This window comes from Rattus norvegicus, chromosome 17, assembly GCF_036323735.1.
Source record: "Rattus norvegicus strain BN/NHsdMcwi chromosome 17, GRCr8, whole genome shotgun sequence".
NCBI lineage: Eukaryota > Metazoa > Chordata > Mammalia > Rodentia > Muridae > Rattus > Rattus norvegicus.
The window spans coordinates 73,863,227-73,935,315 of record NC_086035.1 but is presented as its reverse complement, the minus strand read 5'-3'; the positions used below and the strand labels follow the sequence as shown (position 1 = coordinate 73,935,315).

The following is a 72,089-nucleotide window of genomic DNA, read 5'->3' as shown; positions in this document are numbered from 1 at the left end:
TCTTCCAAGCTCTTATGTAATTGGTCAAGCTGTTGAAGCAGTACTCTGCGTCTCCTAACAACCCATTACATGCACATATTGCTTTTATTGCATTAGCTGCTGAACTACCCTCAGAGTCAATGACTCCTATTTCAGATTTGTGACAATAACGCTCCTCTTTTGGTGCCAATATCCTAAATAAACAGCCAACGATTTAGCTTCTTTAGAAGAATAAGATAGCAATTTAAGTAACAGAGCCTTGCGTCTCTCTCATATCACAGTCCAGAGCAAGCAGGCAGGCTTGTTCTACTACAAATGGTCATCCATAGCCCAGCCTCTTCCTACAGTATTTCTACGCAGTTCCAGAGGATGTATATGACCACTGCATGGTCAATGCTGGTCAACAGCTTGCTGCCACTCAAGTTCACAGAGACTGGACATGAAGAACACATACGCAACTTTTCAAGGCCTTAAATTAGTTAGATATACACTGTATCTAACTACATCTCCCTGGCCAGAACTTTATCACTTGGTCTAAACCTACCTTCTGTAGTTTCTGGGACATATCCTCCCATATTATACTGTCACAACTTCAGATACAATTCTATGGTTCCATAGATTCTAGTGATGGATTAGTCTTACATGACCTGCTAAAAAATACAGGACCTAGGGCAGACATTAAGGGATGCCTAAGTTAAGAACAGAAAGTAAAATATTATTATTATTATTATTATTATTATTATTATTATTATTATAAACTTGAGTTCTGGAGTTTTTCCTTTGATGTATGCCATCAGATATATTGCATGAGGTTTTGTCCCATTAAACATTCAATATTTAAGTGAGTGTTTAAATATTTAAATCCGGCTGGAGTAAGATGAACCTTCAGAAGGATATTATCTGAAAGCTCACCATGTATTGTTTGTACAAATAGAGCTTAAGTGAGTGCCTGTTCCAGGTGTGATTTCTGCCCTCTAACCTCCTCGGTCTACCATCTGCATGGTGTTCTTTCAAAACACATGTGTGTATCCTGTGCATGCTATCTCATTTATAACACTTCTCCATGCTGCAGGATTCACACATATAATTTTCTAAATTAAAATGTCAATTTCAAGAAAGATTTGAAATCAAATTCCTGGCTCTGAGTTGTACACTTTAAAAACAATAGTTTTATTAAATCTTTGAAAAGCCATGCAATGTATTTTCAACATATTCATATACCACCAGCTCCGCCCATGACCATCCTCTCCCTTCTCCCCCAAGTTTGAGATGTCTTCTTCTTTTTTTTATTTTATTATTATTTCAGGTTATTTTGCCCACTGCATCTTGGGAGTGGGGTCTACCCTGGAGCATAGGCAACCCTTTACACTCTAGAACTGGATTGTGGTGCTAGAGTCTTAAAGCGCTGAAGAAATTCCTTTGGGGACAAGGAGATAACTCAATAGTTAAAACAGTTGCCAAACAAGTGTGAGTAACTGAGTTCAAGCCCTCAGCGCCATATTCAAAGTTGTGAATGGCAGCACAGTGGAAGTAGGAAGAGCTCCAGGGCTTGCAGGCCAGCCAGTCAAGCCCCATCAGTGAGCTCTAGGTCTAGATAATGAGAGGTCCTGTCCCAAAACATAAGGTGGAGAAAAGATAAGGAAGACACTGATGTTTACCTCTGGCCTCCACACAGGTACTCACACTCAGTAAATAAAAATAAAGTACAAAAATCAACTTTTTCAGCATAATCACAACCAAACTCACTGGACCACATTGTCAAGAGTAAATGAAAACCAAGCCATTACCTACAGAAAAGCCTAACAGAGAAACAAAAGGGTCTCTTCTGTATCGTTCGAGTTTGTGTCTTACACATATCTTAAGAGTTCATGAAAGTAAGTAGGGGACCTTTGACTGTCCTTCATGGTCAATCTTAGTGGTCAAGACACTCAATTCATAATTGCAAATGAGGTTGAAACGCATCAAATTCTACAAGGGGAATTCTACAATTCTACAAGGGGAAAAATCAGCACTGTGGGACTGACAAGCCGGTTCAGTGGGCAAAGGTGTTTGCTGCCAAGCCTGATGATTTGAATTCAGCCCCAGAAACCTGCTCGATGGAAGGAAAGAACCATTTCCTGCAGGCTGTGCTCTGCTTCCACCACGCGATCAGTCAACCAATCAAAAGTAAATGTTTTTCTTAACACTTGAAAACTGGGGTTCCTGAAGCAACACTTTCCGGACTGATCTCATCTCATGGATCCCCACCCACCCATTCCTTCACACACCCACCATTCATTCACTCACCAGCCGCTCTATGCTGTACTACACTCAAGCTTTTCTGACGGGAATAGGAAAATAATGACCTTGGCATTTTCAATAGAAGTAACTCGCTAGGGAAGGGGAGGTGTTGAGGCAGCATCTCAAGAAGACCAGGCTGGTTTAGAATTTGTGAAGCTGATAAATGACCTTGAATTCCTAATCCTCCTGTGTCTACTTTCTGAATTCTGGAACTACAGACATGTACCACCATACATAGCTTCATGCAGTGATGGGGATCAAACCCAGGGGTTTTATTAGTGCTAGGCAATCTGTCAACTAAACTACTCTACAGGCCCTGAGAATCACCCCAAGATGGTGGAAAGAGTGTTGCTGTTATTGTTGTTGTTGTTGTTGTTGTTGTTGTTCTTATTCTTATTCTTATTCTTATTCTTATTCTTATTCTTCTTTCTCCTCCTCCTCCCCCCCTCCTCCTTCTTCTTCTTGTCTTGTTCTTGTTTGTTTGATTAATTGTTTTTAGAAGGTTTGCACTTAACTTCTTACCCTTCATCTCCACCTGTCCTGTTCACTCTAGCTCAGCTCTGGGTCTCAACTGCTTTCGATGACTCAAAGAAAACAAGCTATGCCTAGATTTTAGTCCACAAAAAGAGCAGTATTCAACTCAATTACTACCATTTGTCCAAAGAGAAGAATCCCTTCTTGCTTTAGAAGGCAAGCCTTGCAGATGTTTAACTCTTATGGCCTAAAAGTGCTCTTCAAGTCCAATTTACATTCACCATAATAGCCCCCAAAGACCAGCTTCTGTCTTAAGGATTCTGTTTGTAAACTCCCTGGAAGAAATCCACAGCCTTCATTTACATGAGCCTCTTGCCCGCATTTGTTTGCAGAACTGCAGGACAAACAAAACTTCACAAGGAAAAACAAAGAGGTAGGGAATCAGGCTCCCCTTATATTGTCTCTGAGTCTGCCTCCTTTGACAAAAGAAGGCATCCTCTACCTGACTCCCACAGTCAGATGCAAACACAAGCCTTGCTCTCACAGAGGACTTGGGTTAAGCTGGTAGATCTAAACTGATAACAGTTGGCCCTGTCTGCCTTTGGGGCAGCTTAGACAAAGGACCAAGTGGGTTGTTAAATTTTTGACATTTTTACTACTAAACACTGCTGTTGACTAAACAAGGGGCAGGGGGATTACTATAGCAACTTTGGCATAAGTTAAAAATCACTCAGTCTGCTAGTTGCAACTGTATGGTGGGGCATCGAGGCTGAAACGAATGCATGCCACTCTGAACATACAAAATCACCTTAGAGGACATAGGAAATAGTTAACCAATAGCAGTTCCTCTGCCTGTGTGAGTGATTTGAAAGTGATCTGATCCTGTGTCATCTGCTGGGCCAGGCAGTAGTAGATCTTTGTTCTGTAAGAGAGGACAGAAATGGCCTAAACAAAGCCCTGATTTTCTAGATAAACAAACAAAAGCTCCAAGGAGTGATCAGCAGGTGCCACTCAGCCTGTGAGGGACAAGACTGAATTTCCAGACTCCTGCCCACGTGTCTTCACTTAAGATGAGAGTGTGATTGTAATACAGCCAAAGGTATAGAGACAAGAAAATGCCATATGTTGAACGGGAACTGTCCCAGAAATAAAATGGCTATCCTCTTTGCTCCTCGGCGACTCAGGGAGATTAACTTGAAAGGGAATCACTTGGAGAAAAGGCACCTTTTCATGGGCTTACACTGTTTGTGTATTCAGTTATTTGTTCCTCTGTATGTTGGTGACAAGTTTCCCTGGGTGGCTGGGATGGGCTCCAAACTCACAACCTTCTTGCCTTACCCTCGTGAGTACCTGGATTACAGACAGAGGCCACCACAAACACCCTGTAGTACATCTCAGCCCTTATCCTGCCTCCTTTTTCAGATCCCTCTAGACTCTAATCTTGGTTCAGATCTGATTAGCCCTCCCACTTGCTTCTACCTCCCAGCTTTTGTTGTAGTTCTGTCTCGCAGGCAGAACCTGTAGAGAACATATCCAGAGGTTAGGCAAGGACCCCCGTTGGGGGGTGGGGCCACCTACCCTTCTCAAAACTTTAACCCAGAATTCTTCCTGTCTAAAGGAAATACGGGGACAGTGGAGCAGAGACTGAAGGAAAGACCATCGAGAGACTTCCCCACCGGGGATACATCCCATATGCAGGCACCAAACCCAGTCACTATTTCTGATACCAAGAAGAGCTTGGTGACAGGAACCTGATATGGATGTCTCCTGAGAAGCTCTGTCAGAGCCTTACTCATACAGAGGAGGATGCTTGCAGCTAACCATCAGACTGAGCATGGGGATCCCAATGGAAGAGTTAGAAAAAGGACTAAAGGAGCTGATGGGGTTTGCAACCCCATAGGAAGAACAACAATATCAACAATCAGACCCCTCAGAGCTCCCAGGGACTAAACCAACAACCAAAGAGTACACATGGAGGGACTCATGGCTCCAGCCACATATGTAACAGAGGATGGCATTGTCTGGCATTAATAGGAGGAGAAGCGCTTGGTCCTATGAAGGCTCTATTCCCCAGTATAGGGGAACGCCAAGGTGTTGAGGTGGGAGTGGGTGGGTGGGAGAGGGAGCATCCTTATAGAAGCAGGAGGAGGAGGAATGGGAAAGGGGAGAGCTGGGAAAGGGGATAACATTTGAAATGTAAACAGATAAAATACCCAAGAAAAGAAAGTTACCCCCTTTGTAGATAGGAAATTTAACTTGAACTGTGGATGTTGCCTTACTCTTGGGTCCCACAGGCCCAAGTCAGTGGAATTTTGTATGTGTGTGTGTGTGTGTGTGTGTGTGTGTGTGTGTGTGTGTGTGTGTGTGTGTGATGTGCATACATGAGTGCAGGCATACACATGGAGTCAGAGAGCAACTTTCAGGAATTGATTCTCTCCTCCACCATGGGATTCTGGGATTGAACGTACCAGCCTTGTAAAGCAAGTGCTCACACATCAGGTAGGACTGGCTGCCCAGCGCTATGTTTCTGTATATCTGCATATATGGGTCACAGTAGGAATGCTTGAGTCAAAGGGAAGGACTGAGTCATCCTCATGACTCAGCATGTCCCTGGGGCCTACGCAAGACTGATGCAGACCTCCCAATGCCTTCTTCCCTTTGGTGGCCCTTAACTACCTCTATGTCCTCAAGGAGGGACACCTTCTGAATATAGCTCTTATTTTCTTGCTGACTTATTTATTTGGAATTCATGTGTATGAATGTTTTGCATGCATGCACACACATGCACTGTGGGCATGCCTAGTGCCACAGAGTCCAGAAGAGGGCACTGAACACCCTGAAACTGGATTTAAAGTCAGTTGTAAGCCGCCATGAGGGTGCTGGGCATCAAACCCAGGTCCCCCAAAGGGCAGCCAGTACTCTTTTCTTTTTTTTTTTTTTTTTTTTTTTTTTTGGAGCTGGGGACCGAACCCAGGGCCTTGCACTTGCTAGGCAAGCGCTCTACCACTGAGTTAAATCCCCAACCCTAGGCAGCCAGTACTCTTATCCACTGAGCCATCCCACCAGCCTGTACAATTGACATTTGACCTCCATAATGAGGATTTCAAAGTCACATCAGAATGTAGAAATCAGGGGAGAATCAATAGGTGTTTGGGGCACATCTTTCTTAAGATGTCCAGATTACCATTTCAGAAAGTTAAAGAGTCGGAGGCGAGAACACCATCACACCATCATGCCACGGCAGGGCCTTCCGTTCCTGATGCTCGCCCGGGTTTCTCAGATGAGCGTGTGCTTTGTGACTTTGCTTTGCTTTGTCTTTCAGATTACAGCGTTCGTCTCTTGCTAACCCATCTAATCAATTCCATAAGGACTGGCAGGGCCTCCTGTCATAACCGGAAAGGAGTGGTGAAGAAGGTGAGATTCAACATCCCTTTGAGTTGGTAACAAAGAACTCAGCCAGCAAAGGAAAACAGGGTTTCCTCAGTTCAGTAATTTTGCTTCAAGCAAAAAAAAAAAAAAAATTAACCAATGGTGGTGAATACTGGGTTAAAGAAAGTTAATGGACTTCCTAATGTTTACATAACTGGTGTCGCTGCTGTTGTTAGTGTCAGCACAAATCATAAATGGCACTGTAAAGCTTTGTGGGAGCTTCTGTGCCAGGTAGACTACTAAACAATAATGTTTTTAAAATTATATCTGTAAATGATTGGATCTAGGCCCTCATGCGCACTGGCTACACATTGTGCCACTGAGTTAGATCCACAGCCCTCTGCTTACTTTTTAGTTTGACGCCGTTCCTCACTAAATTGCCTAAGTCAGCCTTGAGCTCACTGGTTATCCTACGTAGGCTTTGAACTTGCCATCCTTCTGATTCAGTCCCCCAAGTCGTAAGAACTGGGATACAGGCCCATCACGGTACTGGCGGGCTGGCTCTCAGTGAATGATGTCTCCTCAATGACCAGGTTCACCTTTTATAAGGAGACAGAAAACTAAAGGAGGTTAAGTAGGCAGGTCGGATTGCAGGATCAGAGCTTCCAATCATTCAGACCGCTGATCTTTCTGCTAATCCGTCTGCCTGGCTTTGTCGATCAAATCAGGAAAATTGGATCGCACTTCTGCTCATTCTTGCTCAACTGGAATTCCTCAACTTCTCTGAACTAGAGAGAGGAGAACAGAGGGAGAAGGAGAGAAGGAGGAAGAGGCAAAGAGGACTTCCTCAGCTGAACTCGGGAGATGAGGTAAACCACTGTTATTTTGTGTGGGTGTGAGTAGGCAGGTGTGGCTGTGGGTGTAACACATGGTGGTTAGGGGACAACCGGTGGACTCAATTTGCTCCTTCTATCATAGGACATCTAAGGATAGAAGTCAATTCCTCAGGCTTAATGGCAGGTCCCGTCTCACAGCAACCTCTAGATTATTTTCTCATTAATTAATTAACTAATGTATTTATTTATTCATTCCCTTTACATTTCACTATCAGTCCTCCCCCTCCTCCCAGTCTTCCCCTCACAGAGCTCCTCCCTCTATTCTTTCCTCCCCTTCTCCTCTGATGGAAACAGATGCAGAGATCCACTGCCTACCTTAATTTTTAAGACAGGGTCCTGGGACTCCCCTATTTGTCTAAGCTGCCAGCAAACTCCAAGGATCCTTCTGTCTCTGCTTCCCGGCACTGAAGTAACAGGCACGCATCACTGACTTGACTTTTCACGTGGAGGGTCTGAGACAGAAAGGGAATCCTGCTTGTGCAGAAAGCATTCCACCCACTGAGCCATCTTGACGGGCCCGTCTTGATATTAAGCAAATGAAAGCGTAGAGCCATCTATTCTCATTTGGCAGGGTGGGGAAGAAAAAAAAAAAGAGTCCATCTCTACTTCTGAAAGGTATGTACTGAATTCACTTTTTTTGTTGTTGTTGTAAAGTGAAGGGGAAAAAAATAAAACTAAGAGGTTTGTTTTATTTCCTGCAAATATTTCACATTGCCTTGGCAACTAGAGTGACATCCAGCCGCTGCAAAGGTGGTGTGAACCACAGGGAGATGAGTGTGGCTTGAAAGGTAGACTCCAAACTGAAACTAAAAGTTTCGAAAAATACACTAGAAAGAGTCAAGGCTCATACCACCCATTTATATATATTTAAAAAAAATCGAAACAGTTTTTAACTTTAAATGAAGTAAAAGTTTTACGAGTACCCAGAACCCCTAGGGGAGCAGTACCTCAACTACAAATTCACAAATGAAATTTCCAACAAAATAAAAAAGAATACTGCCTAGCACAGTTAATTGAGTCTCCTGGAGGGCCAAGCTGAAAGCAACCGACTCTCCCATACTTTGGGAAGAAAGAAATCTCTCAAGCCCAGTAGAAAAGACATGGATGAAGTCATTCTCCTTTTAATGCCACCAGGGTTTCTACAAACTTATATGTTTCTTCAGGATGCCAGAAGCATTCAGAAATTAAAGATGATGGCTCTTTCCCCCTGTAGACTCTTCCTCTACTGTCACATACCTATTTCAATTAATTCTACTGCATAGCAAAAGTTTAGGAACCCTAGCCTAGAAAGTCAGTTGAGCGAACATGTCCATTAAAGGACAGGCAAGAGGACTGTGGCAAGCACTTCAGGCTAGCCCTCAGGATCCCCAGGAGGCATCCTAGTCCCACCTTTTATGGCGCTTTGACAAGCACAGCTGTCCTTTTGGATGACAGTCACCAGGCTCCGGAAACTCTAACCTGGACAAGGGTCACCTGTCATCTGAACGGAAATATCATAAAGGAGTCTCTTTCTGCCTATTGATTTCATGATTTTAAAAAAAAAAAGTACATCTCATTTCCCACCAATCCTCTGAAGTCAGAACAGTAGACGAACAGGAGAAAAACTGATGCTGTCATCCTTTGGTTAAGAAAACCCAGAAGGCTAAATCCGCAATGACAGTCATCCAGGGAAAGACTGTCCCTGGGCTACCTGGTGAATAGTAGCTTGGGGGGGGGGGCTGGATTGGACAAGCCTGTGGCTTCAGTAGTAGCAGGGGGCTCCATGGTTACCCAGCCTGTCCCTTCTGAATTTGTAGCTATGATAGGAACAACTGACTGGGACCCAACATTCTTCTTTGTTCAAATCAACTAAATTAAACTGGTTTCGAAGGAAGTCTCAGCTCCCAGCCCTTTAGTCTTGATAAGTAGCACCCAAATAAAATGCGAGGCATGGAAGGCCCCGCATGCCATGTCAGAGCTGGGGGTGGGAAACAGAAACAGGTAGATCTTTAGGGTTTGCTGGTCTACCAACCTAGCCAAATTAGTCAGAGATCCTAGAAGGAAGGGGGGGGAACAGAGACACAGAGAGACACGGAGAGAGAGAGAGAAAGAGAGAGAGAGAGAGAGAGAGAGAGGGAGAGAGAGAGAGAGAGAGAGAGAGAGAGAGAGAGAGAGAGAGAGAGACTATGCTCACAAGGAATAATATTTAAAGGTTAACCTGTAGCTTCCAGACACGGGCATATTTATGCATGTACATTCACACACACACACACACACACACACACACAAACACACACACACACACACACACACATCTACCCACAGGAACATGCACACACATTTTTAAGAAGTTAAATCAGAAATTCATAATTTTTAGCAGCCCTATTCTACCCCTTCAAATATCAGTATCCATGAAAAGCCTTCCTCACGAGGACTATGCTGGCACAAAGTACAATATTAAGATCCCACGATTTGTAATCTCATGGAACTTTCATTGTAGTCAACAAAGAAAGTTCTGGAAAGGAAGACCTTCAGTTAGAATATAAAACCTAGACACAAATACTCACAGGAAGATTAGCTCCCAAACACTGGGGTTTGAATATGACACAGACAATACTGAAAGTTAGAGGCTTTTCTGTCCAAACATTCAAGTTCCAAGTAAACCCAAAGCTGAAATCCCAAGATCATAATCTATTGAAAAAGGTATCCGTTCTTCCTAGTAGTGTTTCAGACATCTGGTCAAAGGGACCGGAAAAGATAAGCACTCTACAAGAAGCTTCTAGAAAATGGACTAAGAAAGTCAGTTACTCTCTTAAAAACCACTGGTATCATACATAGGCACGTTACAGGGCTTTGCTTTAAAAGGCTAGAGAGAAAGCTAGTGGATAAGAGCATTCACTGTGCACATTTGAGGGCCTGCTTTGAATCTAAGCACCCGTATAAAACACCAAGTGAGATTGTACCTGGCACCTCTTTGTTGGATGGAGACAGGATATTAGATCACTGGGGCTGCTGGCTTCCAGTCTAACTCCAGATTCAGTAGAGCTTATCTCAGGGAAATAAGGTAGAAAGTAATGGAGCAGAATACCCTTTTTCTCTTTGTATACAGGCCCACACGCCAGACATACATGTGTCATGTGTGAATGTAAAACACATACACACACACACACACACACACACACACACACACATGCACAGTTAATCTGTTCCAATTCTGAATCCACACAGAGATAACAAATAATTTCTGGTATTACCTCTCTCTCAGGGAGGCTGGAAGAATTAATGAGATGGTGTCTATGAAATGTTCCCAGTTAGTGAGAGCATCATGTAAGCTAAATAAGAAATGCTATCATCAGCAAAGGTCTACCCAGTGAGCTCTAGAAGAGCCCCCAATATTCTTCTCTCTTTGGATCTTTTTCTCCCTAACTTTGAAACATTGGCATGAATGACTCCTTGAGAATGACTGGAGGCAGCCAACAGAATGGGAAAGGAAAGTTTGCTGGGAACCCCTCTGCTTCTCCACAGAGGTTCTACACAGCTAGCACACCACCTACTTCCTGCCTCCCTCAAGCTCAGGACCCTATCTGGTGAGTTGGCTGAAATGAGTCCACTACTCATACAGTAGTTATTCACGCTGTGCTCTGAGTCATACTGGATTGACCTCCAAATGTCCTGACAGAAAGACATGTCACTCAAGCTGTTGTATGTTTGAGGTGTTTCCCTCAACATGTGTTTTATCTCGTTTCTCTGGGTTCTGTTAGAAATTGCATAGTTCGTCGCAGCTAAGTGATTGGTGTATAAATGAATATTATGCCATTAGAAACATAAGCTGCTTGTGTGTGTGTGTGTGTGTGTGTGTGTGTGTGTGTGTGTGTGTGTAATATATGTAAAATCATGTGTGAGGGAGTATACATGGTATACATGTGTGGATACCGCATAGCACATGTGTAGGTCAGAAGACAACTTGTAGGAATGAAATCTCTCATTGGATCATGTAGGTCCCTAGGATGAGCTCAGGTTTGCCACCAAGGCCTTTGTTTTCTGAGCTTTTTCATTGTCCCAACCATGCACATCTTAAAGCTCTAACTACTTGAGAAGGAAGGATAGGAGGGAGGAGAGAGGTATGGAAGGGAGGAGAGGAGAAGAGGGGAGGAGAGGAGAGGAGGGGAGGGGAGGGGAGGGGAGGGGAGGGGAGGGGAAGAGTAGAATCAATTATAACAAAATATGCTTGAATAGTTAACAAAGCACCCCCAAAGAAATGGGACACCCCTTTAAGGGAAAGACCGTGCCCTTACACCCCTGGTGAACTTTCTATTCTATTCCCAGTAATGGCAATGATCTTCATTAAATCATGCATCCTTACCTTCCAACCACTGGAAAGAGATCAGTCAGACCAGAACCAGCAGAGACTTATTCCACTCTGGCCTTGACCTCCAGCAGAGCTCCCCAGCCTGTGCTACTCTCCAGGAGTTTTATGGCTTTGTTATCTCTCTTGCTTCCCTTCAACATAAACTCCTTCAAGCTCAGATATGAATTTATCAAGCTTCTCTCAGCCCCAGGGAATATGTTCTCATTATTCCTTTTAATCTCCATCTGCTGCAAGAACTAACTGAACTGGTCTTCTCTAATCACTCCACTGAGCCTGCTTCCTTTCCCTCCGTCTAGGAAGAGGCGCTCAGCATAGACTCTCTTTCTCACTGGGGATGGCATTTATTCCTTAATCATAACTATGTACCAAAAATACATCTCAGGTGCCAGCCCCTGTTGGTACTGAGAGTACCAAGCTTTTGCATAACACAGACCTAACCTTTGAATGGCTATAGGTCTCTTAGGGTAGACTGCACGGCTCCTCTGAGTCTGGAAAGGTCCTCCAGGGGAAAGGTCTCTGGGATACCTTTTGTCCCCTTCTGGCAGCCTTATTCAGGTAGCCTAGCGATCACTGATCTAATAGTTGACACAAATATGCAACTGGAAAATCTTCACTGGATTTTGTACAAATATTAGTGCAAGAAAGTGCCTCGTTTTTACTCAAAGATGACTGGAAGTGGGGTAATTGGGTCCTCTGAATGGGACATTTCTAACTACTAAAGCATTTTCTAACTACTGTTTACCTTCCTTCTAACTTCTAGAAGAGATGTGAGGGACAGGGAATAGAGGCTGACGATACATCTACATAACAAAATATGTTTATAGCAAGAGATTCCAGTCTTTCAACATTCAAAAGAAACCAAAACAAGTTTACAGGAATCAGGGAACCTTTTTTATTTCCTCTTCCTCTTACCTCCAGCAAACAGCTCAGTCATTCCAAATGGTTTTCGCCTCAGCCCTGTTTTTTTTTTTTTTTTTTTTTTTTTTTTTTTTTTTTTTTTTTTTTTTTTTTTTTTTTTTTTTTTTGTCACCAGAGGAGACTTTATCCAAGACACCATTTACCTCCAACCAAAGGCCTAGAGGAGCTGAGAGGGGAATTTGTCATCACCCCCAAGACAAGAGCAAAGGCCAAGGAGTCTGACGTCTGAATGGCTCAGCAGTTCTGCCTTTATCTGCTCACAACTCTAGACAAAGGAAGGAGCTCCACTCACAGCAACGAGCCATCCCTTCAGGCTACTGGGGAAACCCCTCCTGCTTAGTCCATGTCCACCCACCCCTAAATTCTCCTGTGCTATGTCCTAAACGTTAGTGTAAAATTTTTGTGAAGACTAGATAAGTGTTATCCACGTGCTAACAAGGTCTGTACAAAGGATGTAGTAGCATTCCGAGCATTTAATTAGTAATCAGGATAAGGCAAATAGAGTAAAAGTAGGGAAGAACATGGACGGAGATCTTAAGCTCTCTTTCTTCCCTCTACACATGTTTTTACAAGATACACAGACACACACACATACACACACACACACACACACACACACACACACACACACACAAACCTGAACCTTCAAGGTACTCTTTTTGAGTGGATTAAGAGAGTTCTGTACTCTGGTCCTAAGATGATCATAGGAGGAGGTAGGTTATATTTGGATAAAGGATGACAAACAGGGGCTGGAAAGATGGCTCAGCGGTTAAGAGCACTGAATGCTCTTCCCGAGGTCCTGAGTTCAAGTCCCAGCAACAACATGGTGGCTCACAACCATCTGTAATGAGATCTGATGCCCTCTTCTGGTGTGTCTGAAGAGAGGGAGAGTGTACTCACATAAAACAAACAAACAAATAATTCTATTTAAAAAAAAATAGATGACAAACAGGATGAAGCCCAAAATAGATCCCAAGAGTCCAGAAGTAACCAGATCTATAGTCTACCTAGAGTTGTGTAAAGTGAAGCCACCCTTGTCAACTGTCCTCTAAACATGACAGAAATCAGGGCTTACCAATGCTTTTCATGGGTGCCATACAATACAATGGAGAGCACTGACCAAATTCCTCATAAACATAAGAGAAAAGATTTAACAATTTTTCTCTGATCACTTCCCACTATGTACCACTTCCCAGACCACGTACCACAAATCTGCGTGGGCTGCTCACCATTTACCCCTTTAACCATCATGAGGTGTGTGTCTTATGCTGCTCTCAGGATACCGAGGATTCGGAGACGGCCTTGATGAGCTCATGTTTGAGGAGAGTGATATTTATGATCGACCATAGTAAGACCTTAAGTAGGGATATGCATGAGGTATGGGACCACAGAAGAGGGGCAGGGAACCCAACTCAAGATGAGAGGATCAGAAAGCCTCCCCAGAGGAGACGATGCTCGGGGAATTATAAATAACAAGTGAGAATCCTCCGTGCTGTGGCAGGAGCTATAACTAAACGTTGGAATGGGAGCCTTCTAAAAGTACAGAGACAGAAAGGAGGGAGAGCAAACGGAGGGAAGGGAAGAGGAACCAGTAAAGAAGGGCAGGCAGACAGGGAGGGAGGGAAGGAGGGAGGGAGGGAGGGAGGGAGGGAGGGAGGGAGGGAGGGAGGGAAGAAGAAAGGAAAACCAGCAGGGACCAGATGAAGATTGGAGCACAGATAACTACTTCATGAAGGGAAACCAAGAATCAAATATGAAGCCAGAGATATACGCAAGGGCATGCCAAATTATGAATGACCAGCTTAGAAATTAGGATTGTTTCCCAAACGACTTCATATTGTGCTATAGCGTCTATCCTTTGATAACAATTTAAAAGAGAGTGAAGGTATGACGTGAGAAGCAAGAGGTACGTGATGCTGAGATGCATACATTTCAGGTGACACTAGAGGGACTTGGTGATAGAATACATGTGGTAAGTAACATAGAAGTCAAGATTAATCACTCAATTTCTGCTTGGGCATGTTTGGGAGCGGAGGTGCAATCATGATGCCAATTGCCAAAGAAGAAAAAACAGCAAGGGGAAAAAACGAATTGTCAATAACTTCAGGTTAACTTTTGTTGCTGGACACTGAATCCAAGGCCTTGTGCATGCTAACCACATGGTCTACCCTGAGCTATTCCCATGGTGGGCTTTAGAATCTGTGGTCACAGAGTAAATGAGTTGAAGCTATCTGCTTGGCTTGGCAGCTCTGTTTCTCCACTTGGAACTAGAGAAGAGTTTAAATTAGTCGCCCAATGAGAATGTGTCTATTCTTCGTGCAAGCTCATGAGTATACACCAACAATGAAAAGAGAAAACTGGAGCTAGAAGATGGGAAATACCAATATGTAGGTAGAAGAGAAAAGTCCATCCGAGACATACACACATGGAAGTGTAGGCAGGGCATGTGGGAGAAAGTTCCAGAGTGAGTAGACCTTAATACAGGAATGGATATAAATATTATCAAAATGTGGTATAAGCATGTATGAAATTGTCAGCAAAAAAAAATGTTTAAAAGGAAGAAAAAAATCACTGCTTGAAGTAGAAGCTTGCACAAATAATGTCTTTGTTAATCTTTTTTACATATACTTATTTATTGTATATATCTGGGTGGGGGGGCTATGTACATGTATGATGGCATGCACATGACAGTCAGAGGACAACTTGCAGGTGTCAGTTCTCTCCTCTGTCACGTAAGTCCTAAGAATTGAACTTGTGTTGTTAGGCTTGGCAGTGCCAAGTCACTTCACCAACCTACAGTGGGCTGACTTCTTTCTATCACTTCTGAACATAGATGGTGAGAAAAAAGAAATAGACTTCTTGAGCATTCTTAATGAATAATAATTAATTGGATGGATTGCTTATTGTCAACACCATGATAAATTAGGGATAGAGACTAATGCATAGGTCAATTGTTTTTAATTGATGAGGGAGTAATTTGCTATGTATCAAATATAAAGGTCACAAAGGAAATGTATTAATTTCTAGCCAGTATCTGAACATAGAGAATTAATTAAAATAGAGTATCCACAACTCTCCCACAGTAAGAGACAGCACATTTATCACTTTCTTTAATGTTCTCAGTTGAGACAGTAATCAGGAAAATGCTGATAATCTTTCCATTGTCACATTTCACTCTTTCACATTTTGATCTGGTTCCTTTATATTTTTTTTAATATAGTTTCAACAAATGCTGGTGGAAGAATATCTGTACATAATTAAGATATTTTTTTTTTTAAATCTGTTGTCAATGTTGGTCATCTCACAGTGCCCAAAAGCAACTGAAGCAACCATGAGTGTGAGTCATGGTTACATGGGATTTCTATGTGTGCAGTTCTAATGCTAGGAAAGAAACAACGTGCTGTCAAACGTATCGTGAGACACTGAAATGTAATTTTAAATTTCCAACAGCAACATGAAAAAGGATAGCTGGCCTGAAATGTAACCCAGCATATACAAGGTAATATTTTTACATAAAATTCCTGTTGCATATTTCTAGGATATGAGACTGAAGAGGTGGTTCAGTGGTTATGTCTTTCAACCTCCCATATAACTCCCTCACCCAAAAACTGGGAAGAGTCCTGCTTTCCTTCCTTAGCTCTCAATGACCTTAACAATGGGTGCAAAATTGTTCATTATACAAGGATTATTTGTTTCTGCTATTTCACAATTTGAGATGAGCCTGAACTGATATATGGTATATGATATTGGTATATGGTATATGATATATGGTATATGGTATATGATATGTGATATATGGTATATGGTATGTGATATATGATATATGGTATATGGTATTGACTATTGGATACTGATTGTTGGATGCTAAATGCTGGGTACTGACTAATGGATACTGACAGTTGAATGTTGACTCTTGGGTGCTGACTGTTGAGTGCTAACTGTAGGACACTGACTGTTGAGTACTGATTGTTGGGTACTGACTACTGAGCACTGATTATTCTGAAGTATTTTTGCTGTTGTGATTTTTTTGAGGGATTTTGTTTGTTTTGTTCTTTAGACTTTCATTTGTTTGGAGTCCATTGTTGTATTCTATTTTTAAAGCCAGAATCTCATTCGATAGAATTGCTATGGAGCCCAGGCTGGCCCTTGATGTGTGATTCTCCTGCCTGTCTACAGTGTTCAGATAACAAGCATTGCTGCCTTATGACTGCTACTCTGTAGACATTACTAAAAGACTTTGATTTCCACTTTCCCTTCATCCTCAACTGTGCTCAAATCCAATAGAGTAATTCCTCTGCCATAAATCATACTTCTCCCTCTTTATCCAATGAGCTTATCACCTATGCAATGCTTCTCATATACCATTACACAAAAGATTTTTATGTCCAAAACAAAGAATGTCAATAGCAATGTTGTTATTCATAAAGTCAAATTAATTAAATTTAGATAATCCAAACTGTCTTCTCCCTTTTCAATAAAAAGATGACAATATTTTTTGACATTCTTAAAGCAATATATTGCCTTCTCTTGAAATAAAAATATCGATCCTAGAGTCATAACATCCACATTCATCCACGTGTCTTCGTCAGCCTCTTTTGGCTCATATTGAAGATGGAGTCCTACTGTGCTCTCACTTTCTCCTATAGACATGCTTCTTGGGCTCTTCATTGTTATGAATTAGTATCAAAATACTTTACAGATAGCTTTTGACTCTGTTTCTGTCTCCCATGTGAGGTTCAGTACTGCCTGGCCCCCACATGAACCATGCAAACTATGTCCCGACATGTACCACAACTCATTATTGTCCTCCATGCTTCTTTCTGTTCACAACCTCCTCTCCCACTGCATGGGCCTTTAGCTTAGAATTCTGTCTGCCTTTCGCCTTCCTTCTAACCCCTTCCTCTGGCTAAGCTTTGCTCTTCCTCCTGACACCGCAAATATCTCAACTTCCACTTTGTCACCTCTGAGCTTCCCCCACAGGTTGATCTCCTACATCACAGAGAGTATAATAGGTGACAGAGATAAGATAGGATGGAGTTCAAGTAAAGTAAGGGGTTAAAAATAGGAATACTACCACCACCACCATCACTATCACCACCTACACCACCCACAACACCATCACCACCACCACCAACACCAACACCAGCACCACCGCCACCACCACCACCAACACCACCTACACCACCAACAAGGCTTGGCACTCTCCTGCCTGTCCTGGACTCTATGCCAAAGCTCCAAACCATCAGGACATAAAGTCTTTAACAATTATTATCTATGCTGTGGTAAGCTCGGAGAAATCCTTTGCACCCTTGGAGGATACCCAAGCACTTTACCTTTCCAAATACACAGTCTTTCTCCCACTCCTAAAGACAACAAAGCATACAAAGTGTCCCTTCTCTTTTCTTCTCACCTGTTACTTTCTGTGCAGGACTTTCCCACCATGAGCCAAGAAGCCAGAGCCCCACTACAGCAGAGCCCTCTGCAACAGAGATGTGCCTTGGTCCCCTGCAGTGTATGTAGCCCAGAGTCCTTGACCTCTGTCAGTAGGGTATGGAGACAATCAGATACAGGGGCACATCACAGAAATAACCCTCTTCTTCCTGGCTGTTCACAGTACTTCAATTAGAGGTTGCTCGGTGACTGTTTTTAATAAAGGCTGTGTAGGTAAAACCCCCAGTAGTGTGAACTTACAATTCAGTTAGAGATCCCAAACACAGTTCTCAGCATCCAGAACCAGTGACAGGGGTGTGGTCTGGTGCTTCTGGAACCTTTGCTATTAAGGGTGCAAAATGAGCACAGACAATGTTGTTTCAATGCTTTCCAGCAAGGAGTTGTAAAGCAAAGGCCAGCTTGTAGAACAAACCTTCAAAACAAGGCTCCTGCACCAGCCCTCTGCTCCAATCTCTGAGCCCACTCGTCCTGGAACAAACTTGAAGTGGGAAATCACTTGGACTCAGAAGCAAGCGGTGTGACTCATTGGTTTATTAAAGCTGGAATAAACAGAGGGAAGCAAGTATCTGTGGGAACAATGGGAAACATGAATGGTTTGTCTTTCGGAGAGCTTGAGTTTGTCCACATTTTGGCTGCCACGGGATACCCATTGCTGGTGGGATATTGTTTTCACAGAGTGTCTTTCCCCGCAGTTGGCACGACATCACATGCCTTCTGTGCTCTGCTCTGCTCTGCTCTGCCAGGGGAGGCCACTGCACTTACTGAGTCTCCCTCTAGAGAGACAATAGGACCCAAAGAGTAAGATGGGAAACACTTGTTAGGTAGATTAGGGACAATTTAGCCAGGGTGCAAGCAATAAGAAATCCAACATTACAGGACCCCAGGAGGACCACCCGTTCTATTAAATGTTCAGTGCTGTGTTCATAAATAGCAACAAAATTAAATGAGGATGAGGGGCTAATGGTTATCGCAGTGACTGGGGGAGGGGAAACAGGAGAAATGGGTGCTGTATAAAAACAGGCCATTGGTTGAGTCATTATACAGTATTTTACTTGTAAAAATTAGGAATGTCTGTAGAGAATAAAGTTGTCTAATTAGAAGTTAGTTAGAGCTGGCCCTATTTGCCCAGCTAAAGAGAACAGACTCATCGGGGTGATAAACCCTTTGAACTGTGTCTAAGTGCCCGCACTGTTTACTCGGAGGAAGGAAACTGTCAGTTGTGTTTGCTCACAGTGAGCCAGCCACAATGTGCCTGATGGATTTGGGACCAGTAAAGGAGATGCATGTAAAGTGTAGGAAACAAGAGGTTTATCACAGGATTAGATTTAAAAAGACAAAAGTGGGGGGTGGGGAGGAAACCCCTGGCAGTCATTGTCTGCTGTGAAACTTCAGGCTGGGGCTGTTTTGTTTGAGAGCTGGTCTCACATAGGAAGGGAGCACAGGCCCCTCAGATGTGAACTTTTTACTCAGCACATGAAGGAAGTCCCTACTTGCCTCCCTGCCAACCTCCTTCTTTTCAAGGGTAAGGGGTCAACTTACTTTAAATAAATTGATCATCAGGTACCAATGCGCACACCAATCTATCCACTGGAGAGTTCTTTTTCTTTCCAATAAATTTTCTTCATTGTCAATTAAAAGGAACATATAAACTGTGTGTCCTTACCTGCAATTGTCAATAGTCAGTATCATAAAAGTTTTTAATCAAGGAATTTTATTTAAAATTAAATAAAATTAATTAAGAATTAATGGGAAGCAGGTTTGAACCCATGCCTTTGTCTGTGCCTGAAATCAAATGTAAGATAAAGCCCATATTTACTCAAAGGAAGAAAACAAAGCAAATGCTGAAGGTCCAAGACCAAACGTGCGTGGGCATGAGATCAGGTACAATCCTTTCCAGGATTTTCCATGAGCCAAACCTATGTTACCTGAAAATGCACACGGTTCTTTTGAGCTAAATATGCTTACTTGACCAGTCAATACTGCTGTGAATGAACAGCACTCAAAGACAGTGCAGAAACACTCAGTGTTTGAAACTTTTCCCCAATTAGCCATGAACCAAATCGTATATTTCCAAAGAGTTCAGTGCTTCAAAACCACTGACAGATTGATAGGTTTCTGATGACTTACTCTGCTTCCAGACAACGCCCGGGTGTCAATACTATCATCTGAATACTTCAGGTTGGTCTCTCTCCACTTCTTGTGGATAAACAGTCTAGACCATGACATAAACACACACACACACACACACACACACACACACACACAAGCACATGCGCATGTGCTCATATACATAAACCATACATATACTATATGCTATAAACAAAGATACATACTAAATGCACATATTCTTATATTTTCTGTTAGGAAATTTTGTCATTTCTTAGCTCTATTTTGCTCAACTTAAAATAAAACAACTTTCTATAGAGTTAAAAAAATCTCACACTTTCCTGTGTTGATTCTTTTGCTGCTTTGGGTCTATAACTTCAAAGCGGAAAGTCATAACTTGTTTCTACCACATTGCATTTATTTCAAATGGGAGATTTTCACGAGCAATGAATGTTTCAGACTAGGGCACTGGTAAAGTTGGGCTTGCCTTGCAGTACACAGACACAAGTCCCATCCCCAGAACATACATAAAAAGTTTTGTGGGGCACAAGCTTGGAATCCCAGAGATAGGGAGGCAGAAGGAAGCAGATCCAGGTGGCTACGGCTCATTGTCCAGTAGACTAGACTTTAAGGTGAACTTTAGGGTGATGAAAAACCCTGTCTCAAAATAAATTGGATGACACCTGAGATTGTCTTCTAGCTATACAAACACACACACACACACTCTCTCTCTCTCTCTCTCTCTCTCTCTCTCTCTCCTATACATGCATGTGCACATAAACAAATATTTATCTGAAAGATAATGTATATTTTCATAGACATAAAGATGTTAGAGATGTTGGTTAGAATGAAAAAATTTTATTGCCCTTATTAAAAATAGTTCACTCAAAAAAACTAGGAATAGAATGTTTGTACCACCCATCAGTTCCACTTGCATACAAGAAATATGCAAAAGAATGAAAAGCAAATCCATTTGTCTGCCTGTTTGCCTGCCTGCCTGCTTGCCTGTTTGCCTGTTTGCCTGTTTGCCTGCTTGCGTCTTGCTTGCTTGCCTGCTTGCTTGCCTTGTTTGCCTGCTTGCCTGCTTGCCTGCTTGCTTGCTTGTCTGCTTGCTCGCTTGCCTGCTTGCTCGCTTGCCTGCTTGCTTGCCTGCCTGCCTGCTTGCTCGCTTGCCTGCTTGCTTGCTTGCTTGCTTGCCTGCTTGCCTGCTTGCCTGCTTGCCTGCTTGCTCGCTTGCCTGCTTGCCTGCCTGCCTGCTTGCTCGCTCGCCTGCTCGCCTGCTTGCTTGCTTGCCTGCTTGCCTGCTTGCCTGCTTGCTTGCTCACTCGCTTGCTTGCTCGCTCATTTTGAAGCAGGGCATTGCTATGCAGCTGTGGCTGATCTCAAGCTCCTGGTTTCCTGCCTCCACTCTTCATGCGCTTGCATCACAGGTGTGCACAACCACGACCAGTTTGAAAGCAGGACCTTGAAGAGATTTTCACACCCCTCTCTTCCTGTGGCATTCTTCACACTTGGCAAGAATTGAAGGTCTGATACATGTTCGAGTGCTACTCTGCCAGAATGGAAACTGTTCAACTTTTAAAAGTGAGGAAATCCCACATGGCAACAATATGGATGAACCTGAAAGACATCCCTCGGGGGGGGGGGGGACAAAAACCCAGGTTCAGAAAGCAAATACTGTGTGATCCTCCTACCTGAGACAGAGTAGGAACCACAGCAGTAGTTGCCATGATGTGTCTTAGCCAAAGTTTCCATTCCTGGGATTAAATACCATTGCCAAAAGGAACTTGAGGGGAAAGGCTTTATCTATATCAGCTTACAGTTCCACATCACCGTCCATCACCGAAGAAAGTTCCTACAGGAACTCAAGCAGGAACTGGGAGGCAGGAACTAAATCAAAAGCCATAGAAGAATGCTGCTTACTGGCTGGCTTTGCATGGCGTACTCAGCCTGTTTTCTTACACCATCCAGGACCACCTATCAGGAATAGCACCCTGCACAGTGGGCCCAGTCCTTCCACCTCTGTTACTAAGAAGCGTACCACAGAATTGTCCACAGGAAAATTTACCGAGATATTTTCTCAATTGAGAGTATCACAACCAGCTCTGACTTCTGTCAAGATGACATCGGTGCATCGAGGTTTGGCAAGCAAGAGATGGTATAGAATGATATAAAATGCCAATTGTGAAACCTCAATGATTGCTGGAGATCCACTACATACCAAGTGCCTCTACCTAGTGCAGTAGAATATATTTCCACATGGCTAATGTTCTTACTGGAATAACGCAAAAAATTGAATTTTTAAAGGATGCAAGGCAACTTTGAAGCAATAAACGTCTTCAATATTGAGTTTATTAAGCTTATTGTCATTTATGCATCTCTATATGTGCACATGCGTTCTGGATTCCCATGAAGGCCAGAAGAGGGTTTAGATTCCCTGGAGCTGCCTGTGAGTAATGGGAATCGAACTCCAGTCCCTGGGAAGAGAATCAAGTGCTCTTAACTACTGAACCATCTCTCCAGTCTCAAATCTTCAGTCTTAATTGTGGGGTTACCATCATAAGCATTACTTAAGAAATTAAGGCTGGAGAAAGAGACTGCTTCTTAAAACTATCTCAGACAACGGAGTAATTCCTGCACACACCTTTAATCCTTCTGAATAGGATTCTTATATACAGTTTGGGGATAGGTCAGGGTCTGACAGTAGGTACTTCCTATTGGTTTGGCCTGAGAGCTTGGGAATACATATTTGGAGGCGTGGTCCTGCTTTTATGACTGATCTGTCTTGAGTTTATGTGACCTGTGGTCATGTCCTCACCTGTGGAGGAGGGGCTTGGGGCGTTGCCCTATGTGACTGATCTGTCTCAAACCTCTCTACAGGGAACTGGGATGGGGAGGTCTGTAGCTATGTGAGAAGGGCCTGATCTCCTAGGATCCCTTAGGGTGCCCAGGACTTTGACCTAACTGGACCAGGAATCAGGATACCTTTTACAGTGTGCTGCCCCACACAGAAGTGCTACCTCAGTATTCCTTTTCCAAAGATAATCAGGGTATATCAAGATGCTTTTAGGGCTCTGAGCATAATCCCTTAGTGTCCAGATTCACAGAGAGTGGCACAGAAACACAATCTGTGGCTGTTGGTAACCAGCTGGGAGAAATCAAGCAAACAGAACATCAGCCTTTTCTCCTCCTTCTCCCTTAGCTCTCAAGCCTAGGAATAAACTGCTAATACTGGGAAGCAGATAAAGTGGGTGGAACTGGCCCGTTCATCTACCTTTACAGTAGTAGGTGTCCTCTTGTTACCAAAGCAATGCTGTTTTAACTCTACCCTTAATGACTTGATGTCTTTCTGAAATCCCTTTCCCTTCCAACCCCTGAATACACATACTGCTGAGTCTCTAACAGAGCCACACCCTTCAGGGTAATTGAGAATCTAAAGTTCTATTCCTTGGTAATGGGAGAAAAAAAAAACTCAAGCATTTTATTTATCCACTGCTATTATTCATGGTGGTTCCCTAGTGGGTCTTTGAATCTACAATCGTAATGGGAGTTTGATGACTCTATTCAATACTTCAAAGACTCTCTTAGTAATAGTTTGTATTGGTTTTTTTGAGCAAGATATACAATGTAACTGGAGCCAATAACCATATTATTAAACAAATTATCCTAGTATTAATATTTCTTATTGTCATTTGCTGGCGGCCAAACACTGTTTATTTTTACCCATTCAGTTTTAATCATCCTGAATGATTGAAATGAGGAAATGATTGATAACTCCTTACTAATGGGTTTTAAAAACCTACATGGAAATTAAGTGACTTAGAGATCCCTGAACAAAGAGTGGTCCCTTGACTCAGAGAGGTTGTTTCTCTGGGACAAGGTTTCAGTGGTTTCACCGCTGACCTGTGGGGTTCAGAGCAGTGACTCTCCACATCTTACCTGTGATGGTTCACGTTCATGAAAACTAGGTCCTCAAATTATGATACTGCTTTGGGAGATTGTAGAAATTTTGGACCTGGCACAGGGTCTAGACAGACAGAGGATTATGGGAGTAAATCTAGAAAGTTACAGTCCAGCCCAATTCCCACACAAGATTTCTGTTCTTTATTCCCCACTGCTGAGCCCCACCCCGGTCCTCGTCTACAGTTTGCTCAGTAAACCCCTTAGCCAAGTGATAGGCTTCAGTGCCATATATCACAGCACTGCCCCATCCAACGGCTCTCTTCTGCACTGAATCATTAAAGTTTCCTGCATTGTTAAAGATTGGCAATCACGTTCTTTCTTCTCCTTGACTAAGGGTAATGCCATAAAACATCTTTTGACCTCCCTCTTATGTCCAGATCCTTCCAAATTTCTTTTTGATTTCACATCAGACTCCTAGGAACCCTCAGGTTACTGTGTCTGAATCTTCTCCACCCTGCCTCCCTGAACTCCTTGAGGTAAGTTTTTACCCCCATTGTTGTCTGTGGATACAGTGAGTTCTGCTGTAGAATTCACTGCTGATGCCTTGGTAGCTCAGAGGGATGTCTCCTGAGATTTCTAATGGTTGCTGTTCCATTAAGTGAAAACTTGATTGAAAACAGTCACCCCTGAGGACCAGTGGCTGCTCGAGCTCTCCTGGGGTTTCCATCCCCTCAGCCTTCTCTTTCTGCACTTCTGTCTTTGCCTCCTTCCTTACTTTGTGCTCTTTATGTAGCTCCCCACTTTTCTGGTTCCTTCCCCCCTTCAGCAGGAAGAGCAACCTCATTGTAGACAGAACCCTCTCCTTACAAAGTTCCTATCTGCTTGGTCCAGCGTCATCAGCTGCCACACTCAGCACCTAGAGTGTGAATGAAAGCCTGGGGTTCTGACGTGGGAACTCTTACCAACCCAGAGCAAAGAAGACAGAAAGAGGCAGGCAGGCTGGAACACTTAATACACTCCTCAATTTGTCCCTTGCTGGGAATTCAACTTAGAGCCTAAAGCCTGTTGGGCAGGTATACTGGCTGGTTTTGTGTGTCTACTTGACACAAGCTGGAGCATCACAGAGAAAGGAGCCTCTCTTGAGGGAATGCCTCCATGAGATCCAGCTGTAAGGTATTTTTTCAATTAGTGATCAAGGGTGGGAGGGCTCATTGTGGGTGGTGCTTTCCCTGGGCTGGTAGTCTTAGGTTCTACAAGAAAGCAAGCTGAGCAAGGCAGTAACATCCCTCCATGGCCCCTGCATCAGCTCCTGCTTCCAGGTTTCTGTCCTGCTTGAGTTCCTGTCCTGACTTCCTTTGGTGATGAGCAGCAATGTGGAAGTGTAAGCTGAATAAACCCTTTCCTCCACCACTTGTTTCTTGGCCATGATGTTTTGTGCAGGAATAGAAACCCTGACTACGACAGCAAGTACTCTACAGCTGAGCTATATTTCTAGCCAATAGTTGTGAGTGTCACATTCAGCAATGCTTTCCCAGCCATTGTACAGTGACATTTGAGTTTTCTCTGTGACAGAAAGGTGGACGAGGCTCCCACAGGAAAGAGTTTGGTCTGTACTCTCCTCTGCTTAGGGTCACAGTGCTATCTACTGACACATTCCAAGCCCTTATAAAAGCTGTCAGGGTCAGCAAGCACACAGACTGCCCAAGAGAAACACCTATTAAGCATCATGAGCTAGATTTTACAGCTTCCAATAACATCTCCCTTTGAGTTTACCCAGAGCTCTGCTTTAGGTCTACCTAGCTTACAAGCTTGCTGTGTGACTCCAGGAAAGTCACAGAAACAGAGAATATGGCCTCCCAGTGACAGTTTTAAAACTATTGAATTCTTTATATATATTTTATATGTCTATCTCTATATGTAAAGAATTTGATATTAAAATTTCAATATATCATATGAATAGTATGAATATATTAATATATTTTATTTTATGTTTTATTTGTATGAATATATTTATATGATTTACGTATGATCTATTATAAAATATTTTGTATTATATAAAATATATTATAAGATAAAGATATGTACACATACACAAACACATGCACACACATATATATATATATATATATATATATATATGCTGAATAAATGAGTCAAGTCAGTAGTCGAGAGCACTGGCTACTTTTCCAGAGAACCTGGGTTCAATTCCCATCACCCCTGTGGAAGCTCACAACTGTCTGTAACTCTAGTTCCAGGGAATCTGACACCCTCTCCTGGCTTCTGTGGGTTCCAGATGCGTAAGTGATGCATAGACATACATTACATACAGCAAAACACCAATACACATAAATAAAACAAAATAATTTTAAAAATTAAAAATGATTGTGACGGGTAAGTCTGAGATTGGATTTCTAGAAAGAGATTAGATATTTAACCTTAAAAAAACCTGGAAATTGAATGAGACTATCCAGGACATAAGCTAACAAAGTAAACATAAAGAAAATATGATGTCTTTTAAGAACCTTGCAGTTATGATTATGTGGTCAAAGTCAATGTCCTATGAGTGTCATGTTGATAATTCTTAACTCTGGTCCACTGGCTTCCTCTGGATTAGTTTATTCAGCTTTTACCTAGTTTAAAAAAAATGTTACCAGCTAAAATATCCTATCCTGGGCTACCACCATTGTAAAGTTCACAAGTCCGAGGTGACTGCAGGTTTGTTACATCCACTTCTTGCTGAGCTCCCTGGCAAATGCTTTCCTCCTAATTTTCTTCTGAGTTATCTCTGAATTCTATGTATTTGTCCTTATGTCATTACCACATAGTAGTCTCTCTCTCTCTCTCTCTCTCTCTCTCTCTCTCTCTTCCCCCCTCTGTGTGTGTGTATGTGTGTGTGTGTGAGAGAGAGAGAGAGGATGGGCAGAGTATAGAGGAGTGTGTATGTATGTATGCATGTGTATGTCTGTGTATGTGTGTGTGTGTGTTTGAGAGTGGATGGGCAGAGTATGGTGGAAGTGTGTATATGTGTATGTATGTCTATGTAGGTGTGGGTGGGAGTATCGGGGGAGTATGTGTGTGCATGTATGTGTGTGTAAGTATGTGTGTGTGTCTGAGAGTAGGTGGGCAGAATACAGTGGAAGTGTGTGTATGTATGTGTATATGTCTATGTATGTGTGTGTGAGTGGTTAGGCAGAGTACGGGGCAGTGTACATGTGTTTGTGTATGTGTGTATGTCTGAGAGTGGATGGGCAGAGTATGGTGGAAGTGTGTGTGTGTGTGTGTGTGTGTGTGCATGTCTATGTATGTATGTGTATGTGGGAGTATGGTGGGAGAGTGTGTGTGTATGTATGTATATGTGTGTATGTATGTATGTGTATGTATGTCTATGTATGTGTGTGTTGTGTTTGTGTGTATGTGATTGAGTGGGTGGGCAGAGTATGGGGGATGTATGTCTATGTATGTATGTGTATGTGGGAGTATGGTGGGAGAGTGTGTGTGTATGTATGTATATGTGTGTATGTATGTATGTGTATGTATGTCTATGTATGTGTGTGTTGTGTTTGTGTGTATGTGATTGAGTGGGTGGGCAGAGTATGGGGGAGTGTGTGTATGTGGGTATCTGTGTATGGGAACTACTCATCTGTTCATGCACAGGCGAAGGCTACATGACAATTTCATATGCTTCCTCAGTTGATACCCACCTTATTTTTGAGACAGATGCTCTTATTGAACCTGGACCTCACTCTTTCAGCTAGCTTGGCTGGCAAATGGCCACCAGGGATCCTCTTGTTGTTGCTCTTCCATGGCTATGCCTGGATTTTACTTGAGTACTGGGATCTGAACTCAAGTCCTCATAGCAGGGCAGCAAGCACTTACCCCTTGAGCCATCACACCAACCTTTCCTGGTGTTCATTATTAGGAAGACATGAATCCTACACTTTGGCCTAGAGAGATAACTCAGTAGTAAGATCACTTGCTGTGAAAGCAAGAGGACCTGATGTCGAATCACCAGCACCCATGGAAAAGTCAGGCATGGCAGTGCACACCGGGAACTCCAGAAATGAGGGGGAGACACAGTAGCCTCTGCTCACCAGTTAGCCAGTTGATCCAAAGAATGAGCTTCTAGTTCAATAAGAAAAGATGTCTGAAAGAAAGGAAGATAGGTGAGTAGATAGATAGATAGATAGATAGATAGATAGATAGATAGATAGATAGATGGGTAGATGGGTAGATGGGTAGATGGGTAGACGGGTAGACAGGTAGACGGGTAGACAGGTAGACGGGTAGACAGGTAGACAGGTAGACAGATAGGCAAGAAGACAGGTAGACAGGTAGATAGGTAGACAGACAGGTAGACAGGTAGATAGGTAGATAGGTAGGTAGATAGATAAGAAAATGTCATAATGCCTTCCCATGTGTGTTCATGGACACTCAAACTTCACACTCTGTACAGACTCCAGTGCAGATATCACACAGATAAAAAAATAAATGAAAAAAAGTGAATCTATTCCTTCTCATGTAAGGTTGTGCCATCTTCCTTGCATTGTTCATGAGAGTGAAACAGGTCTATGTTGTGAAATGGTTTGAGGGCGTGACTACAAAACCAAATGCCCTTTGTCTGCCCTTGGCATTTGTTCCTCCATCTCCTAGTCTTAATTCTTGTTCCTGCTGTTTAGAAGAAGTTAAAAAGATCCAAACCAATTCTCTGAGCCCAAGAGTTTAAAAACATGACCGGAGCACGTTTTCTAAATAAAGACATTGCAAGCCCAAATTCTGAGGCTACCGGCTTCTATTTTCAAAAGGCAAAGGACAATATTTTATGCTGGAGTTGCTGTAATATAAATAACCCCGTCTGGAGAAACCTTTCTGCCAATGTCTCGCAGCCCAGAGGACGGGCTGGGTCCTCGAAGAGACCTGAGAGAGAATCAGGGGAGAGTTGGAGGTTTCCTGTCTTTGTGACGAGTTTACTAATTAAATCTTAATTGTAAACCAAGCTGAGCAAAATTCAAATGAACCTCTGGTGCCAGAAGCCAGGTTATTATGATGGAGTTGTTTATAAGGACAGGAAAACGACTTTCTAAACATCACATTCCTGTGCAGGAGCCAAGACTCTGAGGAAGTCCCCCCATGAGGAGAAGCTCAGAAGGGAATAGTGAAGTGACTAGGGACTTGGGATAACTGAGCAACATCCAGAGATCCTGGTCCCTTGAATTCAGCCATTGCCAGAGGCTGCAATATTCTCCTCATGGACCACCAAAGCCCTGGACTGTGGGCAATGCAATGGGCTTTTGCCCTTTAGCACAAGTGGCCCAGCATTTCGGCAGTGAAGCGATATGGCGACACTGGGGGTGGAAATGTCTTTTTCTTCATAAATCCCTGGTTGCCCTATGGGAAAAGAAGCTGTGCAACTGGACAGAAGCCCGAAAGCTTCAGACAAACGGAGTCACGTAACGGAAAACTCAAGAAGTTGGTCGTCCTTCCTCTTAGCATGACCACTGAGGTGAGGTACAAACCAGGAAAGAAATCAAGGCAAACCTCGCACGTTTCCGTACATGGTTCGGGATAATGTGTTACCAGTTTAGGAGAGGAAAGCCCAAATGCACCTTGTCCCACTTAGAAGTGCTTGGCTGTTGTTGTTAGTGGAGGTGGGTGAGTGGGTGGGTGGGTGGGTACACGTGTGCATTTTCTCTTATTCATTTCTTTAAGTGAATCTAGCTGGCTGAGGCAGCATATACCTGTAACCCCAGCACTCAGGAGGCGAAGGTAGGAGAAGACAAGAATGTAAGTGCTGGGCCGCCTAGCACTGTCTCCATACACAAATCAAATGAGTAACTTGCCTTAGGGCTTGTTTTTGTGGCGCACGCGTGTCTGTGTGTGTACATGCGTGTGTATGTGTGTGTGCAGGCGCCTGTACATGTGTGCATACCTGTAGGAGCCAGAGGAAAATCTGGCAGTCATTTAGACTGCTGTGTACCTTGTTTTGTTTTGTGTGTGTGTGTGTGTGTGTGTGTGTGTGTGTGTGTGTGTGTGTCAGAATCTCTCTGGCTTTGAGCAAGCCTTAGTATCAACAAGAGCGACATGAGGGGCGGACGAGATGGCTAAGCCTTTAAGAGCACTCACTGCTCTGACAGAGATTCCGAGTTTGGTTTCAGCCTCTATGTCAGATGGCTCACAAGTGCCTGTAACTAGAGTCTCAGGGCATTTGACCATCCCTCTGGCCTCTTCAGGCACCTGCAGGCACGCACACATGCACGCATGCGCACACGCGTACATGCGCACACATAAACACACACACACAAACACACACACACACAGGCATGCATGCACACACACACGTGCAAATAAAAAATTAAAAAATAAACTGAATTTTAAAAGATCTACACCAGACATGAACAATACACGACTCCGTTATTTACAGGCTAGGACAGGGGCTTTAAAAACAATGTTAAAAGTTATTATTAATATGGATATCTGTGGTTATTGTCAACCTGACTGCTGTTCATGAGTCACACCCCTGGATGCCTTTGAGGTTGTTCCCACACAATCTTAACTGAGGAAGGATTGGGGCACCCACTGGTGGCTCTATGAGCTGGGGCCTTGGGCTGCGTAAAGAGAGGTGGCCAGCTGACTACGGGCACTCACCTCTTGCCTACCAGCCAGCCAACCTGATGAGCTAGCCACAAGGACTATCTCCAAGTACAAAGTAGATGCTATTTAAGCGGCTACAACTACAGCTTCGCTGCCTCCTCACTGTGGAAGCCACGTGACAGCTGTCTGCCACCCTGATGTTAGACATCCACGGCCGTGAGGGACTATGCCTTCAAACTCTAAGCCGATACAAGCTTTTCTTTCCTTAAGTGGCCTCTGTCAGATAACACATCACAGCAGCAATAAAAGTATACAATACACCATCATTTGACTTTTAATTCAAGAACACTGCCTCTCTCTGGGGAGTCCACCTCTAACTCTTTGATCCACTTTCTGAATTATTCCCATAGAGAACTTGGGACTGCCTACTCTCTATTTACTCAGTAAAAATCAAATTGTTTTTAATGGATCTTTCCTCAAATCTCCAGTTGTTCTTTTGTTTTCCTGTTAATGGATACAGAGGCTACATGTAGATAGTAAAACCCCTTCTCCTCTTTGGAATCTTCTGAGGCATGGTATGTGTAGGCTCCATTTTAGCCTTGTCTGTCCTCGAGGTAAATGTCACATTAATCATGAGAGAGGAATTGGGCCACTCTCAAAAGGCTTGATGTTTGAACCAAGGACATCAGTGGCTCCAATGAGTTGCAGAATTTTATCTCATCGATTCCTACACAGACAAAGGTTACACATCATCCCAATATGGGATCAAAAGGTTTTACTATTGTTTGGAAGCTGTTGAGTGTTGGAGAGAACAGGCACACCAGAATGTGGAAGGCAGAAGGCAATGTTAGTTGTGACTCCTCAAGCACCATCCATTTTGTAGTTTAAGACAGGGTCTCTTTGTCGTGGAAGTTAACTGATTAGGCTGGCTGGCCAGACAGCACGCCCTGCGAATCTGCCTGTCTCTATCTCCCCATGACTAGAATTACAAGAGTGGGCCACTTTATCTGGCTTTCTAAATGTGGGCTTTGAGGGCCCAACTCAAATTTCCATGCTTGTGAGGCAAGCGTTTTACAATCAAGCCACCTTCCCAGCCCCAAGTGTTTTCTTGTTTGTCCTTTTGATTTACCAACCAATAAAATCTGTGTGTCACTCTCTCTCTCCACCACAACTTATACCATGCCAACAACTGTTCGAGAGTCACTGAGAATCGACCAGTCATAGGAACGCCAAGGACATAGATTCTCTGTTGCAGCTGGATAGACTTGTGGGCAGGTGAGTAGATCTTATGAAACTCAGTGATCCATTGTTTTTTACAAGAAGAGATTAGATTCATGCAGAGTCGACCAGCATAATTCTATCTAGAAAATGAACCCCAGGACCCCCACCAAAAGTCCAGCTTAGCTTTCTCAGGTCCAGAAAACTTCTGGAGAGAATTCATGTGTCCTGACAGATGTCAGATGGCCTATTTCTTGGTTGTGCTTGGCTTGGTGGTAATGGTGGGAGGTTTGGGGAGAGGGTTTTTTTATATTGATTTGTTTTATTGTTGTTTACACACAAAGTCTTCTTATATAGCCTAGCTGACATGGAAAGAGTTATTGTAGCCTAGGCTGGCCTTCAACTCTCAACAATCATACCCAAGCCTCCTGAGTGCTGGGATCACAGGCCTGAGTCAACACAGTTGGCTTAGAAGTCAATTTTCATTGACAGTTTATTTACCAAGAGAAGACTCCAGCTTTCACAAGCATGTAATCACCTGTCCTGATACATCTATAGCTGCAAACTTTCAAATGTCTTACCTTACTTGTTAAATACAGAAATTGGTGAGTTTTAAGAAAGTGTGTCTCTTACTCATCTTACCATCTCTCATCTACAGGTCACAAGAATAGTGTAAGGCACAGAGACACACACCTGTTGTCCCAACACTTAAGAGGCAAAAACGGGAAGACTGTGAGTCAGGAAAGACCAGATCACTTGGGGTAAAATATGTCTCAAGAAAAAAAATTAATTAAATTAAAAATAGAAGCTGAAAGAGATGAGTAGCCTATGACAAAGGCATTTTCCCATGGTCTTCACAATCCATTATAGGATCGTGCAAGATAGACCTAAATCAAAGAAGCAATGCCTACCTTTTGTTCCAATGAGGTGGCTAGGTCCTGGTGGGATGCCATAGCAAAATCTGACATCGGGGGTTTTATATTATTTTACTTCTTTAATTAAAAATGGATATACACCTCCTCCAATTAAGCATTCCTTTTACCTTAGAAATGGATTTCATGGATGTGAAGTGATAACCTAAGCTAGACTCAAAAGTGCTATTAGTCTGTGAGAAGCCAGGCGTAAAGCAATTCCAGCTTACCAGCCAAAGGTCAGATAAGTCCCCTTGACAAGCTTCACAGCTCCCTGTAACACTCCACTGCTGAAGGCCACAGGCCACGGGATGTTGTAAGTGGCTGCCATGTTTCTAACTAAGCCTCTGTGTTCAGTGCCACAATACCTAATTTCATGTCAGAAGAAATCCTCTCTCTCTCTCTCTCTCTCTCTCTCTCTCTCTCTCTCTCTCTCTCTCTCTCTCTGTGTGTGTGTGTGTGTGTGTGTGTTTGTGTGTGTGTGTGTGTGTGTGTGTGTGTGTGTGATATGTGCGTATTGAGTATGCAGGTACCTGTGCAACTCTGTGTGTGTGTGTATGTATGTATGTTTGTGTATACCTGAGCTAGAAGTCAACATGGTGCATACATACATATATATTTATGATATCACACACACACACACACACACACACACACACACACACAACCCCAGAAACCAACCTTGGGTGCCATCCCCCAGATGCTGTCACTTTGTTTTTTGAGCCAGTATATCTCACTGGCCTGAAACTCACAAGTTAGTCCCAGGAAGACCTAAGGATCCAACTTCTCTCTGCCTCCCCAGTAAAAGGATGACAAGTAGGTAAGGCGCTGGACTGCTGGCTGCTATTTTTTTATGTGGGTTTTAGGAATCAAGCACAGGTCCCTATGTTTGCAAGGCAAGCATTTTACTAGCTAAACTATCTCCCCTGTTACAAATACTGAGTTTTAGAAATGCCAGAACCTCTCTGCATGTTTCTGTCTCTTCCTGATTGTCTCTATTTTTCTCTTTATGTCTAGCTCTGTCTGTCTCTGTACGTATCTCTCTGTGTGTCTCTTTCTGTGTCTATCTCTGTCTCTGTCGCTCTCCTTCTTGCTCTTTCGTCCCTTTCTGTTTCTTTTTTCTGTTTCTGACTCTCTCTCTCTCTCTCTCTCTCTCTCTCTCTCTCTCTCGTGTGTGTGTGTGTGTGTGTGTGTGTGTGTGTGTGTGTGTGTGTGTGTCCCTGTCTTTTTCCCCCAACTTCCTCCTCTCCTTTCATATTTTAACAAGAAAACTCTGGCTTCTGAAACCCAGATGGGTTTTGGTTGCTCCACCAGACCCTGCCTCAGGGATGTCGGAGATCACATTTGGTGGATTGCTAGCTCTGACACCTTCCAAACTCATGTGGCCTCTGCACGAAAGGAGGCAGCTGCAAGGGAGGAACCTGCCTGTCCTGCCTGATGACAGGGAGGTGATGGCAGAGGGTGGGTGGATCTGGAGGCACTTCTCAGGTGATGCCGAAAGAGCTTCTGGCAATTTCCGTCTTCCAGGTGCAGCTCTGAAAGCCTGAACTGGCTGCTGTTCAGCTGAGTCCTTGCCACCCTGAGAGCAAGAGATCAGGCCGGGACAAGCTTCAGAGGCCTGGTATAAAGCCATTGAAAAAGACAGCAGCAACTCTCAGCTAGGAAACAACCAAAGCAGGTACTTCACCCATTTGTGCACTAACTGATGCTTACCCTGCGCACACTGGCAGAAGAATTACCATGTTGTGGAGGATCATGAAGCAAGAGGTATTCTATTCAGGAAATATTGTCTGATTATATGGAGAAAAGCAATCATTATCTACTGGAAGTGGGAATGTAAGTCAGCAAACACATGATGGTAAATGGTTCCACAAAAACTTAAAAATTAGAATGGCAGGACTAGCATATGATCCAGTATTTTCTCATGCCACAATCAAAGGAAATGACCCAATAGCTGTACTTATTGTCTTTCCCTCTCTTTTCCTTTTCCTCTCTCCCTCTCCCTCCCTCCCTTCCCCTCCCTCCCTCCTCTTCCTCCTTCTCCTCTTCCTCCTCCTCCTCCTTCTTCCTCTCTCTCTCTCTCTCTCTCTCTCTCTCTCTCTCTCTCTCTCTCTCTCTGATGTATCTGTGAAGGCCCACATCCCATAATATACATATGGTAGTCAGAGGACAAGTTTACAGAGTTAGTTCTCTCCTTTGGCCTTTACACTTGTTCTAAGGATTGAACTCAGGTCCCCAGACGTGTGTGCTGTACGGTTCTAATATGCTGAGCCCCAAAACCAGAATCTCAAGGAGATGCCTGTGTTCACTGAAACATTAACCACTATACCACAAAGTCCTATTCAAAATCTGAGTTTGTTAGAAGTGCAATAACAAAATACCACAGACTGCATGGTTTAAACAACAAAACAGTATTGGTCCACATTGGAGGTTGGCAGCCCAATGTAAAGATACCAGCAGGATTTGTTCCTTCCAAGGCCCCTCTGTGCAGCTCGCAAATGGCTGAGTAGACAGGAAAAATGGTATATTAACACAGTCAAATATTATTCACTGATGAAAAATGAAAGTTTCAGACTTCCTTTTTTTATGTAAGAACATGACTCGTGTTGCATCAGACTGCTCCCTAAGGGTCTCATTTTAGCTTAATTTCCTCCTTGAAGATTCCACATCCAAATACAGTCCCATTCTGAACCAAGGCTTATGGCTTTGAGATACTGGTTTGGAAGGACTCAACTCAACCTAACACATAGTCCCCTTCCTTACTCTGTGAGGAGTTAGTATTTTAACATGTGAATCAAGGCATGTGCACATCATCAAATAAAACGTCTCAATACAAAAGCAGGCCTCAGGATGGATATGGCCCGCAGACCCCAGGATGCTCCCTGGTTTGCAGTGTTATATAAGGCTGCTAGATTTTTACATAGATGGGGAGGAGTAAAGACCAAAGAACAAGATCTCTGTAGGATCGCCCAGGGATTGAGTGGGCATCTGAGCCCAATCCACAGTACCCAGTGGATTCTCCCAGCCATGTGAAGCCACTCTGGTACGTGTGTGGATGGGGCAGGGGTGGGAGGAGGGGAAGGGGTGGATGTCGGTGAGCAAAGTGAACACAGATGAGTGCTGCTGGGAAATTCCAGGGGACGCAATGATAGGAGGACCAAGCTTACAGTGCTTACCCAGAATGCTCTTGAGCAAGGCTTCCTACACAAGTAGATGTGAGTTGTGTTCTAGAGGCACGAAGAACTTCCTGTTCACCTACACATTTGCACAAGTCACACTGATATTTGTCCCTTTCCCATTGCAACAGAAAAACACACTAAAACGAGCACTCTGTGAAGAAAAAGAAAAGGTTTGTTTCGCTCAGTCTTGGAGGCTGAAAGTTCAAGACTTAGTTTATCCTCTTGTAGACCTTTATGGCAACCTGGTGACAGAGCCGTGCATGGAGAGACTGGAAGACAGAGAAGGACTCAGAAATGCACAACTTCTCTCTCATCACAACTGAATCCTGCACCGACAAATTCAGGGTCTCATAGGAATGCTTTAGCCTTCTCACAAAGGCTCAACCCCCATGACTTACCCCCACTAGCACTACCTTTTAAAGGCTCTGTTGCCTTTTAGGACCACCACAGGTATGCACATATACCCAGACCATAATGAAGCAGTAGCAGCTGCTATCTGAAGCAGGCTTCTCCCTGTATCCCTGAAGTTCCTTCTATTACCTGAGCTCCAGAGCTGCATTTTCTCCCCATCACTCCATCACTGTGTGTATAGATCCAATATTCTATTTTGCCTTAACCTTGCTTTCCTAGACTGTTTCAGCTCCATGCATGCAGATATTCCAGGATGCCCCATCTTGAAATATTCTTCCTTAAGCCCCCAGCCTGTTGATGATTCCTAAGAGCAGTCTATGCCCACTTCTAACTAAAAGCTCCGGGTTCCATTCCCAGCATTCCACTGTGGACTCATGGAAAGTCACGTGGGATCACTTCTGCGTCCATGGCTGCTAGCTCTAATGGCGTCGCCAGGTCACTCTGCATTCTTTTTTTATTTAAGCTACCCATCTTAGGGATCATTTGTCGTAGCAATTGTGGATATCAATATATTTTTCAAATACCATAAAAGGAAAGAGGCTACCTAAACTTTATTACTCACTGAATCCCAGTCGTCATGTTCCTTATTTCTAGTTCCATGGGATACCCATGGCCTACATGCCTGCCAAGGTCAGCTCCTCCTTGTAGTTTTAACTACACGGAGCTTCATCAGTCAAGGTCCATTTGGAACCCCCTCCAATACCGCCCCGGTTCGTGTGGAACACGGTTATCAAGTGGACTTTATGGATGATGCTGTTCCTCTGTGTGACGCTATTGACTCTAACACCTGAGTCCTCACTTCGCGCACCTCCCAAATCTCTGTCCTTTGAAAGCCACTGTAAGAGTCACACATTCTCAGGGTCACATTAGGTACTTAGCAAACATGTAACATACACAATGTGAAGATGAGTGTTTTGCACAGGACAATCAGGGCCAGTTGGCTGACTCAGCAGATAAGGATGCTGGCAGTCAGGCATAAGAACCTGACTCAGCCCAGGGACTCCACACGGTGGTAACAGAGAATCAACTTCTGTGAGCTATCCTCTGGACACACACACACACACACACACACACACACACACACACACACACAGAGCGTAATTAATTTATTAGAGATATAGAATGTGAAAATCCACCACCCACTTAGAACTACCATTTATTAACTATAAATGTATCAGGGATGTCAGATTTGTTATCTTAACTCCCCCCCCCCAGTCATCTTGGCAAGATAGAGCACCACTATTTTTCTGTCCCTGTTTTCCCCATATAAAAGTGTGAGCTCTGGGGTTGGGGATTTAGCTCAGTGGTAGAGCGCTTGCCTAGCAAGCGCAAGGCCCTGGGTTCAGTCCTCAGCTCCAGAAAAAAAAAAAAAAAGACAAAAAAGTGTGAGCTCTGGAAAGATCTATTTCCCAGCCAAGGAAGAGGCGAGACTGAGAATTAAACATGCGGACTGGCTGAGAATGACACAGTGTGCGTTGGAGAGATTCACTGTTTTCCTTAGTGGTGTTTGATGATCGACTGGTTTCAGAACCAAAGGGCATTTTCTTCCTCATCCCGTGGAGGTCTCCTTTAGAATATGCCCTTAATTAAGACCCAGCATTCTGCCTCTGATGGCTGTGCTTTATAAAATTATGAAACCCAGCACAAAAGACAGTGGGGTGGGATTCTGGGACTTTATCACTGAAAAGTAATTCACATGTACAAGGTAAAATCCCTGTGGGGCATAGCGGCATACACGCTTAATACCAGCCCGTGGGTGGCAGAGGCAAGCAGATCCCCGAGTTTCAGGGCAGTCTGTTCTACAGAGTGAGTTCCAGGGCAGCCAGGGCTGCACAGAAAACAACAAAACAACAAAACAGAAAAAACCAAAAACACAAAAAAGCAAAAAACAAAAACAAATTGTCTCTAAAGAATACATTTTTAAAAAGCAAAGCAAAATAATAAAATAAAATGTTAGATCCCTACTGGACATTTGATTTTTTGCCTAGTACTTACTTTCTCATAAATATTGGAATACAGATGGAACTCACTCACATACAGCATGATGCATACACATAACATTTTTCTTTAACCTCACCCAGAGACCTTCTCTCCTAAACTTTGGTGACACTTCTTGTTTTCCCAGCAGCCCTGCAAAGCTGTTCTTCTATTGTTCATCATGGAGTTCTTTGCACCCTTCAAGGGCCAGGTCAAATACCACTTCCTCTGGGAAGTCTTTTTGCGTTCCCCATCCTTGGCTGCTTCAAAAACCACAGGAGAACAGGTTTCTGAGCCCTGTGAGTGAGAAGGGAGGAGTTGGTTCCCAGACCTGTGTGAGGTTTGGGAGCTTGCAGAAACAGGCCCCCTCCCTCTGCCAAGTGAGGAAAGTACCCACTGCTGAGTGAACCAGGCTTCTTTATACTGGACTTCTGCAGCTGGGCAGTGTGTAAACTTGTTCCCCATTCTTCTTCTCCTTTCCTTTCTTTTCTTTTCTTTCTTGTCTCCGTGTGTGTGTGTGTGTGTGTGTGTGTGTGTGTGTGTGACAGAGACAGAGACAGAGACAAAGAGACAGAAATAAAGAGAAAGAGAGACAGAGAGAGAAAGATGGGGGTCTTATGTAGCCCAGGCTAGCCTCCAATATGTGATGTAGCCAAGGTTAGCTTCAACTTCCACCTTTCAAGCCCAGGACTTACACTTGTGCAAGACCCAGTTCTGTCATGCTGAAGACAGAACTCAGGGCTTTATACCTGATAGGCAAACACTCTAGCAACTGAGTGGCTTCCCCAGGCTTGCAATCCCATTTTCTCATCAAGAGTTCTAAGACCAATGCTGTTTCATAGCCACAAACAAACCTGCAAGAAGGAAGAGGGGGGAAGGAAGTGGGGGAGGGAGAGGAGGAAGGAGGAGGAGGGGGAGGAGGAAGAGGAGGGGGAGGAGGGGAAGAAAGAGGGGGGGGAGGAGGGGGAGAAGGAGGGGAAGGAGTAGGAGAGGAGGGAGAGGGGGAGGAGGGGAGGAGGAAGAGAAGGGGGAGGGGAGGAGGGAGAGGGGGAGGAGAAGGAGGAGGAGGAGGAAGAAGAAGAAGAAGAAGAAGAAGAAGAAGAAGAAGAAGAAGAAGAAGAAGAAGAAGAAGAAGAAGAAGAAGAAAAAGAAGAAGAAGAAGACGACGGCAGCGAAATGGAACAACCCTGGGAACTAGGGCCTGGTAAGAGTTGTGGTTAGAACTAAACCACACATTAATTTACCTGTTTTTAGGGCAATGAAGACTCAATTGTATAAAATTACAGACAGCTACCATTATAAATCATGTTGACAACCAGAGTACCTTTTTTTAACCACTTCGTCTTAAGTCTGTGTTTCTGATATTTCATTGAACATTAAAAGAAAGAGAGGGAAAAAAAAGAAGCAAAGGGAGTGTTTTCAGATTAAAACAGATCCACTCGTAATGTCTGTTCTAACGTACTGGGCTCAAAAGACTTTCAATTAGATGAGCCCAGACAAGCAATAAATACTGAAAGTGAAGTTGAAAATAATTCCCAAGCTGTAATTTATAGACACCATAACTTATCCACTATTAAAATTACAGTGGCAATGAATACACAGTATCAAATCAAATAAACCACTGTTTTGAAGTTATTAGCAGTTAATTAAGTAGATGGCTATGGCTAGTAGATTGATTAGCTTTTAAAAGTTTACTCAAGGGGACTGAAGAGGTGGCGTAGCACCTAAGAGCACCTGTTGCTCTTGCAGAGGACCCAGGTTGAGTTCCCAGCACCCACATAGTGGCTCACCACCATCCATCCTTCCTGCAGTTCACAGGGATCTAACGTACACAGGCACTCACACAAATTTTTAATTTATTTTTCTTCCCAAATTAGAAACACACAAACAAAAACATTAAAGGGAGGAGGGAAAGTACACTGTTCTGTTTTGCTTATTACTTTTGTGTGTGTATGTCCTAATAATTTATATAGATTAGTTTCACTTTCTGGAGAATGAGGGAGACTAGGAGAGAGGAGAAGGCTGAGAAGAGGAATGTAGCAAAGGTGAAGAATGTGCTCAAAATTCAATATATAATTGTGCAGAAGTGACTTTCTGTAGCCATGATTGGTGATGATGATGATGATGACGACGACGACAATGACAACAACAAGGACAATGATGATATTGAAAATTTATTTCAATAAACACAACTTTGTGGTGATTTTCTTCCACACTCTAAAGCATCTTCAAATGAAGTTATGTTTTGGGTTATGATTTTGTGTTAACTAAAGATATTCCCACCTTCTCTACTTGTCACCAACCACTGGAGATTCTGAAAGAACAACTTTGGTTGTCAGCTTTCAAAGGACTTCATGTGATTAAAAGAAAAAACACGGGGAGAAAAGGAGATAAAAATATAATGAGAAAGAAACTGTGTCTCCAGATGCAGCTTTTGCTTTCTTTCTTTTTTTTTTTTTTTAAGTTCTCCTGCCCTTTCATGGTTCTAAAAACCAAAGGATTGTGTAGTCAGTTGCCTTGAGGTTCAAGAACGAGGAGCTAAAGCAACAGGAGTTAGAAGTCAGGGAGGTAGGAACTCACAAATAGGAACTTTATAAAATCTGAGCTTGTGAGGCTGGAGCAACAAATGGCAATGCCAGCCTGGGGCTCCTAGTCCATCCAGGAAGAAGGCAGCAGTCATCTGGGCCATAAGAGGAGTCCTAGGAACTCCCATCCTGGGCAGTGTAAGGGCCGCTGGCCATTTGCTGACATAAGTGTCTCCTCTTCCTAGTCCACTCTCTTTCTCTTTATCTTCTTTCTTTGTGTACAGTTTTTAATGTTTGCTTTGTTTATTTATTGTTTTTGAAGCAGGGTGTCACCCTGTAACCTTGGCCTGGAGCTCGCTGTTGTGGACTAGTCTGATCTCAGAGTCAACAACCTGTCTCCTACATACAGGATTACAAACATGTGCCACCACATCCAGCTCCTTTCTTTCTTTTCTTCTTTCCCCCTTTCTTCTTTCTGGCTTCCTTTCTTTCCTTCCATTCTCCTCCCTCCTCTTTATTTTAGACAGTACCTCATGCAGAGCAGGCTGGACTTGAACTCACTATACCAAGGACAACTTTGAATTTCTGATCCTCCTGCTCCACCTCTTGAGTATTGTCACTGCAAGCCTCCTCCGCCATGCTGTGTTTTATGCATTATGGGGGAGGAGTTCAAACCAGGGCCTCATCCACACTAGAGCAGGTAAACAACACCTGCCAGACCTCCACAGCCTTGCAGTCTTGTTCCTTGAGAGAGCAGAGAAGTTCCGTCGACATGTTTCTCTGAGCCATTCACTCTTCACCGTGTATTCTGGTCTCTCCCCAAACCGTTCTGCTGGAAATTGCTCCCCCTACCTTCACAGATAACAGGACAGCCAGACCTGATGGACAACTCCCAGTCCTTGTCTTCACTTTTGATGACATAAGACACTGTGGCCATGGCCAACTCTTGGAATTTCCTTCACAGGCCCCGCCCCATTATTCAGCATCACTGAGCATCTGCCATGAGTGTGAGAAACAATGTGAAGTGTTAGGATCCTAATATCGAAAAGGCGGAGTCCCCACCGTCTCCTTCAGCGATCCTACAGGATGACTGATCCTTACTTACTGAACAAGCACCAACTGGCAGCCCGTGCCTTTACCTCTCCTCTGAAGTGCCTTCTTTTGCCATCTTTTGTTTCCCTCAGGACATCCTTCACATCTCTTTTCTTCTCCACTAACTCCTCTTGACTATCTCATCAACATCCATATTCTACACAGGATTGACTCTCAAATATGCACCCTAACGCAATTATCCTTTATCTCTGTCTGAAGGCCACACAGCTCTGTAAATGCAACGTACTCAAAACTAAACGTGCTCTCTTTCCTGAGGACCTGTTGCTCCAGGCTTTCCCTTATCACCAATGGGCCCGCCATCTTTTATCCTATGCCGCACAGTTCCTTCTCATCTTCGATACCCGTATCTGATCGCTTACTCATCAAGCCATCTCACCTTACATCAATTTCTCGCTACAAAAAGAAAATTCTTTCCTTTCGTTTTCATTAGAGCCTCTTCCCCATCACCAGTGCTTGTATCCAGATGATTTTGATGATTTTTTTAATTTTTTTTTAAGATTTATTTATAAGTATACTGTAGCTGTCTTCAGACACACCAGAAGAGGGCATCAGATCCCATCACAGATGGTTGTGAGCCACCATGTGGTTGCTGGGAATTGAACTCAGGACCTCTGGAAGAGCAGTCAGTGCTCTTAACCGCTGAGCCACCTCTCCAGCCCTTGATGATTTCTTAAACCTTCTACATGCCCTGCTTTCATGTGCCTTCTAGAACCCAATTGTCTGGCGAAGAATGATTAATACTCTTGTGATGCTTCAATGCTAAACCCTTTACCCTCCACCACATCAATTTTGGAAGACGGTTGAATGCTGCGGTATGACCTTGGCATTGGTTTGTATTTGTCTCGTTCAGGTGACTATAAAATGCATGAGACACCAGTCCGGTTACTTTCATGTCTCTGTCTCAGCAGGCATACACTAGGTTTTGAAAACAGGTCATTAAGCAAATAATATCGCTTGCCCACCGGACCTCCTGAGGTGTTCAGCTTAGAGGCTTTCCTCACAAACACCCTGAGCGTGTTTCTTTGTTGCTGCTGTTGTTCTCAGTAGGCTGGGTATTGAGTAAGCGGCATTGGAAAGTTTATTTTCCTTAAACACAATCTCCCTCTGCTGATTAGAACCTGCTGCCCATAGTCAGATAACAAGACCTCTGGAAAAAAGACAAGGAGAGGCAATGAAGACAAACAGGTAGGACCCGGTTTCACCTCCACATTGTTCTCAAAGGGTGAGCTTAAACCGACAACTGCGAACAGGTGGGAGGCTAAGTACTAAATGTTGTCATCCTAATCAGTGACAGGAATAAGCCTTAGAAGAGAAAAAGGGCAAAACTTGCCAAGGACCAGTAAGAAAGGCCTCAACCTGACTATCTGAATTTGCTCCCCAGGACCCACAGTGTAGAAGCAGAGAGCCCACCCCCATAATTTTTCCTCTTGCCTCCACACATATACTGTGGCTCGTGCATTTTAGCACAAATGCACACACACACACACACACACACACACACACACACACAAAATTAAAATACAGATGTTTAAAGAAAAAAACCAAACAGCAACAATAAAACACTTGCCCAAGACAACTGAGTACCAGCTACGACTTTACACTTTCCTGTAACGTATCTATTTATCTAAGGCATTAACTTCTCTGAAAGAACAGAACCACATGATCATTTCATTAGATGCTGAGAAAGCATTTGACAAAATTCAACACCCCTTCATGATAAAAGTCCTGGAAAGAATAGGAATTCAAGGCCCATACCTAAACATAGTAAAAGCCATATACAGCAAACCAGTTGCTAACATTAAACTAAATGGAGAGAAACTTGAAGCAATCCCACTAAAATCAGGGACTAGACAAGGCTGCCCACTCTCTCCCTACTTATTCAATATAGTTCTTGAAGTTCTAGCCAGAGCAATCAGACAACAAAAGGAGATCAAAGGGATACAGATCGGAAAAGAAGAGGTCAAAATATCACTATTTGCAGATGACATGATAGTATATTTAAGTGATCCCAAAAGTTCCACCAGAGAACTACTAAAGCTGATAAACAACTTCAGCAAAGTGGCTGGGTATAAAATTAACTCAAATAAATCAGTTGCCTTCCTCTATACAAAAGAGAAACAAGCCGAGAAAGAAATTAGGGAAACGACACCCTTCATAATAGACCCAAATAATATAAAGTACCTCGGTGTGACTTTAACCAAGCAAGTAAAAGATCTGTACAATAAGAACTTCAAGTCACTGAAGAAAGAAATTGAAGAAGACCTCAGAAGATGGAAAGATCTCCCATGCTCATGGATTGGCAGGATTAATATAGTAAAAATGGCCATTTTACCAAAAGCAATCTACAGATTCAATGCAATCCCCATCAAAATACCAATCCAATTCTTCAAAGAGTTAGACAGAACAATCTGCAAATTCATCTGGAATAACAAAAAACCCAGGATAGCTAAAGCTATCCTCAACAATAAAAGGACTTCAGGGGGAATCACTATCCCTGAACTCAAGCAGTATTACAGAGCAATAGTGATAAAAACTGCATGGTATTGGTACAGAGACAGACAGATAGACCAATGGAATAGAATTGAAGACCCAGAAATGAACCCACACACCTATGGTCACTTGATTTTTGACAAAGGAGCCAAAACCATCCAATGGAAAAAAGATAGCATTTTCAGCAAATGGTGCTGGTTCAACTGGAGGGCAACATGTAGAAGAATGCAGATCGATCCATGCTTATCACCCTGTACAAAGCTTAGGTCGAAGTGGATCAAGGACCTCCACATCAAACCAGACACACTCAAACTAATAGAAGAAAAACTAGGGAAGCATCTGGAACACATGGGCACTGGAAAAAATTTCCTGAACAAAACACCAATGGCTTATGCTCTAAGATCAAGAATTGACAAATGGGATCTCATAAAACTGCAAAGCTTCTGTAAGGCAAAGGACACTGTGGTTAGGACAAAACGGCAACCAACAGATTGGGAAAAGATCTTTACCAACCCTACAACAGATAGAGGCCTTATATCCAAAATATACAAAGAACTCAAGAAGTTAGACCGCAGGGAAACAAATAACCCTATTAAAAAATGGGGTTCAGAGCTAAACAAAGAATTCACAGCTGAGGAATGCCGAATGGCTGAGAAACACCTAAAGAAATGTTCAACATCTTTAGTCATAAGGGAAATGCAAATCAAAACAACCCTGAGATTTCACCTCACACCAGTGCGATTGGCTAAGATTAACTTCTCACCAACATACTTAGAACAGGTGGGTCTTAATGACGCATTCTCCTTAAGAAAATTTAGGAAGCAGCCACTCAAACAATGTCGAGCATCTTGTCATTGACGACAATCTGAGGTTGAGAAAGGCTGATTTAAGGTAGACATGATTAAGTCTAAGAAGTCTGACGAAAGGGTAAAACCCAATATGAAGCGCACACACACACACACATGCCGCCCCCCCCCCCCAGCTTCAGAAGGGCTGTTCTCACTGCATCAAAGTTCACAGGGATATATAGACTTTGGGTCTGCTTAATTTTCATGTGTCATGTTTTTTGTTTGCAAGTTCTTTGAAATAAAGGTTTAATTAAAAAAAAATATTCAACAGCTGGGGCCATGGCTCGGCAGGCTTACCATATAAGTATGAAGAAGTTAAGATTGACAGCACCCATGAAAAAAAGATTCCCAATAACCAACCTTTAGTCTCCACACATCACACACACACACACACACACACACACACACACACACAATTGAATTAAATCTACAAATGTCTTTAGCCCTTGCATTATGGAAGACAAGGAAACATGTACTGTGTACATTCCCACACTCAAAAAAAATCAGGATGCCAGCAGTTATGGTAATAATATCTACTCTCTTTTCTTTTGTGTAAGAGTAATGAAAACATCTTCTGAGGGAACTGCCTTAGTTTAGAGTATAGTATTTCATATAACTGGGGAGATAAGAAAGGAAGGAAGAAAAGAAAGAAGGAAGAAAGGAAGGAAGGAAGGAAGGAAAGAAGGAAGGAAGGAAAGAAGGAAAGAAGGAAGGAAGGAAAGAAGGAAGGAAAGAAGGAAGGAAGGAAGGAAGGAAAGAAGGAAGGAAGGAAAGAAGGAAGGAAGGAAGGAAAGAAGGAAGGAAGGAAGGAAGGAAAGAAGGAAAGAAGGAAGGAAAGAAAGAAGGAAGGAAGGAAGGAAAACAGGAAGTCCAAGACTGAGTAACCCAGTGTGTTTTAACATCCCTTGCACCAACTTTTGAGTTAATCCATTGAGCAGCCAGATGAGGGAAGCCATGACACAGCCGTCCTCAGCCCCATGACCCAGATAGGCCTCTGCCTGCGTACTCAGAAAGCACAAAGGGACGAGGAGCCTCTGGCTAAAACTTAAATGTCCCATGCAAGGCTTCCTGCTCTGGGCACCAAGACAGAGACTTCCAGACTCCAAGAGCTACTGTCTTGCATCACCATCTTTTGCTAGAGGGTTCTGCAAAAGGAAGAAATTCCTCTGTGGCTCCTGCCTGAAATCACCTCTGCCCTGAAGTATGCGTGATTGCCCCCTCAGCATTATCTCAATTTACCGAGCTGTGCTCCTAATCAGCCACTCCTCAGCCTTTCCTCGGTGATGCTGTCAAAATACCACAGCCCTGGTTAACCACACTGAAAGGCCTTGTGCTAAAACACAGGCTTAATTCAGTTATAGAATATTTTCCTTGGGTCCTTGGTGACAGTTGGATGCTCTGAGTCCAAATTCAAACTCAAGAAAAAAAAATATATGTACCTCCTGTGAGAGAAAGTATTCATAATCGCTATAGAAAGTGTGTGTTAAGCTATAGAAGTGGATAGTTTAAAAAATTGAATTGCAGTCTTTCAGATACATAAAAGTTGGCCTGACCCAGATCAGGAACTTTACCTGCTAATACACTGGACATTTTAGTGTATGGTGTGAGGTGTGTGAGTGTATGTGTGTGTGTGTGTGTGTGTGTGTGTGTGTGTGTGTGTGTGTGTGTGTGTGTGAAGGAGTTGGGAAGAAAGAACTACTCATACAAATCACTATTATAAACACTTAGAAGACTATCTAGAACCACTTACTAGCAATGATCCAGGTTAAGTTAAATTCTGGAAACCCACCCTCCAGCTCCGCCTGGTCTCCACTATCTTGTGAAATTGACAGTGGAATTTTTTGTGAGGAATTTGGCTAATGGGTTCCTACATCCATCTTCCTGCAGGTAAAAGAACCACTCTGCCATGCCCCAATCTCTAAAGAATAATGCCCCTCTGTTCTCTTTAAAAAGTCCTTCTACAAATATAAGCTCATTTGTGGCTCACTAAGTGTGAAACAATTACACCCACAAACAGACCAGCAGAAAGCAAAAATAGACTGGTGCATACTTTTCAGTTTGTGGTCTCCTCTGGGTTGAAACACAAAGAGAGAGTTAACAAAATGAATGACAACATTACACCTGAAGAAGATGGGGAAGCCAGATAACCTACTCCAGTGTGTCTCTTTGACAGCCATTACAACACCAGTGCCTAGAAATATAACTCCACACTCTGGTGCTGCAGTCATTTGAATGATAACCGTTAGCTTCAGGGCCCTGGAGGAAACCAGCTTTTACCCAGGACAAACGTGGATGGGAGGCGTGTGTGGAGTGGTGGGTCTCTGTGAGCTCACTGTGCGGGTAAATGGTGAGCACCGCTTTGCTTTGAACATTCTCAGATCTCCAGAGAGCAGCTATTACCACACATTGTGAGGAAGGTGGCTGTTAAATTTATTGCTACTTAAAACTTTGTAGATTGGAGATGCTGAAGAGAAAGAGCTTATCTGTTGAGCTATTCTGGATTCCGGAGTAATTTGCCATTCGGACTTGCTATGTATCGAGAAAGTGGCATATTCAAAGGCTGTCTTTTATTTCCCTAATGGAATTAAAAATGCACATGGTTGGAGCGGTAATCAATGCCTCACTGTGATGGATTATGGTTTGGCTAAATAGTATGACCTTTAATTATCTTCGGAAAAAAATGCAATTTCCCAATGTCTTTGCTGTTCGCTCTGTTATTTCCTATAGAAATATAAGCTGTCATGTGCTATTTTTATTTAGCTTACAGAAGTTTAGGGCTCATGAAAGGTGCTAGATTAATAGCCCTAGAGTGAAATTGTTTATCCCTCCAGTCATTTATTATCAAACCTTTTTAGAACACTTTGTTCTTTTTTTTCCTGAACTCAGTATAGTTGATTCATTTTAAAGTGCTTTTAATAATATCCTTTTAAACTGTATAAGCATATTTCTAATAAGAACATGGAAAACGGACAGGTAAGGGATGGCATTGGGGTCAGGAAGAAACTTAAGGGTTGAGTGGTTCTCCCAATTCTGAGTATGACCCACTCTAAAGACCCGTGTAGCTCCTGAGCAGAGTGGCTAGTGAAGGCTTACTTGAAGTGTATAAGGAATACGAATCACAGTTCTACAGATAATATCAATCAGCCTGTATCAAACGATCAGGAACAGAAGGTTCTGTTGGGCACAAGATGAAAACCAACGACACAAGTATAGTCAGTGACGTCTCCTGGGGATTCAGAAAGAAAAAAAAGCAAATGATTTTCTTAAAGGTAGAATTGTAACTTTGCCACTTGTTTTAGGAAAGATGGCTAGACTTGAAAATACAACTAGGCTTGGGGTATAACTCAGCGGGGGAAGACAGGTTGAGCAGAGGCATTGCTGTTAATACTTAAACAGATGGGGTTGGGGTAGAGAGAGGGGGGAGAAATTAATCTGCTTAATCCAAATAGACTTATCCTGTTTGTTTGTTTGTTTGTTTGTTTGTTTGTTTGTTGAGATAAGAGCTCAAAAAGCCCAGGAAGGCCTGAACTCTCTGAAGCCAAGGATGACCTTGAATTCCTAACGCTCTTTCTTGCCCTCACCTCCAGAGTGCTGGGAGCCGAGGTGTATGCCCCCCACTCCCAAACCCTGCTTTGTGTTGTGTTGTCCCTGGACTCAAACCCAGGCATTAAGTTTACCAGACAAGCCTTACCAACTGAGCTATATTTCTAGCTTTGAGGATTTTAATTCTAACAAAAGAGAAAAGAAAATATTTTTCCTCTGGACCCAGATCAAATATCCCTTCAAATATCGCTTCAAATATCCCTTACTACAAACAAGTGGGGTTTTTCCCATACAGTCAACAGATTCAGTATGAACAGAGTAAATACTAAGGGCTGTCTTTCTCTCCGGAAGCTCTTGTTCTTACTCTGACTTGCATTTCTTTATATTTGTGGGCTATTTATGCTTTCATATTATATATCATTTACCCATTTCTATCACGCTGTACTCTGAGTCCATTTGTGTCTAGAATGCTATATGCTAGCATTTAAAATATTTCACCACAGTGCCTGGGTGGTTCTTAAGAGTCCTGCAGATCATTGTCTACCTTTTAATTTCACTTCTTTAGGATAAATTGTGCTAACTGGAATCCTATTTACACCTTCAGCCAATGCTTTTTTTGCCTGGAAAGTTCCTCTCCACTGGGGCATTCTGTAGTCAGTGGTTCACTTTTGAAGCATTACTGAAAGCAGGGGTGGTGGGGGAGTGTAGAACTCTGAGGACTGAATCTAAGGCCTCATGCATGTTCAGTCACTGAGCAACACTTTCAGTCCTCCTGTGGCAAAAAAAAAGAACCTATAGAAAGTCCTAGAAATAAGTCTCTTTTCACCCTTTGATCCAAGATTCTACACCCAGCATCCAGGGGAAGAACAGATGACTTTCATCATTTACCTTAAGTAATAAGTGATCACACATGTGCACACATAAGCACATACAAACACATACATGTACAAACACCAGGCACTTACACATAAATACGCAAACACACACATACATACACAGACACACACACAAGCACACAGACACACAAATACCCAGACAAACAGATACACAAACATACATACACACACAAACACACAAATTCACACAGAAGGGCACACATACATATACAAATGTACAGACACAAACATGCACACACATACATACACAAACACACGAATTCACACACAGACATACACATACATATACAGACATACAGACACACAAACACACACACACACACACACAGATACACAAACAGATGCACTCACTTTTTCACATGTCCTAGCAATGCTCAACCAAGAGCTAGAGAAGACTTGAAGAAGAAAACATCACTAGTTTGACAACAATCCTCTCCCATGCACTTTAGAGAGCTTCCCAAGGCTGCCACCTAGGCAAAAGATGCTGTCCCTGATGGAGACATCTTCCCAAGAGACATCTTACATTTAAACTTACAGATGTCCAAATAAAAATAACCCCCCAAGAAACTGGTCCTTGGTCTGGGACTTCTAAATAAATGAATGCGCATGTTTGTGGGAGGTATCCCAGTGTGTCACATATGTGAGGGGGGCAGAGGAAATCTCAGCTACAGTCACCTCTTTTGGAGATAGTCACTGATTGTCCCGGAGCTCATCAATTAGGCTAGACTGGATGGCCACTGAGCCCCAAACATCGTCCTGTCTCCATCACCCCAATGTTAGGATTAGAAACATCAGCTGCCATGCCAGCATTTAATGTGTGCTCTGGGTTGGGTCTTGTGGACCAAGCCATACTCTTCACTGCTGAAATACATTTCATAGGTGGGATCCACAATGGAGGAGTCCAAGTACCCATGTGCTCCTCCTACCCTGGCTTTGAGGAAATGCTTGGGTGGTGTTTTACCTGTATTCCTGAGAGCTTTAACCCTGACTTGCATCTGGCCTACAGTCATTTTTTCACACTGACTCACATCACAATTTCCTCTGTAGAAGCTGTTGAACCTCTCCAAGGAAAATGGCCACAAGTCATTCCACAGCTGCATACCTTCCCTAAGCCATGAATTTATTGACTGTCCGACAAAAAGCAAAAGAAGCAAGTCCCACCAATACTCCTGTGGGTATCCTCCAAACACCCCCAATGAGTGATGGGAAATTATGCAAGATTCAACACAAAAATGGGTTTTCTCCTTTGAGAAACTAAGTACGAAATAACATACACACAGGGCTCAATATAAAAGCTCCCCTGGGTGTCAAATACAATTCCTTACTAATTCTCCACATGTGAAATATTGTGCCCTTCATACCTGGGCAGATTCCTGTGAATGAAGATCTTCACTCCACTCTGAAAGTTTATCATTTGCTATGGTAGAGGAGAATCTTCCCTGTAAGCCTGAGAGGAACATGACAGAAAACACAGAAGACCCGAAAGATAGAGTCTGGTGAACTCTGAGAGGCTGATGGGATAAGAACAAGATCAAAATATTTCAGAATTGATTCATTAAAAGAGCAGATTCTAAGTGGGAAGATGGCTCACCAGTGAAGGACTTGCTCTGTAAACATGAGAACCTAAGTTTCAACCCCAGTATCCACCAAAAATGCCATGCACAGCAGCACCCCCTTGCAGTGTCAGGACTAAGGAGGAGACTGGAGACTCTCTGAAGTTTGCTGACTGGCCAGTCTACCAAAACTGGTGAGCCCCAGGTTCAACAAAGAGACGCTGTCTCAAAATATGGTGAAGAACAATCGAGAAAGATATTCAGTGCCTTCTGACTTTGAAAGTCATGTGCACTCATGCACATAAACACAACCTACAAACACACACAACCCAAGGTAGATTCACAGTCAATGAGTAGATTTTGAATGAGGAAGTAAAAAAGGAAGAAAGGGGGTGGGGAGAAAGAATGCAGGAAGAATGTGAGAAAGGAAACGGAAGCTGATGGTGTTGGTATGTATGGTATTGAGAATGGCAAGGAGAGGATACAGGAAGAAGTTGATGATGCAGGAACACAGAGGGCAGAGTCTGCTTATGGCTTGTAAATAATTGAGTAGAAATTGGCCCTGGATTTTAAAATCCTATTTTCTTTCTTTAAAGGATCAACAAGTAAAGATTAAAACATATTTTACTTCAAGAATCCTTTAATTTCATCAACAAATCCTCTACCGATAACAAAATCCGGATCCATATATGACTTAACATTTGTAAGATATCTAATAAAAAGGGAAAGAAAATCAATTAGTTTCTATTAACCTCTCAAAATATTCCCCTTCAACAGGCATACCAGGAACAAATGTGCCTGCTGCCCCATAAGTCACAGCCCATGCTTCTTCTTCAGCCATCTACTTAAATTAAATATTAGATACTTCAGGAGTGGCTTGCTCAGGGGGAGAGGCTCACCTGAGGCAGGCTCTGCTAATGCCATTTCTCAGTAAGCAGGTCAGAAAAGACCTTCAAGGAGACAACCGATCACATCTCTTGCCAGAAGTTTCCTTCTCGTCCATCTATCTTTAGAAATGCAGCTGGGAAATCAGATAACTAAGTGGAGTCAGAGGTAGGTAAAAAAAAAAAAAAAAAAAAAAAAAAAAAGTCAAAGCTTCTGAGAAGCTATTGGATGAAGAACCCAGAGTCCACAAAGGAAAGTTCTAGAAGCATGTCTAATGTAGAGAGGATGGCATGCCTTCATCAGGGACCAAGGCTTTCTCTTCCCACACACTGTTCTTATAACTGGGAGAAGCAGTCTCAGAAGTGTCCTAAGTCCCACCCAGATAAAATAGGGACAAAGGTCCACCAGACCTGTCTCTATATAGAGTTCTGAGGGCCAAGGACCGGCCAGGGAGGATGATAGACAAGTGTTCTGCCACCAAGCTCCAGCCTCAGCCCCACTGTCATGGAGTTACTCTAGGAGCCATCAAACTGTATCAAAATGGCTAAGAATTTTAGCAGTTGTAAAATGGCTCAGCGAGTGAAGGTGCCTGTGCCCAAACCTGGTGGCCAGTGTTTTATCCTGGTGAAAGGAAAGAATCAACTACCAAAAGATGTCCTTTGACTTCCACATATGTGGTATAAGGTGTGTGTGTGTGTGTGTGTGTACCTTAGTGTGTATACACACACACAATATACATGCATATGCCAGAGAGAGAAAATTATGATATGATTAATAATAATATATAAAATAAATAAATAAATATGACAATTTTTGTGTCACAAACTGTGGCTTCTGTGTAGAGTGTACACAATTTATGGGTTTTAGGTAGGCATTGGTAGCCTCCCTCTTTCCTTCACCAAGTCACCTCTTCCTCACCCACCCCCACTTCCCTCACCACCACCATTTTGTTCATCCATCATACAAAGAAGTAAATTGTTCATTTCTACCATGTTCAGTAAAGCTTGAGCTAATGAGTACCAATATTATTCCATACGTAGGTTTTGGTGTTTCTGGCTGAACTATTATGATGCTCCAAAGATGCTCGTTATAAGAGCATTTTATACCCAGCTCTCTCTTTTCTTGGGCACCCAGCTTTGACCTATTGTTCATTCCAGAGCTCAGGAGACTTCATTAGATTTCTGGGATAAAGAAGGACCCTGACATCAACAGAACTTTATCAAGAACAGACTGGTGTGTGTGTGTGTGTGTGTGTGTGTGTGTGTGTGTGTGTGTGTGTGTGTGTGTGTTTTGTTTTTTCTCACTGGTAAATAGTTTCAAACCTCTGACAAGACATCTTTGGGAACAATTTGGAGAGATTAAATCATACTTACATGAACAACCATTTGTTTGACAGGCTCATGACACCTAATAAGTGCCAGTCAGTCAATCTGCTAGATGGTCCTAAGTTTTAATGAACTCTCTTAATGAGGAAGTGGGCTCAGTTAACTTTCAAAATTACAGCCTCTCCTAGGAATGCCCACTGAGATCTTTGTCATACTTACTGATTTGGAGTTAAGTGCTGGCTGTTTATTCTAGTATATTTTATTATATGAGATTATGCATTGGAGTCCTCTCTGAATAGTAATGTTTTTAAAAATAGGGCATTGTTTAATTGTTCATTGAACTTTTTTTTAAAGCTACTATGTACTAGCTGAGAGGCCAACCATCAGACAAACAAAGTTGAATAAAAAAAGACATCAGGCAGGGTGTACAGGCATAGGTCTCAGAAATTCAAGGTCATCTTGAATGAGTTTGAGCCTAGCTTAGCTACATGAAATACACACACACACACACACACACACACACACACACACACACACACACGAAAAAGAGAGAGAGAGAGAAAGAGAGAGAGAGAGGGAAAGAAAGAAAGGAAGGAAGGAAGGAAGGAAGAAAGAAAGAAAGAAAGAAAGAAAGAAAGAAAGAAAGAAGAAAAGAAAGAAGGAAAGGAAGGAAAAACAGAGAGGGAGAGAGAGAGAGAGAGAGAGAGAGAGAGAGAGAGAGAGAGAGAGAGAATCAAATTGTTTACCACAGCAATACAGTGAGTGCCTAGCATGCAGCATGTTCCCAATCAACTGCCATTGAACTCACCATGTGTTACATAATTCTCACACAATGATTAATAACTATTATTTTATTTCTCCTGTTTTGTGGATAAGAAAATTAAAGCTCAGAGGCATTAAATAACTTACCTAAGCCACTCTACTCATCAAGAACCATACTGGGTTTTTTAATCAAAATTTCTTTGTCTCAGAATTTATCCTTCTCCTTCCCTATACTTTCAACCAGCCACCATCATTTAAAGCCATCATCTTAATTGATTTGCTCTGCTAAGCACATTTATTAACTTATTGCCATCAAGTTACAAATTAAACAAAAGAGTCCAAGGTAAACAGTAATCATAGAAGAGAATCACAAATCCCCGTAGGAAACCATTCAAATGCCGAGGAAATGAAATTAAAGCAATGTACTATATAAGATGATTATCAAGATGTGGACCATAGCCGAATTTTCACATCTGATACAATTTTGGGACACGTGTAGCATCTCAATTAATAAAAGAAAATCCCAGTCTTGGGAATGGAGAAGAGTTGGGGAATTGTTTGATGTTGGAGTATAAGCTATTTGGTAATCTCATCAAATAGGACCCCAGTTTGCACAAGGGGTGAACAAAATTTATATCCTCAGTTACTCTAGATGCGTTTTCTGCTTTGGTGTTGTATTTAGCCAGATGTGCCTTGATGAGAGCCTCATCCAGGGAGATGAGCAATGTCTCAGAAACCACCAGAGGACAGAGTTCTCGAAGTTCATGAGTTCCAAGGACCAGTTATTGTCTGCAAGAAATACACCAGTTAAAACGAGACAGGCGTGCCTGTAGTTCTGGTCTGAAAGAAATCCATTCTGATAAATTGATACTATTCGATTATTTAGAGATTGCAAAACAGGGACAGAGGGGATTGTGAGCGTCAGATCCTAAGAGCTGCCTCCTGCCTGCCTAAGACATTATCTGATATTGATTGTAACTTTTAAGTTCCCCTCATAAGGTAGAAGTTGGCACGAATGGTCCCCTTACTTTCTAGTCAATTTAACTGGACGGCAGAGTCCATGAAAGTATTTATTTTTATTTAGATGCTTACAAACGTAGAGTGCTTTTCTGTGAATTAAGGGTAGCTTGGCCTTTAGAAATGGCACAAGGATAAACTTTTTAACTTAAATGCTTAACATCCTGTGTCAGGAAAATGTCTCCTGATACTCACTGTCCAATCACATCTTTAGCTGATGAGTACTTAAGAAATGCACCTTTAAATTATTAACGAATAACTCAAGAAATTGTCTACCACAATGGTTGATTCCGATTCCTGAGCAACTAGCTAATTGGCTCTTTCTAGAACGCTACCAAAGTTGTCGAGTGTAGAGTGCAGGCAGGTGGGCCCTTCATTTTGTAGGTCATGAAATGATGGGGTCAAAGGTCAAAGAAGACTTTTGGCTGATCGCTGGATTTAGAGGGCTTATCCACACATTGGGCATTCAGCATTTTGTCCCTTCCAATTGAACCCTAATGCCTCTCAGACTTTAAAAGACTCTCTCCTTATATAATAATAGTAAATCTGAGGCAAGAGTGGATTAGAAGTCCTCCCTCATATTACTGTAGCAAACCAATTACATTGTTAATTGGCCTACATTATATTGTGAAGAATCGTTTAATTTTTTTTTTTAATTCTACCTGGCTAATTATAAATGGATGGCTCCAGAGCACCTTAAGTACCTTCTCCCTCACACAAACTCATTATGGTGAAAAGAGTCTTGATGATTTCAAGGCTGTGGCTTGGCTTCCTTGCCCTCCCCGAGGTCTCTCAGATGAGTCACCATTTTCTCAAGTGTAACAGAACCTTAGTAGCTGCCACTGCCGAAGCAGCAGAGGCTGGAACGGCAGAAGCTTCAGCCAACCACACATGGGGGCCCTACTTGGATTCTCCTCCCCTGCCTCACACATCATTAAGCAAATTGTCAGCTCAGTTTTAATTACAGTGCTTTTATTACTGCTGGTGATGTAAGAGACACAGTGGGCACACCTTGTTTTTTTTCCAAGCCGGGCTGTGTTTGTAGTGCTGGCAGTTGGGGCCAAAGCATTTTCCATCTTGCAGAAATGGAGTTAATTTATGTGGGAACCCAGACCCTCTCCGTGTTCTGTGTGCTGCATCAATTTGCAGAGTCTAATGAGCCCTTTTTAAATGATGGAAAACCCTGTTCGGCTGCAATACTGAATATCCTTTTAAAACCTGCCATGAGGGAACAAAGATGCTCACCCAGAAGGAACCAAGCTCACCTTACCCTGGTTTATTGCCGAACCTAAGAGAATGAGGCTAGGGAAACACTTGCGCCTCTGAGGCTCTACAAACCTGTACACAGTAGTCTTGACCACCTTTGGAGAAGAGAAGCCCCACTGACTAGTTCAGTAGAGAGAGCTCGAGGTCTGAAAAAGTCCGTTGTTTGTCTTCCAGTTAATAAAGATTTGAAGTTCCCAGTGAAGGAGTGGACAGCTAGAAAGAGCAAATGCTAAAAGACATAACCAATAAAGCCATCCCAAGTTCCTTATGCACGTGCTACACAGCAGGACACACAGCTGGCCGTAGTCAAGGTTACCTTAAATGCCTTCAAGGGAAGAAAGAATAAGCTGCTTCCAAGGAAGGCCAAGGTCACCATCTCCCAGTCCAACAAAAGGAATCGAGTAGGGGCCTGTAGAGCTCTCTCTTGGTAGAATGCTTGCCTGGTGTGCTGGGGAATGTGGCTTGATCTCTAGAACCATAACTGGACATGACCAATAATGCTTTCACTTAGAATTACAGACAGGAAGATCATAGGTTCAAGGTCATCTTCAGGTACATAGCGAGTTCGAGGCCAGTCAGATTACACGTGCTCCTGTCTAAAAAGAGAAAACGAAAGGACAGGAAAAAGAAAGAGGGAGCTCTGACTGGGTTGTGAGAGAATGAGAGACAATAGTTACAGGGCAACTGACACTCTAGGTGCTGGACACTGCTGGATTGTACACCTGTGCTGACCTAAGGATTTCCTCCAAAGAAGTTCATTCAGGTAAATAAATATTAGCATACCGAGCTCCGAGTTTGAACTAATATTTACAGTTCGATGATACTCCACTGTTTTAAAACCTTCTTATGTTATTGATTCCCCTTTCAAGAAAGACTTCAAAACCTTGCTCAAAGAAAAAGTCATGGGAATTGTTCCAGAGATAAATGACAAGGGCCCTCAATCCTAAAGTTCAAGATTAAAACTTTTCTGAGGAGAAAAATGTGTGAATTAATTGTAAAAACATAAGTAAGTAATTAAGTAAATACCTTTTATTGTAAGAGACCTGAGGTGACCTGTGGAAATGATTATTCTCCTGATTCAGAAAACCCTACAAAAGCAGACAAAACAAAAGGTCCAAATCTTCCTATTCACCTTAAGAACACCCAAGAGATTTTTCTGGCCATCAGGAGCATCCATGTCTTTAAAAAAAAAACCCTTTCTTCCTTTCTTTCTTCCTTTCTTTCTTCCTTCCTTCCTTCCTTCCTTTCTTTCTTTCATTCATTCTTTCTTTCACTCTTTCTTTCTTTCTTTACAATTAGATTTACATGTTAATTTCTCAATCCACAATACATCCATACAATAAATTCACTGCCAATTAATACATCTAAACTGCCCACCTAGACAAGATAAAAGACCGAGTCCACCTGGATCATTCTGGTCCATCTTTCTTTCCAAAGGCCCACTTTCTGACAGTAAAATAGAGTAGTTGGTATTCCCCAGGCCAGCTAGTGAGGCTGGACACAGCGTTGGTGACCCCTGAAGAGTTCAGAATTTCAGACAGTAATCTTCACTTAAGGACTTAGGCACACATGCTCTAGCCATTGAGCGTCTCCTGGAGAACAAGACTCACCATCAAATTCAAAGAGCACAGCATGAGATCAACCCATACACAGCTCTCCTGCCATATTGACATGATTCCCACTGAGGCAGGAATTGCTCCAAAGCCAGAAAAACAAGTTGCCCATGTTGGGGAAGATATCCCATATCAAAAGGTCCACCCTGGTTACATGTTACATATGTGCAAGTAACATTGTAAATGGATTGAACAAGTTATGGTTCTCTCTCTCTCTCTCTCTCTCTCTCTCTCTGTGTGTGTGTGTGTGTGTGTGTGTGTGTGTGTGTGTGTGTGTGTGTGTGTGTAAAATAATTAAGGAAAAGAGGCCATGAAAGAGAGCAGGAAGGGATGTTACCTGGGAGAGTTTGACAGTATACAGAGTAGGGGGAAATGAGGTTTTATACCCTAAACTCAAAAAACAATATTTAAAAAAAAAAGATATTCCAGAGGAAACTGGAGAAACCAAAACATATGGCATAGCGATAAAATCAGTATGAAGTAAATAATAGTGTTTTTTTAAGTTTGGCTTCAAGGTGGGGAAATGGCTCAGTTGGTAGGGTCTTTTGATTATAAGCATGAGGACCAAGTTCCATACCCAGCTAAAAAGACCAGTGCTGGGGAGGCAAAACAGGAGGACGCTTGGGGCTAGTTGGCCAGCCAGGAGAGTGGAATAAGTGAGCTTCCTATTCACTGAGAGATGCTGTCCTGTAAACGAAGCAGAAAGAAATTGAAGAAGCCACCTGATGTTGACCTGTGGATCTAAGTATACCCACATCTGCCTGCACACAGGAAAACTCACACACGCACACACACACACACACACACACACACACACACACACACAGAGAGAGAGAGAGAGAGAGAGAGAGAGAGAGAGAGTACTTCCCACTACAATATGCTAATATCTCGAAAAAGCAATGTTTTCATTTCAAGGCTGAATTTCTCCAGTAGGGATCACATAGTCCCATAAAGTTCCTAAGAGATCCACACCACATGCAGACTCTGAAACTGTGCCTATTTCTAGCACTAACCATGCCAAACTACCCAGCGGACAATCGCTTCACTAAGCTAAAGGTAGATGCGCCCTGGGAGTTAAGACCTTTCTCCTTTCAGGAACAACAACAACAACAACAACAACAACAAAAGACCCAAAACAAAACAAAACAAAAAAGTCATTTAGAAGAAGGTAAAACTGTAAAAACCACCACTGATGCAACACACACCTTCTAAACTAAACACAAAACATCAGGGCTGAAAGCATTTTAATCATTATTTTTAGGTACATAACCACTGGCTTGCCCCAGCTTACCAAAAGATAGTTAAACATTAATATGTTACCCATGGACACATACATTCAATACACACACACACACACACACACACACACACACACACACACACACACACACACTCATTTCCAAGTAGGATTTATCTGTCAGCCCCAGCAATTTCTTTCCACCACCCAACCTGATGTCAAAACCTCTCGGAAAATTTGCAGCTCTGAACATTTTAAGCAAAACAGCGAAACAAAACAAAATGGTAGCAGTTTTTCCTCTATCATGATTTTTTAGGCCGTTGCTTTCTCTGTCCTCCTGAAAACTTTCTTTGCCTTAACTGGATGGGGACATCTTTTCTCTTTGTGTTTTCGTGGCTGTGTTTTATTGGACTCCATCGACCAAGCCTGAAGAATAGAAACACTGATATTGTGAAGCAAACAACAGAATTGCCGACAGAGATCTCACACAGTGGATACACCTTGAGAGTTTGCCAGCCTGGGCCTGCCAAAGTCGAGGGGTAAACGTCAGATAAGGATCTGAGCTCTTGGGTGTTTAACTGAACCGAACCTCCCAACCTTTTTGAGGTTTGCCGATGACTAGTAATTATATTGTCATTTAACAAAAGTATCTGCATTAAACCACAGATGTTAAGTTAATGGTTAAGTTCACATCCATTTTACACACACACACACACACACACACACACAAAGTGAGCATTGACAGAGCACCCAGGGTCTCCATGGGATGGAAAGTAATGTAGGTTAGAGACTATAACTCAGTGGCTAAATGCTACCTGTCAGGTTGGGAAGTTATGCTAATGTGGGATGTTTTACTTCTCTCCAGTGCAGAGAGGTCACAGGGAGGAGGCACAGATGTGTAACTTAATGGAAACACTGAGAAAACCCCAAAGCACACGCTCATCACTGCGCAAATCTTGAAGAAAGTGATTCCGTGTAAGGCAGGCTTTTAATCATCTCTGTCTAAGGTAAAGGCCAAACTCATGGGTTTCCAGGGGAGGTAGCAGAAAAACCTGAGGACTCACCCTTAGACTCTGCACCCAGGACCCTTTCTTCAAAGTTCTTTTCATTTTGACTAAAGCAAGTACAGGATAAAGTGACTTGTCAATTCTCAAGTGACTTGTCAGTTCTCTCACGTAGGAAGTGTGTAATAGGTGGCAGGGTGAGGGGGCGGGCCCATGACTCCTTCCTATAAGAAATGGTATTAAGGGCAACTTAATAAATAGACTTTATAAATGTCTTACAGATAGATCACTCTCCTCCCATAATATGTTGCCAATTGGGTGCATGCTAATTGTCAAAATAATTTTTATAATAATATTTGTCAAAAAATTTCTTAGTATTTTTCTGTGTTGTTTATAATGTATGCATATGTCATGTCTGTGCAAATATGTGCACATGCCCATGGTATATACATGTGTGTACCTGTGTATATCTGTGTGTGCATGTGTATGTTTATATGCATGTATGTTTATATTTGTGTGTTCGTGTGTGTGTGTGTGTGTGTGTGTGTGTGTGCCTATGTGCAACTGTGTGTGTGGGCATATATGTGTTTATGTGTGATTGTATGTGTCTGCCTGTGCACATCTGCATGTGTGTTTGTGTGTGTGTGTTCATATGTGTGTGTTTGAGTATGTGTGTGCCTGTATACATCTGTGTGTGTGCATGTGTGTGTATGTGTGCCTGTGTGCATCTGTGTGTGTGCATGTATGTGTGTGTGTGCACTCACACATGTGCACTCAACTGTGGGTGCCTTCAGGGACCAAAAATGACTCCTATGAGTCTTCCTCACTTGCTCTCCACCTTATTTTTCACAGCTTTTCTTACTGCAACAGGACTTCGGCATTTCTGCAATGCTGGCAGCCAGTGAGCTCCCAGAATCTGCTATCTCTGTGCCCTCAGTGCTGCGTTACACTGAAGGCTACCATGCCTACCTTGTACATGGCTGCTGGAGATGCAAACTCATACTTGCAGAGAAAGCACTCTTCCCACAGATCACTACCCCAGTATCTAAATACAGAATAAACTTAAAGTTTACATAATTAATATTTCTGTGAAAAGTATATAAGCAAACTTGCAGCCCTTGATTTAAAAGATATTGCTGAAAACTTAGGTTATTTTTTAAATCAGAGATGAGAGCTATCTACCAAGAAGAAAACAGAAATATGTGGAGTGATCTTTAATCCAAAAGGAGACAAAGGTTCTCAGTATCGCCACAGTAGAGCCTGACCCAGAAGACGACCTCTTAAATGTCATGGATTATAAACACCATCAAACTAGGATCAGAATTCAAAACCAAAGTGAAAAGGAGTATTCAAAGTCAAGGGGAGCTCGGGAGGGACAGAGTCATCGTGTTCTAACTCTAGTAGGACTGGCCCTGACCTCAGCATGCTTTAGGAAAGAAGGGTGGAAGTGAAGACCAGAAAGTTACTCCTGCATGGTTTAATTAGCATCCATTAACTGCACTCAAGTCTCCTCAGCCCAGTCCTGACCATCATTGTCTAGTGTTCAAGACTAGAAAGGACAGTGTCACCTTCCCAGAAGTTTTTGGAAGTTTGGACTTTGCAAGTTGTGTGCCAAAATCCTTAATGGTTTTAGTGATGCTGAGAGCCCCGTTGTATCTCCCTAAGGCCCACTTTGTCACGTTCAGGTCAACCAACAACTGGAGCTTCTGCCTCCACCACACATGGATCCTCCCTCCTAGCCACGCCCTAAACACTGACTCTGGGCTGCAGGAGTTCCAAGAAGTCTGAGTCCATGTCCTTGTATACAGGTCTCAGGGCTTTCCTTGCTAACTCCCTCCATAGTCTTACACGTTCATAGTCCCATCTATGTGCCCTCCGAGGGCTTAATCAGAAATCCCATCCCATGAACCCATTCCTGATCTATATTGCCAGCTAAACAGGGAGGACATAACCTACTGGTTTGTCCCAGCAGAATAATGGATGCTTGAATGCTAACTGCATATCTAATACTTGCCTTTAAATGTAATGGGTCTTCCATTGTCCTCTCTGATACACTCAACTTTCTTTTTATGTGCCCAGTTCTATTTTCTCTTTACACCCTTCTGGGACACTTGACACTAAATGGCTGCCACCGCGCCTTCGAAAGGTCACTGAACTTTACTGCCCACGTATTTATTTATTTTCTTTGGGAATACCAATACAATTCAACGAAGGCACTTCAAGTTACCAAATGCAATGACCTTCACCTCCTTTGCGCCGAGAGTGACACTTGGCTAATGATCTGCTTGGTTGGGTTTGCACAGTGCTTGCTTTAAAGACTGGGGGAGGGCAGTGAGTGGGGAGACTGGCTTCCAGGACACCCATGTCCTCAGAAACCAATCCCCAGAGGCTCCAGCTTTGGGCATTAGTAGCCTGACACCCCAGCACACTTGACAATAAAATCTATTGTGGTGCCAGTCAGCAGGGTGGAAGAAATTTGAAAATCAGTCTAGAAATTCAGGAAGCAATGGAATCAATGTAACCGAAGCTCAAAATGCTCCCAAGGGTATTTCACATTGTCTTTTAAAGAAGAACAATCCGGTTGACTCCAGCAAGGCCACGCAAAAGTGACTTTTGTGGCAAAGAAGAAGCAAATCAGCTCAAATACATCTCTCTGCAAAAGTAGTTAGAAAAAAAAATCAATCTATAGTTAAACTTAGTATATATGTCAGAAGTAGACATTCTTATGAAGAGAAAATGATAAAAAAAATTTTTTTCTTCCAATTTCCACCAAAAATCTAGCTAACCTTTTTTTGGTTTCATGTTAAAGCCATTGCTTTCAGTGGGGTTTATTGTCACAGCTTTCCGATGGCTCTTACTTGGAAAGCTGCACATCCAGAAGGTGGGTGGAGGGAGATCATGCATTCAAGGTTATCTTTGAGGCTGACCAAAATTGCTCATCAATCAGAGGCCTCATAAAGCAAAACCAAACAAACAAAAACAAGAATGAAAATGGACGAAGAAGCTAAAGCACATGGTTACCACATAAGCCAGAAACTTCTAGAACAGTGGCTCTCAGCCTTCCTAATGCTGCAACCCTTTTATACAGTTCTTCATGTGGTGACCCCCAACCATTAAAAAAAGTTACTGCCGCTTCATAACTATAATTTTGCTACTGCTGTGAATCATAATGCGAATACCCGATATGCAGCCTGTTTCTTTAAAGTGAACATAGACATGGGACTCAATGACTTCCTAGTGACTTTTCAAAAATCAGCCCCAATTAAGTATCTCCCACTTTTTGAAAGGAAATGACGTCATTCGAAACCACATAACTCAAAAAGAAATATGAGAAAGAAATTATTGGCTGGAGTTTAATGACATGTGTACTTAGTCTGGGAAGGATGACTGACTGTCTCAGGAATGCATGGTACTAGGTGCTTCTTACACCTAAAAGACAACAACAACAACAAACAACAAACAAACCAACAACAATAACAAAAAAAACCAACCTATGTCCAAGAAAGACTGGATTTCTTAGGAATGAAAATGGAGGTATTTTCTTTAGCTTGTAAAAAGAAATGTAGAAATGCAAGAAAATGTCCCAGAAAGAATAACAAAGACAGCACATAACCTTGAGAATTAATGTCTTCAATGGCACTGCCAAAGCTGAATGTGTCTTTCGTCTGAAGAGATAATTAAGGATCGAGTGGGACTTCAACGTTCTTCCATTCCGTCAGCATACCATGGTCACTGACTAAGCTTAGGAGCAATTATCAAGAGGTGAGTGTTGTGCCTATGGTTGTCATCCCAGCCTTGGGTAGCTGAGAACATGAGAATTATGAGTTCAAAGACAGCTTATGCTATAGAATAAGAGTAGAGCCTACCTCAAAAAAATTAATTTAAATACCTATGTCTATGGAATCGCAAATGGAGAACAAGAATTCTCTCACTGGGGCAAGGGGATGAGCACAAAGGTTCAGAAGGAAGAACCTAAGCACTGTAGAAGAATGGGACATAGAAGACTTCTTAGAGCCCACAAGCTCTCCCTAGAGAAACTACTGAGACACTTGTTCCTGAGTCCTTTGAACATTAATTCCAAGATTTATGATATTGAGGAATCTCTCCTCTGTCCTTAAAACTCATATTATCACTTCTGAGGAGATTGACTTGAGAGAACCTGAAAACATGAGTAACATACTCAATCATTCGTTCATTTGTTTGTTTGTTTCCTTATTGCATTTCCCATTGTTTCTGGCAATGCTGGGGGTTGAATTTAGGGTCTCCTGCATGCTAGGCTAAGGCTCTACCACTGAGCCCCAGCTCTTGTTTCGTTCTAAGAAACAAAAGGAGAGTCAGAAATCTGGGCCTCTCTCCTGGATGTGGTTCTAACCATGTGTATAATTCAAGGCCCTGCTAAGCATGTGCCGTATCAGTGTCCTTCCCTCCAAAATGTCTGCCCTTAAAAGGGCAACTGTGAAACAGTAGTATTACATGAATTGTATACAATGCCTATGATACTGTTAGAATAACAGCTAGACCAGGCAAGGGCATAAATGGATAGAAATTTCAAATGTTCTTGTCCAAGGAAAACTCACTTTCTGTACTCACATTACAAACACAGAGCCCACAATCCACATGACACAAATCTATCACTACTGCACACTCATTGTGACAGTCAGCATTTTCTTCCTAAACTAGAAAGTCACCATCATGAACTAGAATATACTACAGTGTAGTGGGATCTAATCATATGGAATCAATGCAATAACTAAATAAAATAAACAGATAATGGCCACTCACAGACACAGAGTTACAATGTATCATGTCAAGGAATCAACTAAACGATAGACTTAACACAGAGCTGAAAGACGGATTTGAAACAAATAGGAGCCCTGGCTAGGGAAGTCTCTCTCTTACTGTTTGTTCATTCATCTGTCTTAGGTTTTTAAGCAGAATTTCATGTTGAACTGGGAACCCAGTCATTTTATGATTCACCCCGCCTAATTGGTGAAACCTGTCTAGTGTTCGTGTTTATAAACCCAACAATGACCATTCTCCACCAGGATGAAGGGTTTCACAATGTCACTCACAGCTACCTCTGTCCTTTAAAGTCCCTCAGTAAGGGAGCAGGAGGTGTTCTGAGCAGAATGAAGAAGTCCAGGTTCCAGGGAACAGAGAAATTCTGACTGGGATGGGAGCCACTGTCTCCAGATAATTAACTCGAACTGTAAAAATAAGACATCACTTGCTTAATACAGATCTTAGAAAGCTATGCAGACTGGAGGTTTAGTTACAGGGTACCTGGGCAGAGGAAATTCCATTTAAAAATATAAGATAATTTTAATTATGGTCTGGAGTTTGGAATGTAGGTGTTCTATGATTTCTAATCTCCCAGTCCTGCCACGGACAGTTTCCTTGTCTCCTGTCTGTCTGGCAGAAGCAGGAAATACCTTCATAGAAAGCCAGGCCTCTAGGTCAGAGGTGAATCTCTGTCTCTAACCTTCCGAGTTCCGTCCCGTTTTCCGGGATTTTAGTATCTTCTTCCGCCTGCCTCAGGCACCCTGCCTGCCTACACACTCCCTTCATAAGGAAGAAAGCTCGACATAAAGTTGAGATTTGACCCTAGATTTAGTTTCCCCCAAGGATTTACGCTAGATCATCGTCTGGTGACGTGTCCACCATGCAGACAGCATTGTAAGACGAGGCACCCCACCCCAGTGACTGACAGGACTGCGCTCAAGCTTCTCCCAAGGAACTGCACTGAGCTAGAGAAAATGGGCTCTCAGGAGTTCGCAACTTCCTTCCCGGGGGACAGCCCATACTCAGGCCCTGATGGTACAGGGTCATCCCGACTGTTCATATTTCAGGCTCAGAACTTCTGAGGTGGGTGGCTGAGGACTGTGTTCTCCCTCTGTCCCTTCCTATTTCCGTCTTGTCCACGGTGGGTGCTTATCACAAAGGCATTCCACGAGACTTCTCCAACACCCTCGCCCACGTCTCAGAGTCTCAGTGAATCATTTGGCATGCCACCTTTACTTTTCTTATGACCCAAAATGTCCCACCAGCACTCAGCATATATCACTATTATACCAGAATTAAAACTGCCCATTTAATTTATAAAAATTAAACCAACCCCTAATTTCACCACAATAGACCATGTATTGGCAACATTCACAATGAGGAAAAGATAATAGGTATTTTAATAACTGTAGGTCACACAATCTGTTGTCACTGACTCAACCCAGCTGTTATACTACATTTTTAATATGTGAGAAAACAGATATCACTTTATCCCAACCAAATTTTATTTAGAAGTAGTTGGAAGGGTAGATCCCCCCCCCCCACATAATTGTTGGTGAACTCTGAATTCATGGTTAGCAAGCAGTACTAGAGACACTGCCCAGTGCTTAAGAGTACACGCTGCTCTTGTAGAAGACCTGAGTTCAGTTTCCAGCACATACATAGGGCACACCACGATCACTTAGACCTCCAGCTCCAGGTGATTCAATGTCCTCCTCATGGTTAGGGTGTACGTTTCCTCCTTGTAGGGATTCCAATGTTCTGACTACTTCTATTTTTGCACTACCTTCTACTAGAACCTCAATATTCTCTATTTTTCCATTTTATCATGGAAAATGAGTAATAGAGTTGGCCTGGGTATAAGATATGCAGCTTCTAACTTACAACTTACTAAAAACACCCAATCATATGTGAACACATCAGTATGACAGAATTGGGAGGTCTGGAAGCATTTTCAGCAAGGCAGTGGCCTCTTGGTAGTCCTTCCATATCACCAGAGGAACACCAATATAAAGTGAGCACATATTTGTCTCCAGTGTAGAAGGGAAATCACTCCATTTTAAAGCAAACATTGCTAAGCATATGTTTCTGTTCACTTCTGTCTTTGTCCTAAGGGTATGTAGAGTTTTCTGAAATACACCATCCATTTATTTTTTTTTTCATGGAAAATTAACCAATGAGTCAAAGACATATGCACTAGCTCTATAAACATAATATCTGTCTAGATTAATCCAGCAAACATGCAAATGTAAAGTCATCACGGTGACTGGACAAGTTCTTACTAACTTGCAAATGGGAGTGGGGGGCATTCAGAAAGACTCAGCTAAGTCGTACATGAAGTAATGATTGAAAAGAATGAATTAAAAAAAGATGGAAGGGGGAAAAGTACCTCAGAAAAAGGAATCCACACTTGTGGTCTGGCAGCAATGAGAACCTATTGTGATTTAAGCAAAGTTGCTCTATGGAAAGAAGGCTCTAGTTCTACTGTGGAAAATAACTGAGAGAGTTCTTGATGACCAATCAGAAGGTCAACACAGTCATCTATGACGGAGAGGACAGGAGACTGCAGACATGGAAAGCAAGGGACAGATCTCCTGATACACAGACTTCATCAAAAGGATGTGACAGCGTAGGCCGTATGAGAAGAGTCAAGAAGAGATAAGAGAACAAGAAATCTAAGAAGGAGAGCGGACCTGAGAAAATAGCATCAGTAGATCTTTTCATGTACAGGTGATCAAAAAATTAAAAACAATAACCATTGGCTTTAACCATGCAGTGGCACTTTCATGGATGACGGAGAGCAAAAGAAATGGTAACAATAAAGACAAATAACCGTTTAAAGAAAATACTGTGGAGCCTAAAGAAACTCAAGCAAAAGATTTTGGAACATTGAAGGAAGCAAGTACACTGGAAAATAGAAAGAGCCTTCTAGATATGGAGATGTTGGGTATATGGCAAGATAAAAGAATGGGCCATCGAGAAGGTCACTTTCCCAAAAGGATGGGAAGGGGTTGGGTGTGAAGTAATGGTAGCAGTATTGAAGGGCTAGCCCCAAGGAACAGAAAGAGGGAAGACGTCATGGATGCAGGCCAAAACAAGCAAACAACCAAAAGAAGCCATCACATTTTCCATGTCCGGAACACCTGAAAGTTGAAGGAGTTCCCATCTGATAGCGTTTATTTTATTTATGACACAGGAGACGAGGTATTCAGCTGACAGATGAAGCAAGAAGGGTCAGAGTAGTGGGAAGAGAGGGGTCAGATGTTTCAACGGTAGAGAGCATTTGAAGGAGACATTGTGGAAACTGAGGAACCTAGTTAATCCAGAAACACGATTAGACGGCAGAGCTCTGATATCCCATTCGACCTGTGACATGAATTTAGAGCGACACCCAAACGCCTTATCATTTCAATTTTAAAACCAGAACGTCTGAGTTCTAGATTCCTCGACCATGATTCTTTTTGACCAATCCATCTCTCCTATTAAAAAGAGAGTACAAGGGGGTTGAGGATTTAGCTCAGCGGTAGAGCGCTTGCCTAGCAAGCGCAAGGCCCTGAGTTCGGTCCCCAGCTCCGAAAAAAAAAGAAAAAAAAAAAGAAAAAAGAAAAAAGAGAGTACAGGATCTAACCTATGTTGAGCAATCACACAAATTAATAATTTCACACTTACAACCCCTTATGTGGTACTACATCTGTTTTATGAAGAGAGAACAAAAGATCACATTTGTGAACCGTGGGTTAAAATCAAAAGCAGACTCTGCACCTGTTAGGTTATTTGCTGTGGTCCTCTCAGAGAACAGAACATGAAGCCAACCCCACCTGCCACTCCCAAAGAAGCATCAAACCATCTGCTTCCAAAGGTTCCCAAAGCTTCCAAGTTAATGATGTACTAGCTGCTGTGCTCAGCTTAAGGCCAAAGGATTAAACAAGTCATCCCTTTTCTTGGTATCACCCACACTTTAAACCGGAAGACTGTGTCTACCCAACCGCCACATTCCACATAGTAACCCAACTTCATTGTGTTAAGCTGAGCAGTAGCTTTGACAGTCTAACAGACGGTGGTGGGATATTTTCATAAATCAGAGCCTAAGAATGGCAACGATGTATCACTGTCAGTGCACCAACCCCCTTTCCCCTCCAAGTAAGGCTTCGGAATGATAGGCCTCGTATTGGTTTCCTAAGGAAATTAGGTAAAATTGTACTAAATCCAAAATCACCAGTAATCTGTTCTAGATCTAACATGGTCTCCGTGGGGCTGAGAGCAATACACAGGAGACTCTAGCTCGGTGCTTCTCCTTCATGATGATGAGAAGCTCTTAATTACAGAAAAAACATCTGATTGTGCATGAAGAGTGATTCCCTCTCCAATCCATTTCAGTACAGACACATCTAGATTTCAACATGATCAACGGTTTTTTCATAGACCTATGGATAACACACGTTTCACTTGGTGATGTTAAAATACTGTCTACGATACTGAGACATACGGTCCTCTCAAGAACTCCATCACCCTTACCCACTCACTGAGATCCTTCTCCTCCGAGCTTACCTTTGAGTTCCAATTGTTGAAATACAATCTTGTGATGTTCGTATCTTGGTAACTAGATAAAAACCGAAGGCTAGCCCTGACACTCAGCCCACAACATCCTAAGGGTTTTTTACGTTTCCCAAGAACCTGGACATGGTCATTCTTGCCTAACACTCATAGTTCAGAGATGAAACAACAAGAGAGCTAGAAAACTAGACTCACTTGTCCAAAACCACACTACCAGCTAGGCAGTGGGCATAGAGCAGCAGTCCTCTTTGTACTGCTGAGAAGACTTCTGCTCTAAACAGGGAGTGGCAATTGAACTCGAAAGGATCGACTAGTAATTCAGGACTCTGAAAATGACTCTAAGGAAATTAAAGAGAAAACTTAGAAATGGAAAGAAACAATAAAAGTCAAATGTCTCTTCCTGACCCAACAGCTTAAAAGAAGCAAGATGTTAGTGTGCTGCTGTTGCCGCTGCTACTGCTAACATCACTGCCGCTGCTGCTCTGGGCTGGGAGATCAAGAGCCCTACACTCAAACAGCTCACGCTCCATGTTCTCTGAAAGGAATTGGTCAGAGGAAGGAAAGCAAAACGCTTTCTCTTGTGCTTTTACAAATGAAACTTCTACTTGCTTCTAATAACAAAAAGTGCACGAGGGGGAGTCTACCTCTGAAGCTACATTTTAAAAGCAGGGACACAGCCCTTCTACCATAGGACTAGCTAGCCTTGGACCGTTGGCCCTCAAAACTGACCTGCTAATCATGGCTTTGGTGCAACAGCAGCAAACGTCCTTTAAGAGCCCATTGATGATCTTCAGAAAGGTACTCAAAGTGTCGCTCATTTTAGAAATGATTTCCGGTGAAATCAGTGAGAAGTCATGCTCCAGCCCTTGCTGCCTGTAACCTCACCCCTTGTTTGCCACATTCAAATATGTCTTCATGAAATAAACTAAAGAGGTTTCACTCCATGGAGTCCAAACTTTGAAGTTGTTCATCCCCTCGAATTCAAACCTGAAAGCCCCTCCCACGGGTCACTTCAAATCCACCAAATGTAAACAGGATTGCACACTGGACCATTCACCACCTTGGAGTTCAAGCCCTCAACCAACATGCCCAAGGCTGGGTTGCTCTTCTTATTCTCTTTTCATCCTAATTCTAGATCTTCTAGTTCTTCATTCATTCATTCATTCATTCATTCATTCATTCATTCAGTTTTTGAAGGACCTCAACCTTATTTCCCATGAGGAATCAAAGGCAATCAAACCCATGGAAGTGCACAGAGGAAGACGGTTGCCAGTTGGGGAGAAGGAGCGAGTGGGAGTTGTTCAGGATGTCTAGACTTTCAGTTGAGGCAAGATGAGAAGATTCTAAAAGTCTGCTTACAATAGAATGCCTATAAGGAGCAGTCCTGTAAACTATCTTAAATCTACAAGGGCAGATTTCATACAATATGTCATTTTCCCAGTATGTTTTACATAAAGTCATTACTACCATCATCATCATTATTAGTGTGTGTGTGTGTGTGTGTGTGTGTGTGTGTGTGTGTGTGTGTTGAGAAAAGGCCTCATCCTGTAGGTCAGGATGGCCAAGAATTTACTTTGTAGCTCAAACTAGCCTTGAACTCAGCAATTCTCCTGCCTTGGTCTTCCAAGGGCTGAGATTGATGTAGTGTAGCCTTTTCTTCTTCTCTTTATTTTTTTAAAGATAAAATAATGAATTCTTACTTATTTTATGTATATGAGTACACTGTTGCTATCTTCAGACACACCAGAAGAGGGCATCAGATCCCATTACAGATGGTTGTGAGCCACTATGTGGTTACTGGGAATTGAACTTAGGAAAAGCAGTCAGTGCTCTTAACCACTGAGCCATTTCTCCGGCCTGAAAATAATGAATTCTTGCACAGTGATAAGTAGAGTGTCCAGAACACTGACCCTCATGTAGAGGTATCTGTGGACCTTCGTGTTTTCAGAACTGAGCTCAGGTTATTTGAAGGATCAGGAACACACTCTGAGGGCCTATTCATCTAGAAGAGCTGCGCTTAGTCCTGTTTATTTAATGTCAAAGGCCAGAGCTCTTACTGCTCTAAAGTGGAATCGATGGTTTGGAAACAGGTATACTTTTCTACCAAGAGGTCATAGGTGGCAACATGTCCACAGGTGTATTGCAACCAGAAATCAGCACTGGCAAACACCTTGCAGAATAAAAGAATGCAGACCAGGACAGCACCGGCCTTGGGTCAACGTCTCCACAGAACCTGCCCTTCCAAGGGCTGATATAAAAGTATGTTAAGACTTTCAGTTGTCACAACCATTGAAATATCCAGTTTCTGAATTACGGCTTTATCTCCATCTTGCCATTTCTCATTCACGACCAAGACAGAGTTCAGTGGCCAAAGGCTCTTTAAGTTTCTTATCCGTATTTTCCTTCTTAAAACAAGAGATACAAGACTGCTGTATCAATGTCAAAAATACTTTTTATTGGCATAAGACCTCAAAGAGTCCAGGCAGGCTAGCCTCACCATGTAGCCTAAGCTGGTTTTAAACTCTTGATCTTCCTTCCTCTACCACCCTAAATATTGTTTTTTATTAAAACATAACATATACATATACACTTTTTCCTGGAGACTTAATAAAACTGTTCTTAGTTTGGAGAACAAAAGAAAGTTCAAACATGTTTATTTTTTTTTTCC

The 72,089-nt window shown here is 42.6% G+C and overlaps 2 long non-coding RNA genes across 3 annotated transcripts; one reads left to right on the top strand and one right to left on the bottom strand.

Annotated features, from left to right (window-relative positions):
• Positions 1-18,231: 18,231 nt before the first annotated feature.
• Positions 18,232-52,287, bottom strand: LOC120097778 (uncharacterized). Its single transcript, XR_005495500.2, has 3 exons — positions 51,876-52,287; positions 19,255-19,378; positions 18,232-18,488 (listed from the first exon to the last, which is right to left on the bottom strand). It is a non-coding gene; the product is annotated as an uncharacterized LOC120097778 (long non-coding RNA).
• LOC102546657 (uncharacterized) lies at positions 29,403-70,854 on the top strand. 2 transcript variants are annotated; one of them, XR_005495499.2, is made up of 4 exons: positions 29,403-31,587; positions 33,969-34,119; positions 59,947-60,088; positions 60,938-70,854. It is a non-coding gene; the product is annotated as an uncharacterized LOC102546657 (long non-coding RNA). The 2 variants fall into 2 exon arrangements; XR_361118.3 differs by lacking the exons at positions 59,947-60,088; positions 60,938-70,854 and adding an exon at positions 35,749-36,597.
• The last annotated feature ends 1,235 nt before the right edge of the window (positions 70,855-72,089 follow it).